The sequence below is a fragment of the Chionomys nivalis genome, chromosome 5 (assembly GCF_950005125.1).
Source record: "Chionomys nivalis chromosome 5, mChiNiv1.1, whole genome shotgun sequence".
NCBI lineage: Eukaryota > Metazoa > Chordata > Mammalia > Rodentia > Cricetidae > Chionomys > Chionomys nivalis.
The window spans coordinates 648,990-711,493 of NC_080090.1; the positions used below are offsets into that span (position 1 = coordinate 648,990).

At 40.6% G+C, this 62,504-nt stretch overlaps 1 protein-coding gene across 2 annotated transcripts; it reads right to left on the reverse strand.

Moving 5' to 3' along the window:
- Positions 1-496: 496 nt before the first annotated feature.
- On the reverse strand, positions 497-47,020 carry Wdr26 (WD repeat domain 26). 2 transcript variants are annotated; one of them, XM_057769229.1, is made up of 14 exons: positions 46,110-47,020; positions 44,247-44,346; positions 44,042-44,146; positions 37,832-37,968; positions 34,052-34,149; positions 32,184-32,340; positions 25,688-25,826; positions 17,311-17,451; positions 14,344-14,463; positions 12,116-12,261; positions 11,611-11,689; positions 10,367-10,496; positions 8,552-8,737; positions 497-5,002 (listed from the first exon to the last, which is right to left on the reverse strand). In XM_057769229.1, the coding sequence occupies exons 1-14, from the start codon at positions 46,466-46,468 to the stop codon at positions 4,977-4,979; spliced, it is 1,923 nt and encodes a 640-aa protein (XP_057625212.1). In that variant the 5' UTR covers positions 46,469-47,020; the 3' UTR covers positions 497-4,976. The 2 variants fall into 2 exon arrangements, with proteins under 2 accessions (XP_057625212.1, XP_057625213.1); XM_057769230.1 differs by having other exon boundaries at positions 44,090-44,146; positions 46,110-46,607.
- Between the last annotated feature and the right edge of the window lie 15,484 nt (positions 47,021-62,504).

The window sequence follows — 62,504 nt, forward strand, 5'->3', positions numbered from 1 at the left end:
CTCTTAAGGTATAATTTAACTCTCAGCTTCATACCTGTTCTCCCTCATCTGTAAGCTGGGAATTACCATCTCCTTATAGACCTGTGCTTATATTATCAAGTGGCTTATTCTAGGGGCTGGAATACACTAAGAACTGGGTATATTAGCAGTTTATCAGTACTATACATGCACACACAAACAGGTTTTCTACTATTATTTATTTCTGGGGGTGGGGGGATGCGGGCACATATTGTTGCAGGAGTTGGGTGTCTTCATGTGCATTCTTAGTAACCAAACTCAAGTTACCAGGCTTGGAAAAAGCCCTGCTGAGCTATCTCAGTGGCTTTTCTAAGTACAGGTTCTGGGATCTAACCTTACCTATGACTAGCTGCATAATGGCCTTCTTCAAGAACACTAACAATTGTGTCCTTATGCTCCACTCACAAACTCTAGTCAAGATATGGCTACCAGTTCAGCAAACTAGTCATTTGAGATGTAATACAACAAGAATCAATTATTCATTCTGTTTATTGAATTGAGAGAAGGGAATACAAAGGACTGGGCAAGTGCTGCGCACTGACATGGAAAAGGTGTAATTAAAATAAAATTTAAAAATCCCAATAAAGCAAATCTAAGTTACTGTAATTTCAACCAAACAAAAAAATTTAAAGACATTTAATATACCACACATTTATAAAATAAATGTCAACCAAAAGGTGTTTTGTAAATAATTAGTAGAACAAATGAAAATAAATATGAGACCTGAAGTTTTTATACTTTAATGAAATAATAAAGAAATTTAAACCACTAAATATAATCTGAGAGGCAGTTAAAAAAGCAAACCCCAAAGTTTAAGAACACAATCCTCTGGAAACACCTGTCAGTTCATAGTAACTGTTAGTCCACACCAACAGCTGTGTGAGCTACATAACACAATGCCATATCACTCTCCCTAGCTCAGAAATCTCCAGAGCAACACCAAGTTCTTCATGTGATCTCTACAGCTTGGTTTGTAAGCACATACATGCTTTTGTGATCTACTCTCGACACGTCACCCACACGCACCCACAAGCACTCTCACTCTTTTACTTTCAAGGGACCAATAACATTCCCCCCTCTGAGCCTAAGAATGTTGTGATTAATTTTAGCATATTGATCCTGATAACGTAAATGTCTAAGTCAAAGATGGGACATAATTTCATTCTTATAAAAATAGACAAGTATTAACCAAGTCTTAAAGAGTGCACTTTACATGTGCACTGGACTTTCAGTAAAAATGACAACCTAGTTGTTTCTAGGGTATTTTATGAATCAAGTTCTTTCTCAAACACACAAAATTTTATAGGATTAATCTCATTAACCCAGGCTGTCTGGATTAAATAGATAGGGGATGGGTTTATACAGCTTGTTTTTTTTCAATTCTAGAGCAGCTACTGTAACAACTCAACACTGCAAAGTTTAGATTAAATTCACCCTGTTTTTAGAAAGTGTCGAAGTGTAAGCAGTTTAAGTGAAATCAGTTATGGTTTTGGAAATGGAGGGAATGCTTTGGCCAGCAAACAAAGGGAGATTTGCTGAAGTCTGAGACATTAAAGTAAAATTACTAATATATATTTAAAAACCGGGACACAAAGGATATTAAGACAGATTATCTTCTTTCCTCCCCATTCTTCTGCCGTAAAGTAAATGACATGGATATGTTCCCTTTCAAGAGGATGTGCGATATACATTTACCCAATGGGAAGCAGAGGGTCAGTTCTTGTTTGCAGGAACCAATGTCCTAAAAAAGATTTCAAGGTGGGGAGGGGTGGGGAAGAAGAATTTTCTATTAATGCCACAGAACGCCAGTTGAGGCAGAGCACTCCTAACCACTGACCTTGCTGAATTACTGTTTGCATTTTCTCAGACTAAAGAAATAGCGATAAAATTGCTCTTGGTTTATCTAACAGGTCATTTTAATTACTTATAGTCAGAGAATTCCTTTTTTGTTCTCCCACCCAATAAAATGGGCCAATATATGGGGACATTGTAAACAAAATTTCCTGTCTTCAACTACTTACCTGGATTACTAGACTATTTATCTGGCCAGCAAGAGCAATGAAATACAGCTGACATGAATACTAATAAAATAGAAACTCGAGTCTGAAGCTCTGTCATCCCCCAACTCCCACTCTTAATTCATTTGCTCACCACCCACACCAACCTCAGTGATTCCCAAATCCAACACTTTACCACTAAAAACCAGTTATTTAGAGGAAAAAGACATTTAATTTCATTCTTGCTCTAGCCCTTAATCAATGCATTAATAACAACAAAAACATTTTTAAGCACATGGAATTGAGCCTACTAACCTGATTTTTGGAGCCAAAATTCTCCACTATTTTGATCTATGTGCAAAAAGTATTGGTACTTTTCAGTTTATACATTGGTTAGTATCTTGTGACAGGCTTGACAGAACTTTCCCTCTTTGTGTGGTTTATCACATTGTCAGAAAATTTCAGTTAATAGCTAAAGGTTAGAAAAATCCTGCCACTAGATTCTTCCATCATAAAAGCTAGGGTTTTTTCACCATCTTTCTCACATGTTCACTTCAGGGTAAATATAGGAAGCGGATGCTTATAGCAAATTGGCACAATGAAGTACCAGTATATTCAGGAAACTGCCAGTTAGGACAGACCTGGCAACCAAGTTCACCTAGCTGCTATGAACACCTTTGCATAGTTGCACCTCCACTTTAACAGGAGTTACGGTCTTGTAAAATGTCCCTCCCTTTCAGTCTACATTTTTACTTCTAGGTGTTTTGAACTGTACTTCAGAAGTACTGTGAGAACTCAAGACAGATCTAGGTGTGGCTTGGTGTAGAATCTGAGTGGGCACAGATCTCAGGGAATATTCCGTATGTACCATGTAGGACGATGTAACTACATTTGTAAACAGCTGTGGAGTTTGCCACATTTTGTTAGTGATTGTTACTGTAGAGACTGGGGTGTATGTATTAATGGCTTCAGGGTATATCAATCAAAATACGGTTTTAACTGCACTGAGGTAAAGAGGAGTTGCCACTTAATTATATACATTAACAAATCAAAGTTTTTATTCAAGCTTAAAGTAAAAAGTAACTTCAGTCAGGAAATGAAGTACCAGATAAAAGGTAACATACTATTTTAACTTGGAAGTATCAAAACAGGATTTCTCTGATTTTCTAAAGTGGTGGTCTCTGCAAAATGAAGTTTAAAGAAACCTTTTTACACATCAATTTCATAAAATAATCGCCGACTATGCTCTGCCATTTCCTTACTGTGGGCTTTGGGAGATGAACACTATTTTAAGGCCAAATGTGTTTTCTTCTTCTCCCTTTTCCTTACTTTCTCCTCACTGCTACCACCCGTCATGACCTCTACCATCCAAGCCTCTCTCCTCTTAGGGCTGTGAAGGGTATGATCATGGTGAGAATGCCATAGATTTGGCTCAGCCTCAAGGGCAACTTGGTACAAGATGTTTTTTTCTTCACCAGGATCTTACTTTGGGAGTGATTCCACTTCTCCTAATAATAGCTGTGGTCACCCTTATTATCCTCTACTGACAACAGGGCATTTCAAGGGAGACTGTTAGAGCCAGTGGCTGTGGGTTCAAAAACACCGTGAACATCAGACGTTGGATGTAGTCTTCAAAGTGAGTAGTCTTTGTTCCCGTAAGGAAACCGTCCCTTAAACTACAAGGGGGAGGAGAGGGAAAGACTGTCCACAGCACCAGTTTGAATGAGGTTCAGTATGGCAACATCTGAAAAGCTGAGAAGGAATCTTCTTTAAATTCCAGTGTCCCTATGTTGGGCATTAAGGGCAACTAGAAGAAATGACTGAGGTTTTAATCCCAGTTTATTTATGTTTGTAACCTGCCGAATTCTTCTAAGTCTCAACTACACTATAAATTCCCAAAGTCGCCTATCTTCTGATCTCTACTTTTACTAGATCACACCAAGACCAGAAGAACATGGAACAAGCTCTCTTGAAAACCTAGACTGATGGCTGATTTGTTATTTATGTTGGTGTATTTATAAAATTCTCCTTTTGGATCTTGAATTTCTTCAACATCAGGTACTGATGTCCCTTCGGGAACAAAATAAAAGGGGGAACCTTCCAAGTATCTCTCTGCTCTCCTGTGCCATGTCCTTCTGAGCACTGTCTCTGACCATGCCGTCTCAGGCGGCACTCCAGAAGAGCATCAGTCACACTGCATATCTGAGTCACAGAGGAAACTCTTTTTAAGCTGGTTTAGATTCCAAATGTATACAAATGAAGTCACTTTAATCCTATAAATACTTCTTAATTTATTTTTAAAAAATTGTGCTGTTAACCCTTTTACGGGGCAACAAGCTATGTGAAAAGTACAAAACTTTTTGTCAAATGTAATATTGAGAGTGCTTTTGACATAGTTCACTGTTTATCATCTGATCAGTATATACTGCGCAACGGGCAAGGCTAGAATCCATGAACCAAGCTGCAAAGATCTCAAGCTAAATAAGGCGGAAAGATTTGAAGAAACAAAAGGAAGTTCTTTCCTGTCCAATGTATACTCTTCAGACTAATGAACTCTTCCTATCAAGCCTTCTAAACTGTTAAATAAAGTTTCCAAACAAGCATTTGAACTTCATTACACAGAAGAGCAACAAGAATGGTATCCCACCAGACAAAAGGCAGGAGGGAAAAATATATATATACTGAGTTCAATGGGTAAGCCTGAATGTAGCACAGTTCTTCACAACCGATGGGGAATAATTCAACATGGTGTCCAACAACGTTCTAACGACGTGCTTCATCAACTGGTTACTATGAAGCAAGGTGTAAATGTTTGGCCCCAATCGGGCTTCAGAAATGGTTCTTTTTTTCATGATGAGCATGTCTGTCCAGCTATCAATCATGTTTGTTTGCACCAAATCCCAAGCCATTAAAATACGACTAATTTTAAGTTAAACAGAAGTCGTCTGCTCCAATTCGCCATCAACTATCCATGCTACTGCATTCCTCTGAATGAAGACAAGATGAAAACGTGCAGAGAGAAAAAGAAAAGAAAAAGATACCAGTTAGAAAGTTTCAAAATCCGCATTAGTATATAAACAGCAGAATAAATAACATAAATAAAAATTCTTGATATTTTCGTAGTCCTTAATGTATCTCCCTCAAGTTTTAGGTTATATTTTATAATGTAACCTCATGATTATTTGAAATAATACGGAAAAGGGATGAACATAATATTAGAATTTTATAATTTTATGCTACTTTTTGACAATCTCACTGTGTAGCTCTAGCTGGCTTTGAACTTTGAGTTCTACCTGCCTTTGCCTCCAGATTAAAGGTGTGCATAACCATGCCTGACAGGATTCCTTATTTCATTTATTAATTTATTTTGGTTTTTCTTTTCTTTTCTTAAGACAGGGTTTCTCTATGTAACAGCCCTGGCTGTTCTGGAACCCATTCTGTAGATCAGGCTGGCCTTGAGCTCAAGAGATCACCTGCCTCTGCCTCCTGAGTGCTGGGATTAAAGGCGTGGGCAGAATTCCCTATTTTTAAAATTAAACTTGAAGTAGATAATTGGGATAAGAAAATTTTGCTAGTTTACAACAAGAACAATGAAAGAAAACTAATAATACAAGGCAGAGCTGCACACTCTATGTATTCAATCCCTTCAGCTGCTAAAGCCTGAGGTCTCCGGCATCACCCAGCTCCATTTGGGAGCGGTGTATATATGACCTGTATTAAGATAGAGTTCACATACCATAACAATATACTCACTTAAGTACTTAATAGTTTTAATATATTGATAGCTTGTATAACAACAGCACACAATTTTAGACCAACTTTACCATCTTGTAGCAATCACACAAATCCCCATTTAAAACAAAACAAAAAACAAAAAAACCCCAAATATTCCTCTAGTCTCTGTGGATTGGCCTATTTTTAAACCACTTCAATATAAAATGCAATCACAGCATATTGTGTGTCTGTATGTTTTTGTTTCTGGTGTGTTTCATTTACTATACATTTTCAAGGTTCATGTACCTTATATAGCATGTATAAATATTTCATCCTATTTCATTTTATTTTATTATTATTATTATTATTTTTTGGTTTTTGAGACAGGGTTTCTCTGTGGTTTTGGAGCCTGTCCTGGAACTAGCTCTTGTAGACCAGGCTGGTCTCGAACTCACAGAGATCCGCCTGCCTCTGCCTCCCAAGTGCTGGGATTAACCTATTTCATTTTATACACCCCACCACACACAAACAAAACCCAGAAAGCAACTAAGGCAATCAATCTTGTAACTCATTACAAAAGATTAGAAATTAAGCCAGGAGGTAGAGTGATGGCTCAGCAGTTAAAAAACAATGCCTGTCCTTTCAGAGGGCCCTGGTTCGATTCCCACAACACACACAGTGGGATTTTAAAAGTTTCTAACTCCAGTCCTGGGGAATCAGACAGCCTCTTCTGGCCTCTGTGGGCACCACACATATAAGCACTTGCTGGTAAACTTGAAGACCTGAGCTCAATCAACAGAACCCAGGAAGGATACCAATTCCAGCAAGCAGTCCCACTGATTCAACATAGACGTGTACCCATCACCTTCCTGTACCCAACAAATGTACAAACTTTTTATATCATGGATATATCGTTTTGAGTTAAGTATTTAAATGACATATTATAACCTTAGACTACATTCTTTGAATGTTATTTTTAAGCCACTTATACTTCCAAATTCCTGTTCTAAAAAGGTATAGAAAAATGTTTCGTTTGTATGTGGGAAAAGACCACAAGGGATATTCTCAAAAAGTACTTCTTTTATTTGAAATGAGAATGACCATATCTGTAGGGTCAGACCTATGTTGGTGTAGCACAGTGAACATCGCTGAATTGGTCCTGATCTGGGAACTGAGCCAGTATCTGGTACACCCACTGAAGTCACAAAATACAAAGTGCAACTCTTATCCCACTGTGCTGCTGCCAGCACTGCTTATGAGATGAAGCTGCTGCGTAGACAACTCCTATCCTACTTCTTCCAATCACATTCTGACTGACTAATAAAATACAGAAGTACAGATAATTACAGATGCAGATGTCCAAAGATCATAATTTGCTCTGTAGACCAGTCAGCCTCAAACTTAAGAGGCCTGTCTGCCTCTGCCACCTCCAAAGTGCTGGGATTAAAGGCGTGCACTGGCTTCATCTCTGTCATTAACAAAATTTAAAAAAGTTAACTTCCCTCCAATGAAAATCATTAGTTGAAACTGTTAAATGTCTTTCTTCCTAAATCGTTTAGGTGGGAGGTTGGAAGAGCTAGATGGCTTTAGCAGTTAAAAGCATTTGTTGCTCTTGCAGAGGATTGTCATTCTGTTCCCAACATGAACATCAGGTAGCATGGGCACACAGCACAGGCACACACACGAGAAAAACAAAACAATAACAACCATTTGGTGGAACATAATGAACAAAACAATCTCTAAGTGTTTCCCTCTAAATGAGACAGTTTACTTGTTCTCTTTGAGTGAAAAAGGGACATTTACATAAAATATCTTATTCTCTCTAGTATTATTATATTTAATCAAGAATTGATCCTCATCTGTTAGCTTTATGACTTTCTTCATCAAGTATCAAGGTGGTGGGAAAAACCTTCCAGGCCTAGACTTGCCAAAATGGCAGCATTCAACAAATTAACGAGATCTGTCATATTTTGGTTCCTTCCCTATAAAATGAAAGTAAAAATGTTCCTCTTACAAGACCATGAACACACGGAGAGCAAATATACACTGAACATGCTACTTGGCACATGGGCAGCACAGAAATTTTAGTTCCTTCTTTCCTTCGCCATAAGACATAGTTAATGTTAGTATGCTATACGGCGCTAACATATTAGTAAAACCCCAAAATGATGATCAATAAAATGAAAGTTTCTCAGAATTTATAATTGTTTAGTTCTCAAGTACATAAAACATTTCATGTAATATCACATTTACACAGTAAGACGAAGCATCACTTTAATAAAATCTGTATGTGCATGCAAGTGTATACCTGCAGATGCAAGATGTGTGGATGTCAGAGGACAACCTTGGGTGTCAGTCCTTGCCTTCCACCGAGAGACAATCTCCCTTGTTCTCTGCTGTACATGTCTGCCTAGCTGGCCTAGCAGCTTCTGGTGATTCTCCTATGTGTCCACCTACCATGTTCCATAAAAGCAAAGGGATTATAGACTCACACTACTATACACCAACATTACATGGGTTTGGGGATCCAAACTTAAGTCCCCACACTTATGGGGCTAACAGTTAGCATGTTCCCATCTCTTAATCCCCCAAATTCTAAAGTATACTACAGCTAACTTGATGCAAACGAGGAAGTATATATTGGAGCTTACTTTCGTCGTTGTCTAGCCAAAAAAAACAAATAAAACTTAATCTTAGATTTTTCAAATTCTTTTTATAAAGTGAAAAGGTGAAAAAAAAGTCATTCTACATTTAAGCTACTATTTAAAAGTACTGTCACTCAGAGCAGTATTTGGAGAACACAAAGACTGTGTGTGCCTTACCTTCAATATTCTGGTGGTCTAGAAAAGGTGCTGGTCCCCATATTCTAACAGTGCCGTCATCTGAGGCACTGGCCATCATAGATGGAATCTGTGGGTTCCAGCTAACACAATTAACTGTGCGCGTGTGCCCTGTCAGTTCTGCAATTGGCAGTTCACTTCGTTTGTGCCAGATGTAAACCTTGTGATCTAAATGTAGAGCAATTCAGAGAAGTGTTAGAGAGCCATGTCATCAACAGAATTATCATTTACTACACACAGAACATGATTCTTCAATATTATATCTTAAAGGGAGGAAAAAATAAAGTAGTTTAATAACTTCTGTGAAAAGTCATGTTAATACATTATAATTTTTTTCTTCCTATTCAAGGTACCTAGCTCTGAAGCCACAAAAATAGCTATTTGCAGTAGTCTGTTCATCTGTGACTAACGCTAATCACAACCTGGGGCAAGATGGCTCAGCAGTTAATGCTTGCTGCTCTTGTAGAGGACTAGAGTTCAGTTCCCAAGCACCCGTGTAAGGTGGCTCCCAACCTCCCAACTGTCCAGACCTATACATGACATTTGTTAACAGAACAACTCCAGATACAAATAAGGTATCTGAGCATAAACGAGCCCAGAATAGAGATGATGATGTACTCTGTGGAGGTGAAAGAGAAACGAGGTATCCAAACTGGAAAACTGCAACCATTAGAGGAAAACCTTTATTGGGAGCTTACAAAGTACTTTATGTGTGTAATGAAATCTTCCTCATGCTAGGAGGTGGGTACTCTGCTTCTCCCACACTGTAGAGACAGTGACTGAAGTAATCTGAAATAATGGAAAACTAATCTCTCTACTTTGCTGTTCAGGCACATGTTTATCTAAAAACACAGGTATTTGTCATCTACAAACCAAGTTTACTAGAAAGAAAATTGTAATTTTTTTCTGAAACCATAACTATCAGCATAAATGTGTTGCTCAGACACACATACTATCTTTTAAAAAAAATTATTATTTTCCATTGCCTTGATAGAAATAATTATTCTGTTGAAATATAAGTAAATCATAATAACCATCTTTTGGTTTTTGGAGACAGGATCTCTCTATATTGTCCTGGCTGTCCTGAAACTCACTATGTAGACCTGGCTGGCCTCAAACTCACAGAAATCCACTTGTTTCTGCCTCCATCTCTCTCGAGTGCTAGGATTAAAGGCATGTGCCACTATGACTAGCAAGCCTGACTTTTCCGACCTTTGAAAACAACCAATTATATAAAGGTATAATGATTTAAGTAAATTTTGACTTGATTCAAACATCAAACGCATTTTTTTTTTTTTGGTTTTTTTTTTTTGGTTTTTCGAGACAGGGTTTCTCTGTAGCTGTGGAGCTTGCTAGCTCTTGTAGACCAGGCTGGCCTCAAACTCACAGAGATCCGCCTGCCTCTGCCTTCCTAGTGCTGGGATTAAAGTCAAACGCATTTCTAAAACATGATTAGGACAGGTTCCACTCATCTGTAACAGGCACAGAACACTAGCAGCTTAAGGCCCTGGGTTCCATCACCAGCAACATAAGGGAAAATGAACAAACAATCAAAACCAAAACAAAACATCAAGGATTCAAGCCATTCCCCAAAAGGTAACATTAAGAATATAGTCCAAAAAAAAAAAAAAAAAAAAAAAAAAAAAAAAAAAAAAAAAAAAAAAAAAACAACAACAAACAATATAGTCGACAATCCACTAAAAACCTTAATCTTCTCTCTGACACCTGCTGATAAACTGGGAGACCACAGACATTAAATTCACCTACGCAGTGAGCGAACAGCAACACAAACTTTACCTTCACTGCCACTAGCGATGAAGTCTTCATTATGGCCTCCAAAACATGAATGGATTGTATAAAACCCTTGGGTAACACCTTGGTATTTCCTTACTAAAACTCTGTCTTGCAAGTCCCATAAATGAACTCCCTGCAGGCAAAAAGAAAGAAAAAAAGAATTTTTTGTTGCTTTTTTTTTTTAAAGATAGGGCTAGCTTCTGCCTCCCATCTGTGACTTTTATTTATTTATTTTTGTTTTTTTTTTGGAGTCAGGGTTTCTCTGTGGTTTTGGAGCCTGTCCTGGAACTAGCTCTTGTAGACCAGGCTGGTCTCAAACTCACAGAGATCCGCCTGCCTCTGCCTCCCGAGTGCTGGGATTAAAGGCGTGCGCCACCACCGCCCGGCTATTTATTTTTTTTTAAAAAGACAATCCCACTAAATACTCTAGGGTAGCCTGGAGCTGACAGATCCTCCTAGGTTTGTTTGCTGTGCTTTTTTATTTTTGAGACCAGGTTCCTCTGTGTAGCCCTGGTTGGCCTAGAACTTGCTCTGTAAACCAGGCTGGCCTCAAACTCAGAGATCTGCCTGCTCTGCCTCCTGTATGCTAGGACAAAAAGTGTTCCCCACTATATCCCACCCTCAAGGTTTTTTTTTTTTTAAGAGTTCAGGCATGTATGATATCATGAAGCTTAGTAGTTTTTTTTTTTGTTTTGTTTTATTTATTAAAAGGCAGACAATCTAGCCTAGGGTCTTCTAATATAGTGCCTCATGTTGTGGTGACCCTAACCATAAAATTATTTTCACTGCTACTTCATAACTGTAATTTTGTTACTGTTATGAATCGCAATATAAATATCTGATATGGAGGATATCTGCTGATAAGCGACCCTTGTGAAGGATCATTCAACCCCAAAAGGGTCTTGACCCACAGGTAAGAAACACTGAGCTAGTCCAATGGCTTGGAAGCACTCTTAAATTCAGAGAGATTGACTATTCTGCTTTCTGAGCGCTGGGATTAATGGTGCGAGCTATACACCGAGCCTCAATAGACTCTTTAACAGTAATTTGTGAATATTCCTTTGCCCACTGGAACATTTTTATTTTCTATTTGTGCAAAATGCTATTATTTCAATAAACTTATAGCTTATTCCTACATATTTAAGCATTAAACATATACATTACCAGCTAGACGAAAAACAACAAAAACATTTTCACTAAGTTGAATTTTTCTGAAAGTTGTAAAAAAAAAAAATACAAAAACATACCTGAGTTGCTACATTTAACAAAGCTAATCGGCCATTTTTTGAAATAGTAAATGACATAATAGGATGATCTTCTTGTACTCTGTAATCAGAAATAATTTTTCAGGAAAAGCAAATGAAGAGTCAAGAACTTCAAATTATGAGACTATAAACTATTTTAGCTTAAATGACACTTTTGTCTTACATACGTGTCAATAAAAATGAGTTAATAAGTACCCCATAACACCAATTCAAATCACCAATAAAAACTATAAACAAAATCCCAACTATATACACATTTTCATATAAATTAGACTATTCTCCCCACCTTTTCTCCAAGGGAGGGAGGTTCAAGACAGGGTTTCTCTGTGTAGCCCTGGCTGTCCTGGAACTTGCTCTGTTGACCAGGTTGGCTTTGAACTCAAGAGACTGGCTGGCCTCTGCCTCTTGAGTGATGGGATTAAAGGTGTGCCTACCACTGCACCCTGCTAAATTAGACCATTTCTACTGGAAACAAAATAATAGTTACATGTTCCTATCTGTAAGGTCCTCAAAGTTGTAGCCCCGGATTCTCTGGTGCGTGTCAGAAGCCAGCACAGTCTTGCCGTCACTCAAGCACCATAGGCATTGCACTCTCACCCCCTCCCAGGAGTCCAAAAGATTTCCATCCAGGTCCTAAGCAGGGAAACAAAACAAAAAAAACAAAACCACTCAGAAAGCAAATCAAATGTAATATTTGACAATGACTTATGAAAATAGCTTTGTTTTTGTCTGAGGCTGATCTAGTCAAACTTACAAGTATTTTAACTTATGAGAGTTTGACTACAGGTCTGCAAACACTGTACTCTTACATGCAAAGCTGGGATATGAAAAAAAGAGAACTAGGAATAGCTTATAACCTATCAGAATAAACCACAATGAATTCCATAAGGTTCATTTTACTAGAAAGGGGCAGCTTGTAATACCTACCCAGGGAGGTATTAAATTGTCAGTGAGCTGCCTTGAAAGTAGTTTAAATGACCTACCCAGAAGAAATGAAGCCTACTGCACAGCCTAGTAAAATGTGTTTTATTCCGTAGAGGTCAACTACAGACAGTTTATCTAAATAAACACCCAACTGAAGTGATGCAGTGGGGGAAAAGATCTGAAAACATGTACTAGGACCCCGTGAGAAGTGACAGGTGTGGTATGTGGACCCTAGACAAAGCTTAGGGACACTGCATTTGTATGTCATAGGACAATTTACCTTAGTTTAATCAAATAATTTGCAATTGCCAGGTGTGGTGGCACACGCCTTTAATCCCAGCATCTGTAGGCATATGTAGGAGGATCTTTGTGAGTTTGGGGTTAGTCTGGTCTACTCGGAATGATTGGATAGCCAAGGCTACATGGTGACCCAGACTCAAAACTGACATCAAAACCTCAATCAACACAGCAGCTATTGACCATAAGATTCTTCAAATCACTGAAAAATTGTCAGTACCCATCACTTTTTTTAAAAAGGGTTTATTTTTTAAAATTAAGTGTGTCGGTGTGAGGTGCACATGTGTATAGCTACCCACAGAAGCCAGAAAAGGGGGAGCACTGGATCCTCTGACAGCAGCAAGAGTGGTTGTGAACCACTCAACATGGGGGCTGGGAACCCAACTTGACTCCTGTAAGAGCACTGCATGCTCAGCAGCTGAGCCGTCTCAGCCGCAGCACTGATTACTTCTATTCCTCAGATACTTCGGCTTGGGCGATTCATGAAATTCAACCTTCTTGTGGGTTTGCTACTGTTCCACACTGGGTCTCCTATATCCAGGGCTGATCACAAAGCCAAGAAGGACCTTGGACTTATGATCCTATTGTTTCTACCTCCCAAGTGCTACAATTAGTGTGTGCCACCATGCCCTGTTTGAGATGAGCTACATCCTCAACTTTACAGCACCGTTAACTGTTTCTGGAGACAGTGGTCTCACTTTCCAGTCCAGGCTGGTCTCTAACTCACTAGAACCCAGGCTACTTCTTTTTTTCATTTTTCTTTTGGTTTTTCGAGACAGAGTTTCTATGTAGCTTTGGAGCCTGTCCTGAAACTTGCTCTGCAGACTAGGCTGGCCTTGAACTCACAGAGATACACCTGTCTGGCCTCCCAAGTGCTGGGATTAAAGGCGCGTGCCATCACTGCCCACCTCCCAGGATACTTGTTAACTCTTGACAATATTCCCACCTCAGCTTCCCATACCATGCCTGGCTAGCACCGTTTTTCTTACAAAGGCCTAACCTCACTCAAAAGTAATTGCTGAATTTTTCAGTCCTATAAATTAGTACACTTATTTTTCTGTGACACAGTCTCACTATATAGTCCTGGCTGGCCGAAAACTCAAGAGATCCACCTGCCACTGCCTCCCAAGTGCTGAGACAACAGCCACCATGCCCAGGTAATTTTACACTTTTTATGAGTACCAGAAATGGTTTTAAAAGTAGAAAGAAGTAATAAAAATTCTACTAAATACTCGTAAGAGGATGGTAAGTAGGTTTTCATATTCTATGTGTCAAGTGAACCTTCATTTTATTTAATCTTTTTTTTTTTGAGATGGGTCTTACTACGTAACCTTGGCTAGCCTGTAGAACTTAAGAGATCTGCCTGCCTCTACTATGTAATTTAAAGTATGTCCCATCATGCCCGGCAACTGTAAATTTTAAAAATCATTAAGCAAACAGTTCAATTGACTTTTAAAATAGGCATACCCTGGTGAGGAGGCACTCAATACTTACACACTGATAGAACTGCCCGCGCTGACCTCCAGTCACAAAGCGTTTCCCATCTGGATTCCAGGCTACACTGGTCAAACTGTCTTCATGAGATTGGCTCATTTTTGTTCTTAATTCTCCCGTCTATAAGGAAATAAAACTGTGGATAAGATGCTCAAGATGTCTCTCTAAGGGGTATATGCAAAGAAGACTGGAAAGGAAAGAGGGGAAGAAGAGGAAGGAAAAAGAAAGGGGTAAGGATTCTTAGAAGGGAGCCAGAAGAATGGAAGGTGATTGGGTATATTGCTAAGGTACCAGTCCTATTCAGAAAGACGGCTATTTTAAATGGCCTCACCAAAAAATAAGACTACAACACTCAAATAAAAATTAAAAGGTCAGATGCAATAAGCTTTAATAATCTTCTCATCTTAAAAGAATTAAACATATAATTTTCCACAATCAGGACAATGAAAAGCCCAAAGCTACAAAGCTCATTCTCCTGAGCTTCTCAGTCCAAAATTCTTTATGAATTTTATCCTAAAACTATAGTTAATGCAATTAATAATTCTTTCAGAACACAATTAATAGGTAGTAAGACTATGCCCTCAAAACCACAAAGGGCAATGATAATTATGATAAATATTATATTCAGATGCTCATTATAACGCAGGGAAAATGGAAAAACTTTTCTAATATGTAACTTTACTTCAATTAAAAGCAGAGCACAGAAATAATCTCTGTACTGTTTAGCATAGCATTCTACAGTGCTTCCAACTCATCAAGCTTGTTTAGTGCTGAAACCTCAGACATCCTCCTGTTACACGTTCTAAGTTATTCAACTTAGGTGACATTACACATACCATTTAATCTAGTCTTGTTCCGTTTTGTTCAGGGATTAGAAACAGGATCTGAGAGGTAAAGCTGCCCTTGGTATAAAAAAAAGTACATGGGCATAATTTTCCTGTGAGAAATGGGTAATCAAAAGTAAAAATCAAAGAGTGAAAACAAAGGGTATGATTAGGAACCTGGGGCCAAGTGATAAAGGCACAAGAGGCACAAAATAGAAAGCTAGATGTCTCCCTTACGTGAGAGGAACAGAAACAATTCAACATCTAAATCCTTCCCCAGACTCTTCACTAAGTCTCAGCTATTTAATCACTTGACCTGGGCAGCTAAAAGATTAAATGCAAATACAAAAAGCATCCAAATTGGGTGTTTACTTTTAACAAATATGTTAACACAGTAAGTTCTGAGGCAGCAATGTTTTTCTTCTATTTTGCACAGAACTGTGAGTATGAGGTCATTAGATTAGAAATCTATCTGAATTTCAACAGAAATAGCTTTCAGACTTCTTAAAAGACAACCGTACTAGAAAAGGCCTCAACTTATCAAGTAGTGCATAATGGCAGTTAAACATAAACATGATTTAACACCCAGGAACTAAAATCTGACTCAAGTAAAGACCACACAAGTATTAGTCACTGTGTCTCTAGTAAGGTTGTATATACTTAGGAGGAAGAAAAAGAAGCTTTAATAGAAAAAAAGAAGAAAAAAGTCTTTTAGATCAGATTCACTTTAATCTATATTTTATTCCTATTTAATTCCGTGCTTTGCCATTTCCCTAAACCCAGTTACAAATATAACAGTGGTTATTTGCTAGCTTGATAATAAAAGACATTTTTGGAACAAAATGAGATGTGGGTTAGGTATTAAAAAAAAATAAGGGCTGGAGAGATAGATGGCTCAGCAGTTGAGAGAACTTATTGCTCTTCCAGAGGATCAGGATTTGATTCTTAGCACCCTCATCGTGATTCCCTACCATCAGTCTGATGCCTTCTCCAACCTCACAGGCACCAGTCACACAAGTGAGACACATATATACAGGCAAGCAAAACATTTACACACATAAAATAATAATGTTATGAAGGATAATGTTATTTTTGAGGATACATACTTGAATATTTAAGAATTAAACATGTCTGTAATTTACATTCAAATACTTTGGCTCTGATGTTTAAGTGTTTCTGTTTGTGTATTTATGTTCACTGTGTACACAAATATCACAAACATAACAACAACTATCAAATCCAGGGTGGTGGGCATATATGACTCACCATTTCCTTTCTCTGCTTTTGGGAAACATACTGGTCTCTAACTTGCTACGTAGCTGATGATGACTTTGAACTCTCAATCCCCCACCTTTCTCCCAAATAACAGGATTACAGGCAAGCAATATCACACACAGCTATACCATTTCTCAACTTTTCTGATTCCCAAGCCGGACCACTCACTCTATAGGTCACCCGGGACTCACCTTACCTTAGCCTCCTAATAGATGAAGGATTATAGGTCTGAGACAGTATGTTTGGCTTCACCATTTCTCTCTTTCTTTCTTTTTTTTTCTTAAGAATTTTATTTCCTAGAGCTGGAGTTATAGGTATTTGTATGGTGCTGGGAACCGAACTCTGGTCTCCTGAAAGAGCAGTGTGCTCTTACCCACTGAGCTATCCCTTCAGCCTCTCAAATTTTCAATATTTGAAAATTCTCTTCAAAAGTTAGGGCAAAGCCGAGCATGGTGGTACACGCCTTTTTGGTCCCAGCATTCTGTGAGTTCAAGACCAGCATGGTCTACAAAGCAAGTAAATTTATAAATCTTAACATCTGAGTTCTAAACATTTGAAGCACTATAACTTACAAGAGACATGTTACAGTAATTTAGCTTAAATGGTTCTGTTGTAAAAATATTTTTAATTTCTAATACTGTTTTTTTTCTTCCCCCTTTCTGAGACAAAGAGTTTCTCTGTGTAGCCCTGGTTGCCCTGGAATTTGCTTTGTTGACCACGTTGGTCTTGATCTCAGAGATCCACCTGCCCCTGCCTCCCAAGTGCTGAGATTAAAGCTGTGTGCCACCAATGCCTGGCTAAGAATAAAGTTTTAACAAATGTGTGTTAAGATTATGCTGGACTTAAACCAAGGATAGAACTTGCTCACTTGTACATTCCAAAGCCAAAGCTCAGAGCAGTCATCTGGTCCACAAGCAACAAGATAGTTGTCATCTGGACTCCATGCAATATAAGAAACACCATACGCATGTCCTTCTAATGTTTTAAGCAGCTTTAGCAGGTGTGTATCCTAAAAAAAAAAAAGACAACTTAGTTAACTAAAAGTTACCATTTGCTAGCACAAGAATTTAAAGTATAAAGAGCTACACTGATAGTATTATTTGTTCTGTGAAGTTTCTGTGTCAATACGGATTAACTAAATTCAGGCAGCTTGCTTCATAGAGATTCGCTCACATCTATTAATTACCTACTATACAGAGCATATTATATACTAGATAGAAACATGAAACTGTCACAGGAATTGTCCTTAGGGAACTTGAAAGAAACTGAAAGTAGATGTGCACACCAAAAGCTATCTCTCTATATTTAAAAGATGTAAATAACTTTAGACACATAACAGCACAGAATAAACATTTTCAGGTTATACAGTTTAACAGTTGATGTAGATCCATAGACTTGTGGAACAGCGTGTAAGAGGTTATAAACTTAAAACCACTACTTTATTTTTATTGATTTGTATAGTCTGGGCATTCCATATAAATGAAATTAAATATAATACAGTCTCTTGTAATTGGCTTATTTCATTCATTCCAAAGTCTCTATGCTTCATGCATGACATAGTATATATTTTTTCTATTTGGTTTCTACTTTTTTGAATATTAAGAATAAAATGGCAGACAGGTGGTGGTGGCGCACGCCTTTAATCCAGCACTTGGGAGGCAGAGGCAGGTGGATCTCTGTGAGTTCGAGCCAATCTGGTCTACAAAGTGAGTTCCAGGACAGCTAGAACTGTTACATAGAGAAACTCTGTCTCAAACAAACAAAACAAACAAATAAAAGCAAAACAACAAAAAGCCCACTAAAAATATGTATGTGCTTTTCTGTGGACACATTATTATTACTCTTAAATATATACATAGCAGAAGAATTCCTGGGCCATTTGCTGTCTAATATTATTTAAAAAACTGACTGTATCATAATATGTTTCCACTAACAAACCAATATCAATACTACTTACGGATATTCACCGAATGCTTATTAAGTCTTTTATAATATGATAGCAACACAATATTATTAAGAACGATATATCCCAGGGAGCAAACTAAGTTTTAGTAACATTAAAAAAACCTGTGGGGCTGGAGAGATGGCTCAGCAGTTAAGAGCACTGGCTGTTCTTCCAGAAGCTGAGTTCAATTCCCACATGGTGATTCACAACCACCAGTAATGAGACCTGGTGCCCTCTTCAGGCCTGAAGGAATATATGCAGGCAGAACACTGTATACACAATAAATAAATAAATGAAATCTATACGGGAATAATTTTCATTTGGGCTTCCTGACTCAAAGGACTATGCTCCAAGGGCTGAACTATACAGTGCAAATGTGTAAGAGACAAGACTGGAAGAGGTGACATGCTTACTTCACGGTAACGATTTGGTTTATCCAGAGGGAAACATCAAGCCAGTCTAGGGAATATCTAATAAAATATTAAGTTTAGCAAGAGATGGGAACAACAATGCTGAAGATGAATCAGAAGGAAGACTCAAGAAACATGTAACAAGCAAAAAAATCCACCTATCATAACTAAAGAGATATGATGAAGACACTTCAGAGATAAAAATGCAAGTTAAAATTCCAGCTAGCATGTATACTAGGTCCAATCCCCAGCACTTAGGGGTGGGGTAGAGGACAAACTCCAGATTTCTGGTTTAAGTGAAAAGCAGAGAAAATTTTGAAAAACCTAATTACCAGGCAGTGGGAGTGCGCACCTTTAATCCCAGCACTCAGGGAGCAGAAGCAGGAGGATCTCTGTGAGTCTGAGGCCAGTCTGGTCTATAAAGCAAGTTCCAGGACAGTCAGGGTTGTTACACAAAGAAACCCTGTCTTGAAAAACCAAAAATCTAATAATATGTTTTAGATATTCAACTAGAGATGTACTAAGCATAACTTAAAAAGTCTTATTTATGTGTTTGTATGTGTGTAGGGGGTTGGGTATGTTCCTGCAGAGGCCTTGAGAGAGTAGGTCCCCTGGAGCTGGAGTTGTGTAGTTTGGAATGGCTGGAATAGCCTGGATATTAGGGCTGAGAGCAGAACTGAGGTCCTCTGGAAGAACAGGAAGTGTTCTTAAATACTGAGCCGCCTCTCTAGCCCCTTGAGACTAAATTTAAGCCTGGGGGTAGATAAAGTCCACTAGCGATGACCTCTAAGAAACTATAAACAGGTCTTAAACTAGTCTGATAAAACTGAAACCTCCTGGCTTCAGAAACATAACTATGGCTTGTTTATTATGCTGTTTATTCATATGACTAAAACCTTTTATGACAGTACATTAACAATGCAACTACTGATTCCTCTTTGTTGAGTACCTGTATCAGATCAACAATAAAAGGTCAAAATTGACTAGCTTAAATTAACATTGCAAGAGAACAAAACTTTAACAAAACAATACTCCAGAAGAACACAAAGATTTTCTTCTAAATTGACAATAAATTCCTTTAGAAATACTTATCCAGAAAACTGATTGTTTGAACAAGACTGCTTTTTCCATACTGGAGAGGTTAGATATAGAAGACCATAAGTTAAAGGTCTGGCTGGGCTACACAGCAAGATCCTGTCTCAAAAAAAACTACAGGAGGGTGGGGGGAAGAGAGACAGAAGAGGGAGGGAAAAAAACCCAATTATTTTATATACCTCAATAATAATGAACTCCATACATCATAAAGATACTGCTCTTCCACAGGACTTCTGTTGGGGAATATTATTTTAAGGTGTGTTGCTTTTGTTTACGCTGCATTTGAGTAACCGTGAAGCAGTGATTCTTTGCCCATCTAAAACACCTGACAGTAATAATAAAGAGCTGAATGGCCAATAGCAAGGCAGAAGCAAGGATAGGCAGGGCTGGCAGGCAGAGAGGATAAAAGGAGAGGAGCAACAAGTGAACAAGGAGAGGAGGGCATCTGGAGCCAGGCACCTACCTAGCCAGTCACAGAGTAAGAAAGAAAGGTATACAGAAAAAAAAGATAAAAGCCCAGAGGCAAAAGGTAATCGTGATAAGTTAAGAAAAGTTGGCAAGAAACAAGCCAAACTAACAAGCCTAACTAAGAATAAGCCAACATGTGTGATTTATTTGGGAGCTGGGTGGCGGGCCCCACAAAAATACAAGAGAGTAAAAACAACACACAACAGACTTCGTTTGATTCCCAGCACCAATAGGGCAACTCACAACTATCTAACTCTAGTTCCATGGGACCCAACGCCCTCTTCTGGTCTCCACAGCTACCAGGGGCACAGACACACATGCTGGGCAAAATACTCATATATATTAAAAACAACAGCAACGAAACCTTAAATTCTTTTTTTCTACACACTAATCCCAGCATTGGGGAAGCAGAGCAGAAAGGTCATGAATTCTAATTCAACCTGGAATCCAGTTTAAACAAAACAAATAACAAAAATGGGCATTAAAAAAATACATATTCAAGCCGGGAGGTGGTGGTGTACCCCTTTGGTCCCAGCACTCAGGAGGCCGAGACAGGAGATCTGTTAGTTCAGGGCCACTCTGGGTTACAAAAGATTGAATCTGTCTAAAAGAGAAACACAGTTCAGACAAAGGTGATCCCAGCATTTGGGATCACAGGTCTTTAACCCCAGAACTAGGGAAGTGGAGACAGGAGTGATGGGCAGAGAGAAATAAGGGAAGGCGTGCAGTCCAGTTTGAGATTTGCTGGAGACAGATGCAGTCTGGAGAAGCAGTCTGTGGACAGGATCGCCCCCTCCCCCTGGGTCTGACCATTTGTAGAGGTAAAAGAACTCTGTAGTTGCTGGCCACTCTGCTTCGCTGATCTTCAGCATTAACCCCTATATCTGACTGGTTTTTTTTTTTTTAATTAAGACCAATTAGAATCTGTGTTACAAAGGACAACTAGGGCTTAAATAAAACTACTGTCTTTAAAAAGAAAGAGAGACAGAGAGGGAGGGAGGGAGGGAGGGAGGGAGGGAGGGAGGGAGGAAGGAAGGACGGACGGACGGACAAAGAGGGAAAAAAGTGCAGTCAACTTTTCTTAAATAGTATTTGACATAACAAAAGCACCACCATGTCAAGAGTTTACCAGTCTCAGGGGATTTTTTTTGTAGTACGGTCATCTGTAAAGTCATCCTTCTCATTTCAGATCAGAATCTAAATATTAATTCTGCATTCCTAAACTAATAGGGCCAAGAAAATTTTACCAAAAAAAAAGAAAGAAAGAAAGAAAATAAGACAGACAGACAGAAAGAAAGAAAACCCAATTATATTCTGCACACCCAGTATTCAAGAAAACCCATTCTGGAAACGCTGACATCAAGTCTAAACCCCTCAGCAAGAGATACAGAAGATCTGCTTCATTGGTTCACGTCCTGAACTTCCACTCTTCTCCCAGATGGCCTTAGGATATTCTCAGTTTCACCTAAGCAGTTCTTTGATCTTTCACCTAAATTCTTTTCTTACTTTCCTTAGCTTTCTAGATGTAGTGAGATCTCTTCTGAGCTCCCACAGCGTCCATTATAGAATCATCAGGGTTTATTACCATATGCTTAGTTGCCTAGATTAAAAAAATTAACACACAATAGGCATTTTATACTGGCTAAATAAAGTGGGAATCTCACCCACAACTCCTAGCAAAACAAACTTAACAAAACCCCTCAAAATTCAAAGGTCATGTGCACATCCCAGACTCTTTCTAGTGTAATTTGTGACTCTTTGCTATCACTAAAAATACGTCTATTTTATTTAACGAAGGGGTCAAGTCACACTCCTTTTCTACCAAAATGTCTTTCTCATGTCCCCATTTGTATGCTATACCATAGCTCTAATAAGGTTCCTTTATGTCCTCATACTTCAACTGAAAATAAACATAGTAACATTATTTAATTGCATCTTAATATCCTTTCTAACCTGTACAATCCTTTGATGGGCTTCTTAACCTGACATCTACAAGAAAGGGTCCATGGATAGAAGCAGGGTCTTGGAACACAAATGATTAAAGGTCACTTATGATTGAAGACTGCTGCTCTACTGTGTCCTCAGCCCATGTGTTTATTCAAGAGAACAATGTTACCAGGCATGATGGCCTAAGTCTTTTAATCCCAGTGCTCCTGAGGCAGAGGCAGGTGGAGCCGAGTTTGATGCCAGCCAAGACTACATATAGAGACCTCTTCCAAAAACGAGACAGAGAGCTATGTAAATAATCAAACTTACTGGCCTCGCCATGGAATCGACTTTCACAGCCTAAGCTGACATTTTAAGTGGCAGTTTTTAGTTATGTACTCTTCCATACCCAGACGCAAAGTAACACGTGTGGACATATGCTACGACAATCATTTGCTGAAAACAATATGAAAGTGGCCTTATAAAATAAATATCTACCATAAATGTTTATTACAGCATACAGATATTATTGCTTGATAGCCTTTGATATCTATGATGCCTTTGTTAGGGACAGAGTCACAAAACAGCATTAAAGCAAGCAGATCAGACTCATACAGCAGACAGATGGGGGGAGAGATAGGCAGAGAATTCAAATCTGGGCTCATTGTTGGTTAAATTACTCCAAGGAGAAGTGTTTATTATTTCTTTTCGTTAATGGATGCTGTGGTAGTGGTCTGAAAGAAAATGGTCCCCAAAGGGAAAGGCACTAGTAGGAGGTGTGGCCTTGTTGGAATAGTTGTGTCACTATGGGGTGAGCTTGGAGGCCTCCTATGCTCAAGCTATGCCCAGTGTGGATAGAGATTCCTGCTGCCGCCTACTGATCAAGATGTAGAACTCTCAGCTACTTTTCCAGCACCATGTCTGTCTGCATGCTGCCATGTCCCCCCACGATGATAATGAACTAAACCTGTGAACTGTAAGTCACCCCAATTAAATGTTTTCTCTTATAAGGGTTGCTATAGTCATAGTGTCTCTTCACAGAAATAGAAACCCTGACTAATACAGAAGCCAATGAACTATCTGTGACTTAATCTATCACTAATGCATTTAATCTGATGCAACATACATAGAACTACTAGGTAACAGTAAATTCAGTACTATACCTTAACAATAGAGAAATTTCAAATACTCTTATTTCATATTGAAATTGTTACAGATATCTTACAATATTATTTAAGTTTACTAATTCAGAATGCTGGTAATCAAGCTGGGCGGTGGTGGCGCACGCCTTTAATCCCAGCACTCGGGAGGCAGAGGCAGGCGGATCTCTGTGAGTTCGAGACCAGCCTGGTCTACAAGAGCTAGTTCCAGGCCAGGCTCCAAAACCACAGAGAAACGCTGTCTCGAAAAACCAAAAAAAAAAAAAAAAAGAAAAAAAGAATGCTGGTAATCATTATCTGCTACTAAAATTATTTAGGGTTAATGAAGGAATATTACATATTGTACCTTTTTATTCTAGATGGAGAGCCCACATTTCAATATAATTAGGTTCCTTAAATAATTAGAATTATGTGTGTGTATATTTGTCACACACACACACCTGAGTCCTGCTATGTGTACTTAACAGTATTATTTTAAGATAACCAGTAAGTCTGTCAGATTGCTAACTAGGTATTATGGCACAAAAAGGTAAGAGCTCTTTTTTTTCTTAAAGAAAATTATTTATTTTTATTTTGTGTGCATTGGTGTTTTGCCTACACGTATGTCTATGAGAGGATGTTGGATCCTGGAGTGATAGACAGTTGTGAGCTGCCATGTGGGTGCTGGGAAGTGAACCTGGGTCCTCTGGAAGATCAGTCAGTGCTCCTATCTGCTGAGCCATCTCTCCAGCCCCTAAAACCTCCTTCTTCATAGTGAAGAATGCTGTTCTTTCCTCTCGCCAGTTACAACATATCACAGGAAGGTATTCAAGAAGTACCTGTCTCAAATTTGTACTTTCCCTTCTATGGTGCCTTTAAATTATTTGCTATGTATGTTGTATGTGCATGATACTTGTATGTGGGCTGACATGCCATGGCCCATATGTCAGGACAATTTTGTGGAGTCATTACTTTCCACCTTACGAAGGTCCCAGGGAACAAAATCAGGTCTCCAGGCTGGCAAAGCACATGCCTTCTTCAGCTGCTGAGCCATCATATTGGCTTCTAAGACTAATCTGTTGTTGTCTTACTCAAAATAAATTTGGGGCCAATATATTTATCCAAAGGCAAAAGCCTTGTTTTAGTCCTAAAACAAGTTTTATTTAATTTAGATCTTAGGTGAATGGCTCCTAAAACAGTGTAGTTCCTTAACCTATTTGGATTCATGATATTTTTGACTAGTAGATAAATGTTCAATTGGTTAAAAGAAATGAACATGCTTATTTCTGCATATCTGTAGGTTACCTAGTGATAAAGACACTTCTGATTAGAGAAAACTTAATTCTTAAAATCCATATGCAGTAATTTTCAAATATTATCATTGGGGAAAACCAGGTTAATACTCCACATGAGATCTGCAAATTATACTGGGGACTTTAACCCTTCTAACCCAGTTTCCTCATCTCAATACAAAAAGTTTAGCACCTCAGAGTCATTCAGAGGATGAAAGAATACACAATGACTTAGCACAATCTCTAGCATAAACCCTGAACAACTAGGGTGATATTAACCTACAAACATATATATATATTATGTTTATATATATATATATATATATATATATATATATATATATATATGAACAAACACAAAGAGAAAAAATTTATAGAAAAAAGTGATCATCATAGACAGATATGATGATACATCTCTATCTGCCTGGTGTTCAGGAATACTGGCTGGGGCTGGAGAGTTCCACACCAGCCTGGGAAACTAAGTGAAAACTTGCCCCCCAAAATACGTAAATAAATAAATACAAATCAAGTGACAAACATGACCAAAAAAGGCACTTATTGAAGTCAACTACTTCTACATATGTATATTAAAAATAGGTAAGCAGCTGGGTGTGGTGGCACACACCTTTAGTCCTAGTACTCAGGGGGCAGAGGTAGGCAGATCTGTAGTCATGGAACACAGCAAGTTCCATGACAGCCAGAGCTACAGAGAAACCCTGTCCCGAAAAACAAATACAAACAAGTGACCAATGAGTTAAGATGCAAAAGTAAAATGACCTGGGTTTGACTGCTATCGTCTATATCATGGCTCACAACCATCTATAGAGTTCTGTATCAGAAGCACTCCAGTCCTGTGCAAGAGAAGCACACATGTGATACACACACACTTACGCTGGCAACACACATAAAATAAATGTAAACAAAAAAGTACCCCTTTTTGCGGTCTAAGAACTCATACAGGAATACATACCGGATCCACTTGCCATATGATAACTGTGGTGTCCTTTGATCCTGTTGCTAGTTTAGTGCCATCATTAGAGAATTTACAGAACCACACTTCATTACAATGCTCCGTGAGTATCTGCTGAGTGTAACAGGGGAATTGCCTCCTAAAACAAACAAATCCACACATAATTACTCTTTCAAAGTATTTTCAGCAATATTGAGAAGGACATTTAACAACCGGCAGAACTCCTTTTGGAGTTCTCAAGTATAAAATATAAATGAATGTATTTACAATTCTCAAGAATCAAATTTATTTTGGTATGCTGAAATACTATGATATCAGGCACTTTTTGTTCAAGTCAACTTTAGTTAAAATCTGTAATACAGAATCTACTTCAACCTAAAGTTTACTTTTTTGCTGCCTTCTGAAAGCTACCAGGTCTGATTAAGGCAATTCGTATAAGTAATTATTATTCAGGAATTATGTTTACCACTTTATAGATAAATGGCATTAGTTGGTTGTTCTACAAGGAGTAAGAAATAATGTAGCATCTTCAAGCATATAAATCAGTTAAGCTATTATTAAAAGCTTTGGTATGACGTAAAGAAAATGGGGCCAGTGAGATGGCTCACAGGGTAAAAGTGCTTGTTGATCAGCAGACAATCCATCCTTAGAACCCACACAGTGCAGAGAACTGACTCCTGAAGTTGCCCTCTGCCTTCACACACGCACTGTGAATCACATGCACACACTTATTAATAAATAACGAGAACTGGCAAGATGGCTCAATGGGTCAAAGTGCCTGCTGTCAAGTCTGAAGACCTAAGTTCAATTCCGGGGACAAACATGATGATGGAAGGAGTAAAACAACTCCTGCAAAGAATGTGTCATGAGCGTTTTACCTACACGTGCATGTGCACCATATGTGCGCCTCATGTAGCATGTGACTGCCAAGAGAGGGTGGTAGACAGTTACGAACCACCATGTGAGTGCTAGGAACCAAACTCAGGTTCTCTGCAAAAATACCAAGTGCTCTCTTAACCACTGGGCCATCTCTCCAGCCCTCCTACCCATTTTGACACTGGTTCTTACTATTGTAGCCCAGGCTTGTCTGAAACTCTTCATCTTCCGGCCCTGAGTCTTCCAAGTACTGGATTAATAAACAGGCAGGTATGATCTTGCTCAAGTCATACTTTTAAATTTATCTTCAAAAGTTCTTTTTAAGTTTATCTTCCAAAGACTTCTCTATTTTTCCCCAACAATTGTACTAAGAGCCCAGCGAGTGAAGTGAGCCTACAGTCCCAGCACTCGTGGAGCTCCAGCAGGAAGACTGACTGAGTCTGGGAATTTGAGACCAGCATGGGCAACACAGCAAGATCCTGTCTCAAAAAACAAAACTAGTGTGCACGGAAGAGTATACTGTCAACTGGCCAGCCTGACAGGTGGCAAGCAATTAGCCTTAGCAGGTAATACTTGGCAACTTTAAATTTTTAGATTACTTAACTAAGAACTACTTTAGTATTAAACTGTTATTTTATTCTGAACAAAAATAATGCATAATTGCATTTTATTAAGCACTTTACTAGGTGCCAAGTATTGCATGTGACACTTTCTATAAGACAGTCTTTTATTTTTTTCTTATGTATATGGGTATTTTGCCTGCATTTATGTCTGTGGACCTTGTGTGCAGTGTATCCACACAAGCCAGAAGAGGGAGCTGGAAACCTGGAAATGGAGTTATAAACAGCTGCTAACCATGCGGGTGCTGGGAACCAAATCTGGGTCCTCATCAAGAACAACTACTCTTAACTGCTGAGCCTTTACTCCAGCCTCCAGAATACTAATTCTTTTTTTTTAATTTATTTATTTATTTTGTTTACAGTGTTCTGTGTCCATGTGTGCCTGCAGGCACCAGATCTCATTACAGATGGTTGTGAGCCACCATGTGGTTGCTGGGAATTGAACTCAGGACCTCTGGAAGGACAATCGGTGCTCTTAACCTCTGAGCCATCTCTCCAGCCCCAGAATACTAATTCTTGAAACTAATTTGACAAGAGAAATTTTATCACCCCCATTTTTACAAGGCTCAAGAAGCCATTATCTTACCAGATTTTCACAAAACTAGCTGAACTAAATTTTGAACCTATAATTGACTGAATTATCTTTCCAAATGTCAACTTTAAACACTATTTTTCAAAGACTAATAAAATTGTAATAAAAATTCTTTTGCCTGAAGTTGATTTGATCACAGTGGAAAGATTCATTTAGATTAGCAAATAACCTGTAAGTAAGAACTAATTCAAAATTACAGGGCATTAAAGTCACTTAGTCTCTTGACAGCTGTCAGTCAATTTAAAATTATCATTTTATCTTCTTGTGTTGTTTCCCTCTCCCTCCAAGATAAAGTTTCTTTGTGTAGCTTTGGAGCCTGTACTGGAACTAGCTCTTGTAGAACAGGCTGGCCTTGAACTCACAGAGATCCACCTGCCTCTGCATCCCCAGTGCTGTGATTAAAGTTGTGTGCCTCCACATCCCAGCTATCATTTAGTCTTTTACTAAGACTAAGGGGGGCTGGAGAGATGGCTCGGTGGTTAAGAGCACTTGCTGCTCCTGTAGAAGGTCTGAGTTTGGTTCCCAGCACCCATATAGCAGCTCACAGCTGTCTCTTAACTCCAGCTCCAGGAGAGCCAGGCATCTCTTTAGGCTATGTGGACAGCAGGCACACACACAATGCACAAAGGCAGAACACTCATACACAGAAAATAAAATCTAGAGAGAAAATTAAAAATAAAGGCTACAGTAACCTGCAAATTTATTAACATCTTTTTCAGATACATAAGTGATGGGTGATGGCCTTGCTTTCAAATAAATTCAAAACTTTAGACGGTATTAAAAACCAGTACTGTATGAAAGAAAACAGTAAATGTAGCATTTTGACCAAATTCAATCTTTAACTTGTGTCTACAAATATTTTATAAAAATTCTGTACTAAAAAATTTGTACTTATAAAAGTAGCATATAAAAACATACTTCCATTAGTTATCAGTGTGAAAAAGTCCAGAAAATACTTTCTTTAAAAAAAAAAAAAAAAAGTTCCTTACTGGTCACATTTAAACCAAAAATATGTACAAACTAGTTAATAAAAAAATTGTATACAATCTAATAAAAACTCTTCAGTGTTTACATGGGCTTTTCAAAGTCATAATCAGTTATTCATAATCAATTCTCTATTCTCCAGAGAGGAAAGATTGGATAGTATGTTTATATTTTATTTCAAAAATTTCTTTCTAACTCCAATGCTAAAATGTAGTTTCTAGAAGAAAATAAAGTAGATGGTTAAAAATGATCAACTTTTCTTTTGAAGACCTCTAGCTAAACTTAAGGAATTAAATTCAGGCTCTACTTTCCAGTCTGGCAACGAAGGGACAACTTACTGAGTTAATGCCTGGTGTTACTCTCTTAGTCTCCTTAAAATCTACCTCTAGAATGAACAGCTGGGGACGGCTCCTGGTTTCCGGCTTGGTGAACTGGGTAGGTAGATCCTCCCTGAGATAGAAAATGCAGGGGAAGATGGCTTGGCAGCTGAAGTTCTTGCAAGCAAGCAAGAGGATGGGAAGTTCAGATGCCCCGAACCCCATGTAAATGCCAGGTTGACATGGTAACCCGCCTGTAATTCCAGCCTCTGAAGGTGGAGGCAGGGGAATCTCTGGAGCAAACTGGCTAGAGACTTGCTGGGATTGGTGAGCTCCAGGTTCAGCCAGAGACCCTGTCTTAAAAGAATAAAGTGGAAGAACAACTGAGGAAGATTTCCAGTATCAACCTTGGTCCTCCACACAGATGCACCCATATGTACACGTGTACCTACACACATATGAAAACACATATACTGAAGCACATATAACATACATGTGACAAAGAAAAAATATAGAACTCAAGTATAAAAAAACAAAAACAAAAAACAAACAAACAACCAGACTTAGCAGGCCTGAATAAGAGGCAGAGAAAAATCTATTTGGATCTGCTGTGTTTAACTAGAGCAATAGCCAAACTGTACTCAGATCTAAGGCTCACGAGAGAAAAACTGTAGCTCTGGCCTATTCCCAGGAGACCCTAGATTCGTGGAAGTATAACCTACGGAAGAAAGATGAGGAAAGAGACAACCCTGGGACAAACTATTAAAGGGACAGACAGAGAAGAAGAGCCCTTGGAGGGGTCAGAGTATCAATCTAGAGCCTGGAATATTTATAGAAAGCTATAATGCTGTAATACTGTAGAAAGCTCGAGAAAACCTGGAAGGCAGCTGCTGAATCAGACAGACTATCCTCAACAACATCAGCAGTGACACTAGTGAAGAAACCTGGTGAAGAAAAACAAGGACAGACCAAAGAACTGCACAGCAAGCAGGGAACGATTTGAGAAGTTACCCTTGAAGGAGGGAAGTGATAAACAGAAGGCACAATGCTGTTTTTAATTTATTGTTATATGTATGGGTGTCTTGCCTGCAAAAGTAAGTCCATGTACCATGTGTGTGAATTTTTTTTTAATCATAAAGAAGATCTAAGGAACACTTTTGAAAAGCAAGAGTTTCAGTTTTAGTAAAATGTCAGAGTGCTTTACACATGGTCTGATGAGCACCCCACCTGAGGTGAAGGACAGAAAAAGGACTAAGTATTTGTCATATATTAGTCTACAAATAGTGACATCAGGAACTAAGGTGCAAACAGGGGTGGAAAATCCTCCTGTCATGGGTTTCTGTTTCCATGCATGAAGGAAAGGCTTTTATTTTCTGACACTTCGGGCACTATCAGGTCTACTTGTCACCTTTCATTTCCTCAGCAGAAATGAGTTTATGAGCTACAAAGAGACCTTGGTCTACAGGCGACTTAATTTTAAACAACCTAAAGGAGCTATAAAACAAGACACAGACTATATAGTCTTTAATCTATCCCCTACCCACCCACTCATCCAATCTAAACAAAAAGCTCTAAAAGTTCTCCCCAAAAAGTCAAACAGCGCCAAGGAGTGAGCCGTGCTAAGGGAAAGGATCACTATCACGTCCTATGCTAGCACAACAGTAACTCACACCAAACATGATCCAGTACTTCAACAAGAGCATCATTTCTAAGGCCAACAGCTCAGACAAGTACAGTCAGCAATGACACAACTACACACACAGGCAGATTATAGGGCTAGGGACAGGGCTCAGTGTTAGAACTTTTGACTAGCATTTGAAAAGACCTATGTTCTGTTTCTAGTACTGATGAAAGAAAAAACAAAAACAAAAAAAGCAAAGTAAATCACTTGGTTTAAACACACCTCAAGGGGCCGGGCGGTGGTGGCGCACGCCTTTAATCCCAGCACTCGGGAGGCAGAGGCAGGCGGATCTCTGTGAGTTCGAGACCAGCCTGGTCTACAAGAGCTAGTTCCAGGACAGGCTCCAAAACCACAGAGAAACCCTGTCTCGAAAAACAAAAAAAAAACAAAAAAAAAAAAAAAAAAAAAAAACAACACCTCAAGGGGACTAGAGAGATGGCTTGGCAGTAAGAGCACTGGCTGCTCTTCCAGAGGTCCTGAGTTCAATTCCCAACAACCACATGGTGGCTCACAGCTATCTGCAATAGCATCTGATGGCCCCTGCTGGCATGCAAGTGTACATGCAGAGCATTCATACATAAGATATAAATTTTTAAAATAAATAAATAATACTCCTAAATATTATTTTAAAGCAGCATCTACATGTATGCATAGTATTTCTGGTTATTCAAAAGCTCCTTACTGATTAACATATACACTCTGTCTTTCACCACCGAAATCCATTTCTTTTGTTACTTCTTCAATGAATGTGAACAGAAGGAACGGAGTACGTGCACTACAGCAGCCTGCTTTCAATGTTTGATCAGAACCAAACCATTTCTTTCCTCAAGTTTGGAAGGGTTCACAATTTCTATCTTGGTCTTTTAAAGTTATGATTTAATTTTGGAGAGCATCATTAAAATAGAAGAGAAATTTTTACTAAAAAGTACTCAACACCAAAAGACAAGCTTGAATTCTTCCAACTTCAATTATGTGCATTGTTTGGTAAACATAAACACAAAGTTAATGTCTATTATTCTAGCCATTTTTGAAGCCATTCTTCTACAAAAAGCAGAACTTTAACTTAAGAAAAAAGCATTTCAATGGTTTATATATGTAGAAAATAACTTTGTACATAGTTAAAATGTTGAACACAGGAAATAACTAACCAAACCTACAGATAAGAAAACGAAAAATTGGCTTTTGGGCTTCAGGTCCCAACTGTGGCTTACCACATCAACACCGGCTTACAGAGTACAAGCTGATTTCTATTCTTTTCTACTCAGTTTCAATTTTAGTAATTCTGGGTTTTACTGTGAATAAATAGTAAATCAGATATGAACTATTATATAGCTACACAAAGAAACCCTAGAAAATGTTTGCAAAAAGTTCATAATTCCATCTGTAATACACTAACATTTGAAAATGTAAGAAATTTTTCTCTTACCTACTACAAACATGATCTATAAGTAGAGACACAGAATCTAGATTATTGTCAAGTTTGGTATTGTGATATAGGCACCGATCCCTTTGTAGCTCCACCGCCTGCCGCAGAAGAGTCTGTAAACGCCGTGGGGGAAGCATCACTGATGGTGGTAAATAGGCTTTAATAAAAGATATTTTAAAAAAGAGAAATAAAAATAATAATAAACTGTAAACTTTTATTTAAGACATTCAGTTCTCTTCTGCTGCACCTTTTACCTCAGTATTACATTTCCGCTACACAGACAAAAGCTCCAGGGACATGACATAGGGGAAGTTGTAGGAACATTTTCAAAAACTACAGTGATATTGCCACTAGAAAGGAGTAATTGGGCTATATCCTGTAGGTGGAGTTTCTGCGAGGAATAATACCACATACAAAACACACTACAAAAGTAAAAAGATGGGACAGAAAATACAATGATGATTATGTGTCAGTAGATGATTATGTATCTCAGCATGAGATAAATCTTCACTTAACAAAGAGTAAGTCAAAACTCTGAGGCTACTAATGCCAAAGGTACCATGATAATTCAGAGAACAGAATCCATACAAACTTAATTCTAATTCTTTTATGCTTTACATTTCTCCCAGGTATATGGAGTATATATTTTCTGATTCTTGAGATTTCTACTCTGTATAATTTGAATAGAAAAGAGGTATTTTACATAAAGATATGGTAAAAAATGATCCCCCCCAAAAAACTAGAAAGCAAGCTAACACAGCTGGGAGAAGCATAAAACAATTTACCTAAAGAACAAAAATTGTAAAATGTGTGGGACTTGAAGCTGTGGTTCACTTTTTTTTTCTCTCTATCCTTAGTACTTTTCATCCAAAGAAAAGAACTTAAGAACATCACTAAAGGGGCTGGAGATATGGCTCAGTGGTTAAGAGCACTGACTGCTCTTCCAGAGGTCCTGAATTCAATTCCCAGTGACCACATGGTGGCTCACAACCATCTGTAATGGTATCTGGTGCCCTCTTCTGGCATGTGGCCATACATGGAGGCAGAATGTTGTATATATAATAAATAAATCTTAAAAAAAAAAGAACATCACTAAAGAATACAAACATGCTGGGCGGTGGTGGCGCACGCCTTTAATCCCAGCACTCGGGAGGCAGAGGCAGGCAGATCTCTGTGAGTTCGAGGCCAGACTGGTCTACAAGAGCTAGTTCCAGGACAGGAACCAAAAAGCTATGGAGAAACCCTGTCTCGAAAATCAAAAAAAAAAAAAAAAAGAATACAAACATGCTAGGCATTGGTGGTGCACGCCTTTAATCCCAGCACTTGAGAGGAAGAGACAGGCGGATCTAAGAGAGTTCGAGGCCAGAGCAGGCTCCAAAGCTACAGAGAAACAAGACGAAACAAAGCACTCAAACATAGGGGAGTTTATATTTAAAATGTGAAATAAATGAAAAAAATATTTTAAAAAGAGAAAACAAACATAAGGGGTTGGAGAGAGTGCTGGCTGCTCTCTGAGAGGACCCGAATTCAATTCCCAGCACCCACATGGCAGCTCACAACTATCTGTAAATCTAGTTTCAGGGGATCTGACACCTTCACACCAATGCACATAAAATAAAGTTAAATAAACTGTAAAAAAAAAAAAAAACCCTATTAAAAAGAGATTACAAACATAAGGAGAATGCGGAGACCAGCACCTCCACACTGTTTCCAGGTCCCATCTGGTGAGTGAGACTCTTTGGTGTAAAGGTCTCTTTAATGGACTCCTTCTTCCACAAAAACTCAGTGAAAGTGTGTCCAAGTACAAGGTTCCTATTTGATCTTTATTACTTCCAATCTAAAAGGAAATAAACACCAAAAACTCTTACTCTGAAGCTTGTCCAGCAGTTTGGACCGAGAAGCTGTCCCCTTGCCTTCCCATTCAGCTTTTGCCCTTAGGTCTTCCGCATGGCTACACATTAGATACCTATAATAAAGAAAGAACCAAATCTCAAACTCTTTTGAAATATAATTAAAAAATAGTTGATTATATTTTCACAATCAAGTTCTTGCTCATGCAAATCAAGAAAAATTTTTTACAGTGAATTCAATTTATTAATACAAACTGGTACCTTCATAAATTATTAAAAGGCAATAGACTATTATCAAAATACACAATGTTATCACTGCAATTAAAAGAGTGCTCCCTTCTGCTATACATAATATATGTAGCTTACTTTATGTCAGGTTATTCCAAATCTTCAGCACATGCTTCACTGAATGCCACAACTACCCCGTATGAAGCAAACACTATTATTCTAATTACATAAATGAAGAAATTGAGACACAAAAAGCTTGGGAAATCGTTTTGAGAAGTTAAGCAGTGCAGGAACACAGACTGCACCTTGTTCTTCACAATTGAGCCAACTTCACTGATTCTCAGTGATATAAGTACTAAAAATCACAAGTAAAAACAACATAGGGCTGAGAAAGTGTTTTAGTGGGTAAGAATGCTTGTTTGGCATGAGGACCTGAGTTCAAGTACCCAGCAACCACAAGGGAGGGCTACCTATGCCTGGAATCCAGCATTATTCCTCACTATGTATGAATGTGGTATAATAGCCGGGCAGTGGTGGCGCACGCCTTTAATCCCAGCACTTGGGAGGCAGAGGCAGGCGGATCTCTGTGAGTTCGAGGCCAGCCTGGTCTACAAGAGCTAGTTCCAGGACTGGCTCCAAAGCTACAGAGAAACCCTCTCTCGAAAAACTAAAAACTAAAAACTAAATAAATAAATAAATACATAAATACATAAATAAATAAATGTGGTATAAATGCTCAACTTCCTCAGCTCTGGGGAATATATAATGACCTCCTATAGGGAGGATACCTCCAACCTGGCTTTTCTCAGGGAACGGACTATATAAAAGAAGTAAAGGCCATATTCAACTCGGAAGTGAAATCTGATGGGTAAGTCTCCTGGGTGCTCTGCCAAATATACCTTCCTTGACACTTATATAAAAAACAATTAAAGGCGGCTGGTGGTAGCACACACCTTTAATCCCAGCGCTCGGGAGGCAGAGACAGGCGATATCTGAGTTTGAGGCCAGCCTGTTCTACAAAGTGAGTTCCAGGACAGCCTCCAAAGCTATAAAGAAAAACCCTGACTCGAAAAAAAAAAACAGTAAAACAAAAACAAAATAAATAACAGACAATTAGGCAATGAGGGTGAAATAAACCCACGTACTCACTCTGCTCCCTGCTGCACAAGTAAGGCAGTGACACCTCTCAAATACCAGGGTCAACGCCCCTCCTTTCCTCAACTGAAAAAGTAACAGAGTCTACGCAAACAGCCTTCTTGCTTTAAGTATGGATGTAGTATTTTGGTTAATGGGAAAACGTTTTAGAAGTGTAATTATACTTAACAAGCCTCCGAAGAAACTGGATTATCAAAATTTTGTCTCTAAAATAATTTTGGGGAACTAGTGCGTCAAGGCTGCACAAGCCTGCCTGCCAGCCTGAGTCTGATCCTTAGAGCCCACGGCTGGAAGAACGGACTCATGAGTTGTCCACTGACCTCCACATACGCATGTGTACAACACAAGAACAAGTGGAAAATGCTAGGTGGTGGCGGTGCACACATTTAATCCCAGCATTCGGGAGGCAGAGGCAGATGGGTCGTCTCTACGAGTTTGAGGCCAGCCTGGTCTACAGAGAGTTTCAGGACCACCAGGACTATTATGTAGAGAAACCCTGGGGGGTGGGGGGTGAGGTGGATAATGAAAAAAAGGGAATATTGTGGGAGAATTAACATCAGTAGCTAGGTGGGAAAATTGTTCACTTTTTTAATTTTGCAAAATGACATGTGGTGGCACAGGCACACAACCCAGACTGCTCCAGAAGCTGAACTACTGCGGAATATTTGTTTCCTCTGTGAAAATGTTAGGTGAGACTTCTGGGTACAGAGGACTCTGGGAAGAAAAAAGGAGCAGAAGTGAGGAGAGGCAGAACACACGATACGCAGGAGGAAAGATACCAGCCATGAGGTAGAATTTAGATTAGTATAAATGGGTTAATTTAAGTTATAAGAGTTAATTAGAAACAAGTTTAAGCTATAGGCTGAGCTTTCATAATTAATAAGTCTCTGTGTCATTATTTGGGAGCTAGCAGGACAGAGAAAGACTTGTTACACTGAACCAGCCAGGGAAGCTTAAGGAGATTGTCTAAAAATAAAAAGAAGGAAGAGGGCTGGAGACATTTACCTCAATGATCAGTGATAGATGCTTGGCTTACCCATCACACATAAAAATACTAGGTGGTGCACACCTTTAATCCCAGCACTATAGAGGTAGGTAGATCTCTTTGAGTTCAAGGGCAACGTGGTATACAGAGCAAGTTATAAGACAGGCTCCAAAGCTAAACAGAAAAACCCTGCATCACAAAACAAAAGCCCCAAAACTAACAAAGTCCTTGGTTTAATCCCAGCATAGCAAAAAAAGAAAAAAGAAAAAGAGGACCTATGGTTATTTCTGTGCCCTTTATGGGAATATGGGTTTAGACAAATGTGCTTATGCGAAGTGACATGGTAGAACGGAAAAGATACAGCACGAGCAGAATTCTTTCTTCTTTCAAGATCACTTTAAAGAAAAAACTATGCATTAAATAGTATGTTCTGGCCCTGTGTGGTGGCATGTACCTTCAATCCCAACACTTGGGAAGCAGAATCATGTGGACCTCCCCCCCACCCCCCAACAGGGTTTCTCTGTATAGCTCTGGCTATCCTAGAACTCACTCTGTACATCAGGCTGGCTTTGAACTCAGATCCACCTGCCTCCACCTCTTGAATGCTGGGACTACAGGCATGCACCACCACTGCCCAGTTGTACATTCCTCATGAATTTTAGGTCATCTATGTAGGGATATGTGATAAGACCATGTTTCTATATAAACAAACAGATAAATAAATGTAGCAGATAAAGGCCATGCTAACAGTTAAGCAAATAATAGTTTTGTATGCTGTTTATTGCTTGCTGTGATCCAAAGCCATGAAGTTTTCTTTCTTTTTTTCTTTCTTATTTGTTTGTTTATTTATAGTTTTTCGGGACAGAGTTTCTCTGTGTAGCTTTGGAACCTGTCCTAGAACTTGCTCTGTAGTCTAGGCTGGCCTTGCCCTCACAGAGATCTCTACCTGCCTCTGCCTCCTTAGTGCTGGGATAAGGGTGTGCGCCACTACCACCTGACTGCTTTTTTAATTTTGAGCAGATTTTGAAATAGTATCTCACTGGCTATATGGATTTCTTCTCCTTTTTACCTATTAAGTATCTCAAATCGTTTTTTGTTTTGTTTTTTAAATTTGTTTGTTTGAGATAGGGTTTCCTGGCTGACCTGGTACTCCGTCCTTTGACCAAACTCAGAAATACACCTGTCTCTGACTCTGAGTGCTGGGATTAAAAGTGTGCCACCACTGCCCAGCTCTCAAAACTTAATACAGATAGCTAAATAGCTTTGTGCATACATAAGTGAATTTATTCAGAACTAAGAGTTCAGCAATATCCAGGACTTTCTCAGTAAGAAAGTTAATTAATGAAATATAACTTTGATCATTAGTAAACTTCTATAAAAATGAACAGACCCTTCATTAATCTGAAGTCTTAAGAACTCCACTTCCTTACCCACTAAGAACATGAATGCGTTCTGTATTGTATTTCAGCGGCGTCAGTTCACAGCGTAGAACTTGAAGTGCCTCCAGGACCTTGCCATCCTCCAGGTATTCCAGGTACTTCTGCTGCAGCAGCAAAAACTTCATCCTCTGACATGACAGAAAGCAGCAGTCAGGGGAAAAAGGTTGATGGAAGGTTCAGAAAATGTTTGTGCCTAAACAGAACAGTAGAAACCATTCTACTATGCCTTTTGAAAATAATTTTATAAAGCTTCAAGATGACTCAAAATAATTTGTTTTATGAGTCATAGTAGATTAAATGAATGTTCAAGTCTACATATTAATAAAACTCTTTGAAAAATCTCCAGTTAGGATCATTAGTGACCAAGGCATTATCAACTTAAGAAAAAAAACAAAAAACAAACAAATTCTGCTCCTAATTTCCTTAGAATTTTATGTGTCAACATTTAAAACTATGACAAGAATTCCTTATTTGCTCTCAAAATTTCTGACTATCTTAATAGGGCAGTAAGAGCATGCAGCAAGTTTTAAAAACACTGGTGAAAACAGTTCCAGTTAGTGGAAGTTATTTTGAAGCTATGATGTAGTAGGGGTATAGCTCGGTTGTATAGGACTTGTGTAGTATGTAGAGATCTGGATTTGATTCTAGCATCACAAAAACAACAATTAAAAGAATCAACAACAAAAACCCCAAACAAAACAAATCAAAAAGTCACAATGTGGAAGAGAAACTAAGGTGACTGGAAGGCAGAACTACAGTCATTAGGCAGAAGTCTGAAAGTGTCCGAATATGGCTTATCTGAAGTAGAACTGGCTTTCTAGCAGATGCATTCTGCAGGCTGCTCTGCAAGCGTCTGCAGACCCTGTGACTAAACTGGGAGAGCACAAGCTCATTCTCTCTACAGTTATGAGGAGACACCCACATGAGAAGGTTGGATTTAAGGTTCTTTAGAAGACTCAGTATCTACTATTTCTGTATATTTGTAATAATCTGCTCATTGATGTGTTTAGCAACAAAGCACAGATAAATATTATTTATTACTTGCCCACAAGAATAAAGCACTTTTCAGTTATGAGACACTCCCATTTATTCCTACAGAAATGTTTGGTTTTAACATTTTTAATGTTACATTACCATCTTACTCTAAACTTGAAAATGAAGATCACAACCCTAGCAGTTTTTCCACTAGGCAAGCAGTATCTATGAACTATTCTATCTATAATGTCTTCTAAACTTGAAGCTTAACTGAGGACCACTGACTGGAGGACCCGCTCACATTTGTTACTCGTGCTTCAGCGATCATAATGACAAAAATGTTTATCACATTTAGAAGCTCCATTGAATGTGGATTTAATATCCATTAAAAAAAAAAAGTAAATTATGCTGTAGCAACAGAATTAAGAGTGTGATGAATTGCTTTGATTTTATATTAAGTAATATCTATACTGGGGCTGGAGAGATTGGATGGCCTTCCAGAGAACCCAGGTTCTGATCCCAGCACCCACGTGGAAGTTCACAACTGTCTATGACTCCAGCTCCAGGAGATCACACACCCTAACATAGATACACATGTAGACAGAATACCAATGCACGTAAGAGAAACATAAGTAAAAACTAAATTTTTTTTTAAAAAGTAGTATAAGATATAAACTATTGGCTTATTCTTATTGTAACTCAATACAACAGTATATTTAAACCCTCTTATATAGAGCAGGATAACTATTTAAATATATCTGTTGTAAGACTGTTACCCTTCTGTTTAATAATCTAATCTTAAAGCTTTAAGCAAGACAAAAACAAAAGCAAAAAACCCAACAACAAACTTTAGAAACTGATACATACTCCTGTAACTAGGAAAACTGCACTTACCAATTTTACACATAAGGCTAGGCTAGTTGGTTTCAGAAACAGACTAATCAGCAAGACACTTTGAAAAGTACTTTGTATAGCTATACTTAAGTTTATTTTTTATAAGCCAAGTAAAAACACTTTCAAGTGACAAAAGTACCAAAATTAAATTTAAAAGTCTTAAAAAATGGGAGGAATTGGGCCTTATATGTGAAGTTATTACGCTATTGTCACCATCTTCTGAAAAAACCATTTAATTTTAGAAAACAAAGCTTCTATGTTATCAACTGTTGGGTTCATCAATTTATTGTATTTCTAAGTCAAACTTAAACAATGACCGGGCGGTGGTGGTGCACGCCTTTAATCCCAGCACTCGGGAGGCAGAGGCAGGCGGATCTCTGTGAGTTCGAGACCAGCCAGGTCTACAAGAGCTAGTTCAGAGAAACCCTGTCTCGAAAAACCAAAACCAAAACAAAACAAACAAACTTAAACAATGTCACATGCAACTAGTCAGCACAGATTTCATTTCCTCACTAAAGTTTCTCAGCAATTGGGAATTTGGGAAACATTTTTTCCTTTTAATTCCAGGCAAGTCTTGTTCATTTACTATTAATCATAAGGCCCCATACCCTCTCTCCCTCAACCCATTGTGTAAAGGGACATTGCTAACCTCTCCCTCCCTCGATCCAATGTACAGAGTGGCAGTGCCCAATGCTATTTCTCCCTTACTTTCTCACCAAGACCCTGGCAGAACATATTACTGTGTTCTATGCGCAAAGGTGGGGCAGGAGAAAAAAAGAAGGCAGACTAAACCTTTGAGCAAAGACAATACAAACTCATATTCCTGTATATACAGGGAATGCTATAAAAGCAATACAAGAACGTTTTTCTGAGTCATTTTATCTAAACTAAGACAATGAACACCCTCAATGGGTGTGAAAGCTTGGCCTAGAGCACTGCAGCTAATATGCTGCTGGACAGTCACAGCTGGAGAGCTTGACAACAAACGTTTATCCATCTAAAGCTCAGCTCAAATATCTGACACACGGTAACAATAAAAATATATTTTACCTTCCTAAATTTAAATCTCAAGAAAGTAGAGATCTTTTAGTGCATAAATGATGTCCATTCCTGAGAAAGTTAAAAATCAGGCAATACTGAGGCTTGTTTAGACAGGGGTCTTCTTCTTTTCTCTCTTTTAAAGATCAGAAACTTCTGAAAGAAGCCAGAGGACAAGAAGAGGGACAAGGAAATAACGCCCTCCCTGGGTTTCCAGTTAGATCTCTACCAGACTATTTCAATGACTTCGGTCACAGCAATATTTTCTTTTCTTTCTTTAAATTTTTATTTATTTCTTATGTATACAACATTCTGCCTCCATGTATGCCCGCACGCCAGAAGAGGGCGCCAGATCTCATTACAGATGGTTGTGAGCCACCATGTGGTTGCTGGGAATTGAACTCAGAACTTCTGGAAGAGCAGCCAGTGCTCTTAACCACTGAGCCATCTCTCCAGCCCCCCTCCCCTTTTTTTGATTTTTTGAGACAGGGTTTCTCAGTAGCATTTGGTTCCTGTCCTGGAACTAGCTCTTGTAGACCAGGCTGGTCTCGAACTCACAGAGATCCGCCTGCCTCTGCCTCCGAAGTGCTGGGATTAAAGGCGTGCGCCACCACTGCTGGGCTCTTTTCTTCCTTTTAAAATCTAATAAAAACCTGAAGCTGAAATCTCTTCTTGGACCCCTCCCCACACCTTACCCAGTATCTGAATCACTGTTCTTTTCCCATATTGTCAGACTGAATTTCAACACTGAAGAAAAACTTTGAAATAATAGTATTCATGGAGCCTAGTTATTGAAGGCAATCTCCTAATTTTGCAATGGCTTTAATACCTAAATAATGTTATAAGCAAATTTTGCTATTAAATCCTGATTCCAAGGAAAGGAGAAATAAATTATATTTAAGGTAAAGATATCAGAGCTCTTATTTGACTTTATGAGTTAATTTTTGTCAAGTCCATATTTGCCCTTTTTGATAAAATTATTTCTATTACATTAAAAAAACAAAAGAACGAGACTTTGTAAGCATATTGCAATTTTTCTGTTGTTGGTCTCAAATGCCTATCCAGATTCTCAGACATGGCATTATCAACTCAAACTGAAAAATGTTGATTCATGACTTTAGCATCCAAAAACCTCACAACATCTGCTATTCTGAGTATCATTTGACTAGAAACCATTTTAAAGTGTGGGGACAGGGGGAAAGTGAGGGATGTAAACTACATCAATAAAAGCGTTCAGACTGTCTTCAGGGCAGGGATGCAGCTCAGTGGCAGGGCACTAGTTAACCCAGCCAGGCTCTGGTCTTAGTCCCCACCACTGGGAATAGCAATCGTGTGCACTTTGAGACTGTACTGTCATCAAGGGTCTGAGTAGATAATTAAGTAATTATGTTAAAAACCCACAAGATTGGTGTCTAAGATATTACAAATTTCAACTTTTATGATGATCTTCTAGCAATGAAATCAGGAAGGAATAAATGATATTATAAAGGTGAAGAATGGCTTCAAAAAATGTTGAATTGAATCTTTTAAAGCAATTGATTCATCAGTGCTTATGGGAGACAAAAGTGGGCCCCTTTCTTTGTATAAATACCTAAACAGTTTGATGGTGTGAGGCTCAGCCAGATTTAATCTTCATCTTTTATTAGATCCTAGAATGTTCTATAGACTGAACAGGCTGTAAAAAGAAAGGATTCCTCCTTATTATCTATAACTACCTTTTTTCCAAAATACGTGTTGCTTCTATTGAAGTTTCTAATGAATCATAATCTAAATCCAAGTCTCAAATTACTACAAATAAAATTTTAAAGGAAGTGAATCATTAAAATTTTACTACTAGACTACAGATACAATTTGGATAAACTTAAAAAAATGAAAGCATACTCTAAAAAAAAAATCACATCAAAATACTCCACAAATAAAATTTCTTTATAGCCACCAATAAACCTCAATTCTTATTTTGGCCATTTTATTTTGTTTTTGCTCATCCAGACTGAGCCAAAAATTTGTGAAAAACTGCTCAGTTAAAATATACTCAAGTTTTAAACCTCAGACATACCAATTAAGAATAGTCTATTTCCTGGAAATAATTGAATTCCTTCAAATATGGATGCTAACTTTAGTTCATTTTTATTTTTAAATTATCCTATGGAATTGTTTATTTCATAAGTTAAATCATTTGACTTTATACTCATTTAAATTTTTTAATACTTTGGGTATTGAAAGAACAGAACCATGAATTTAACTACACCTTTGTCATACTTCTTTAGACCTTTAATATTCCTGAAGTCCTCTTTCTAAGATTATATTATTGTACAGAATTATATAAAGAATTTGAAACTATTTTGTAATAAGATTTTTTAAAAGATTAAAGAAAACCAGCTTATAGACAAAGGTAAAAAAAGTTAATGTTTGACCCAATTAAAAAAAAAAAAAAAGAACCAAAATACTAATGGTCACTTACTAATACAACCTACTACCTCTATCCTACTTCCTATTCTCCTTCTCTCCCCTCCCCCAGCAGACAGGAAATGCTTTTGACAATAAATGAATCAGCTAGAAGTTTATAAGCCAGCAGCCAGCAGCTGATTCTTCATGCTTTCCAATCAGTAGTGCTTAAAAAAACAAAACAAAACAAACCTCGATGTATCCCTTCCTAAAGAATTAAAACCCATCAGCATGAGAAACCAAACCAAACCCATAAAGGCTAATGAAGGTTAACAGGGCAAACTACTAAACTGATTTTGACAAGGAAATAAGGGCGGCCAGCAGGGCCCAATGGTCAAACTTGCACCTTAACTCCTCAAAGTGACACATATTATGCAGACTCTGACACTTGTCAATTCACATAACTTGAAAGAAAGAAAATGGGGAGCACAACAACAGTATAATTTGACTTAAGTATGTATTTCCAATGTTCAAAAAAATAATGTGCCAGCTTCTTCAGGCTGTATGGTATACACATACCCAAACATAGTTTCTCTTCAAGCATATTCAGTATTTTGAGTAATATAAAAGTATAATTTATCCTTGATCCTGACAATATAAGGCTCCTATCAACAGCACTAAAAGCAGGAAGATGTCTAAGTTTTTAGAGCTTAAATTACAGTTTTAAATGACACATTTACTAAGTAGGATATAAAACATTTAAAGTTCATAGCTTACAACCATAAACAACTCATCCTTATTTATAAATTATATAAAATTTACTTTCAAGCCTCTTAAGATCAGATGCCTATAGTTATCAATAACCTAAGATAATCATAAATGTGAAACCAAGAACAAAAGTGTATTTACCACAATTATTCCCAACAAGGTTTGAGAGATTTCAAGTGCGCCTCTTACCACAATCGCATGAGGAGAATGCACTAAAGGCTTTAGTTCATTCAGGTCATTTTCTGCCTGCAAAAATTGGCATAAAAGAAAAACAAAACTGTCACAACATTTCCACCAAACGCTTAATTTTAGCAGCAGTCACACAGCTCTATGTGCCCTACGTTACCTTATCCCAGTCTCCTTCCATGACATGATTTCGGAATTTGGTAGCAGAAGGATGTTCTAAACGACATCCTGACTCTTGCATGAGGAGATCAACAGTCTGGCTGCAGGAGAGATACAGTGTAAAAAAGACCTGACCAACTTTAGGGATCCATGCTTCCTAATAAACTAGTATCTACAACTTCATGAAGAAGAAAAAAAAGCTTTGAAACACTTGGTTAAGTAAACGATTTCAAATGCCACCTACATTTTAAGTTGAAAACCTTTCTTGAAACCATAATGAAGTTCTTCCTACTTCTGACATCTAATGTTTCAGAAGTTTAAAGGAGTATACAATTTCTAAAAATGTTCTCTAACCAACTGGTCAAATAAAAAGTAGGATCCAGAAACTATCTATGGCACAGCATTTCAAAAGATAAAATGCAAGGTGACAGATGGCCTGTGTTAGGTAGAGCTTTCCTTCCAGATATTTTGCTTGTATGGAAATTCTGCTAGGTCAATCTTTAAAATTAAAACAAATCTAGCATCAGAAACCATTTCCTTTCTCTCCATACTAAAAATAGCCAATTTACTATGGTGTAGATTCCAAACAGTCACGGGTTATTTCCGCCTGCTGCTGTCAGCTTGCTGCTTCCCTCAGTAATATGTTGTTAGCATTCACGAGATTTATTTTCACGCTTACCCTTTTCCTTTAGGGAATAAAGTGAAATCTTTCTAGATTTTTCTTTGGGAGCTTACTCATCAAACGAGGTTTCATTTACCAGATATTTTGGCATCTAAGAACCTTCATTCAGCAGTCGTGTTTGTGTTCATGGCTTTACTTATGCGTTTTTTTTTTTAAGTGCTCCTCATTTTTCAGCTCAACAGTGCAATGCTCAGCTTGAGAATTAAAATACTTCTGTCCCTCTGAGTAAGAGCAGTTTTCCCCATTTTCCAAGAAGTACACGCGCGTGCACACATGCACACGCACGCGTACACACACCCAACAACAATCCCGGCACTTCAGCCTAAGAGTTTATTTTAAATTTCGCTTTGGGGCTAGGAAACTGCTGTGTGTTTACTCCCATCAGCTCCTTCTGGCTCTGGCCCTTCATTCAGCTCCAGGACACTCCCACCAACCCTACTTCAACTCCCTTAGTTTTTCTTTTGTGTGTGTACAAAACAGTGAGTTTTGGTTAAACCCGCTGCCTACCTTCACCCAAAGTTAAAGGCCACCCAAACTGTGTTTAAAAACAAATGATTCACCAGACCAGACATCACTTTTTCAGAGGCGATCGTCTTGGTTTTGAAGTGGGATTTCACTAGTGCTAGGCCTTTAGTACACACACAGCCTCGGCGTGACTTCAACTCGTATCTTTCTTCATTATTCCCATCAGATTTACTTTGACAGCCTCTTTCCAAATTACCCCAGCCCCTTAGTTCCCATAAACACTTGTAGGCGACTGTCCTTCCTGATTGGTAGTTTGCCTGGGCTGTTGTCGGTCATGGGTGGGGGTGGGGTGGTGTCCCACAAAGATGCCTCTGAGACACACTTGAAAAACAAATCCTCCAAGGTTCATTATTTCCACCGCTCTGATCCACCCCTCCCCCAGCATAAACACCCTCGGTGTCCGCCTCCTCGGACCGACGACCTAGCTCTGGAGGTGCGAGGGGAGGGGTCGCTCTGGGCTTCCACCACCCTTACCCAGCCCAAACGGTCCGGCTGGTCTCACGACACCAAGCCGATTCGTTTCCCTCGACCTCCCTTCCGTTCCTGCCGGGGCTGTCTGTCCGCGGCCTCCTGCGCACTGGGCCCCGGGGCCCCCCACAACCCTCCCGGCGGCTCGGCCCCGGCCTGGCCCTCACTGGTTGTCGGACGGACACTTACTTGAGCCCTAAGCCATTGAGGTGCTGTCCTATGAGTCTAATGACATCCTCATCCGACTGCGAGAGCCGCTTCTTCTTCTTAAGGCTGCTGCCCAGCTCGGGGGTGGCCAGGGCGGCGGCGGTGGCGGAGGCCGCGGCGGCCCCGCCGGGAACCCCGTTATTGACACTCAGGCTGTTGCTATTGTTGCCAGCGGCGGAGGGGGCGGCAGGCAGGAGCCCGTTGGCGTGGGCCAGGTCCCCCGCGGACGCCGCCGAGGGGGACGACTCCCCGTTCTGCGCCGACAGGCAGGCGAGCTCCGGGGTCTGGCCCTGGCCCCCGCCGCCCCCGCCGCCGCCTCCTCCCGCCCCGTTGGCCTGCATGCTGCCGCCGACCAGGCTGTGGCCGCTACTCCGCTGAGGGGCGGCGGGGGCGGCTGGAGGCAGTCCCACCACCACCACCACGGAGGAGGAGGCGGCGGCCGGCGAGGGCGAGGGCGGGGGGGGGAGGCCTGCTCGGCCGGCCGAGGCCCCGGGCTCTCCTGCTCCCTCCGCCGCCGAGGCTCGGGGCTTCTTCCGCGGGGGCGGGGAGGCTCCGCCGGCGTCCGAGTCGGAGGAGGAGGAAGCGGAGGCCAGAGTTTCCTCGCCGAGAGAGGCCGTGGTGGGAGGCCGGCGGGGCGCGGCGGGGGTCGGTGGGGCGGGAGGAGGGGGAGAAGGAGGACCGGGCCCTTCCCCCCCCCTCCGGAGGCGCTCGCGGCGCGGCCCGGGGACTCGCGGGCACTGGGGGGCGCAGGCCCGAAGCTGGAACCCCGGCGGCGGCGGCGGCGAAGGTAGCAGCCGCCTCGGTGCTCGGTCCGTGCCGCTCTGCTCCCTGGTGTGTTGATTCTTCCCCCAGCTGCTGCCTAATGGAGTCCGGGCGCTGGCGTCACAGGAAATGCCTATACTGCCCTCCTCGCTCACTTCCGGCAGCAGGTATGGAACCTATAGGGGGCTGTCACCCAGCACGTGTGTGTCCGGCAGCCGGGGTAAGGCCGTGGGGGTGACGGCGAGGGCCGCTGGGGGTCCGGCCCCGGGTGGATGTGACCCAGCACGACCTGGCCCGGTTGTGCGTGGGCCGCCCTGTTGCCCGGGCCTGGCGTGCGAGCTCGGCCTGCGCAGTGAGTTCGCAGCCAACCTCCGAGGCCCTGCGGGGTGGGAGGTAGAGTTCGCGTCCCCGCCGCGCACCCGGAGTGACCCCGAGAGGAGCGACCAGCTGGCCTGGAGGGGACCGCAGACGCACTGGCACGGGCCAGGGTGTGGCCGGCCGGCGGCCTGCTTTTGCTGCTGCAACTTCAAGCACAAGGGTGTGCTAGGCCCCTGTCCACTGGCTTCAGGCTCAGCACCCAGGATTAACCACTGCCTCGTTTTAGGGCGGAAACACTTGAACTTCCCCCAGCCAAGCACTACCCACACTTGTACCCGTGTCACCAAAGGACAGGGGAGGTGACGAGCCGAGGACACCGTGCTCCACCCCGAGAAGGCGAAGTCGTCTGTCACTGCCTGTCTGGTGGGGCAAGAAGTTACAAAGACTGAGGGTGTGTAGAGGAATGGAGGCACTTTGCTGGGGAGTTTTACTATTTTTGTTCTGTTTTTCTTTTAAGCGTTCACTCAGATGCCTTAGTCCTGGTTCCTGCTCCTTCTCAGACAGGGAGGATTCAGGCATTGATGCAGATCCTGGCTTGACATTTTCAAGTGGCTGGTGTTTTACTGTTCCAGTGCTGTATGCCGCTTTCTTGGTTGGAGAAATACAGCAGCAGAGAACTGAGCTGAATGGTCCGCAGGACCCCCTCATCAGTTACATGTATATGGGTGGTGGCATGTAGACCTGCTACGTACAGACGTTTTCTCTGAAGTTTAGGAAATCCTTGATGAACTTCCCTTTGGGAGGAAAAAAAAAACAGCCTCGAGCAATACATCCTATGTCCCTAAAATTTACAATACTCACAGCGCGGTAATTTTGAGGCCTTTGGAGGCAGCCCTTTTCAATTTAGAAGTGCAATAAAAAATTATCCTATTATTTGTCAAGAATCCTGAGCTCTATTCATCGTGAGACAGGAAAGAGAGACAGGAAGCTACCAGGGCCGAGTCTTCCAGTGTTTCTCATGCTTTAAATATGCTTTCAGGTGTCAGCCGTAATTGCAAGGTGACTCATACCGCGTTTGTATTCACCTGAGACAGACCTTCGTTCTAGCTGAGGTTCAGAGGGCAAAGACGGTAGGTATATCCAGCAGAGCCAGAATTTCTTGGTAGTTGATGCCTTCACAGAGTCTTGTACAGTACCTTCAGAAATCTCATTACCATACAGGCTGCTTTTGTTTAGGCAAAATTTGCGTTGTGCAAAATGGTTTATAGTAATCTAGTAGCAATCATGAAGATGGATCAGGTCTGCAGCCTAGTTTAAATAAAGTCTATAGCTTTTATAACGAGAAGAACCATTTAACACCAGACCAGGCTCACACTCAGTAACAAAAGGAACAGGATGAAAGGAACAAGGAATAGGATCTCATTGCCACTGACACTCAATATGTATATCTCAGCTTTTCTTCCTTTTGGGGAACCAAAACTGCTAAAAATGTTTGAATTTCTGAAGTTCATTTATATGTACACATTTTTATTTATAGTAAAACAGAGGTTGGGAGCATGTTGCCTAAACTCTGGGCCTTTTCAGAGAAAGGTTTTAGCTCCACTTACGCATGAATAATTTTGAAATACTATTCTGCACATTCACAAACCTTGAGTAACATCATGTTACCCACAGGGTTTAAAGATCTATGCTTTCCATAGATGGATGCGGTCTTATCTCAGTCTTTCTTTTTGGCCAACTCTCTTCTTAAAAGCTTCTTATTTTTATTTTATTTTTAGTTACCTCATAAATTATGTGCTACATATTGTACACTGTGCATATTATTTATAGAAAGGTTTTATTTCTTGCCATCTCTGTGAACCCTTCTTCACTGTCACTGAATGTGCTGGCCTTGTTTCTTCTGAAGACCTCCCGTCTTCTCTGGCAGTCTGATTGTATGGAGCTTCTCTGTCAAGACTCAGCTCCTTTTGAGCCTCCTTTGTGGAGCAGTTCCTGGCTTCCAGCCTTTACTGTGAGTATGACCTATTGGTTCTCCCCAATACTGAAGACTGCATATAGTCTCATTCATTGACACTCCTTGAGGTCACTAAGGGGACCTTTTTGAGACCTCTTGTCTCTTGGCTTTCTCTTTCTATTCTCCTACAAAAGACTAAGCTGTGTCTAGGATTAAGTCCAAATTATCCCTCAGGAAAAAGTTACATGTTTGTTTAGGTGCTTGATTAACTTCTGCACTATTGTATGGGACTCTGGTAAGTACCAATTGAAAGGTAACTTCTTGTCCTGTTTGTGCTAAGCAGTGTTCTGTCTCTGTGCTTTGCTCCCGCCCCTGGAAAGCAAAAGCTTTGGGGTGTGTTGCCCTGTAAGGGATGCTACAGAATCTGCTACACAGTAGGTTACGGAATTAATTGACACTAAGGCCTTTCCAAGTCTTGAGGTTGTCGAGGGGCTGTGTATATTTGAGACTTCCAGCAAATACATTAATACTTCCAGGGAGGAACATGTGTGTACTCATCTTACTGCAGTGCTTTTCAAACCATTTCAGAAATCAATGTGCTGAGCCATAATTAGTGGGTTTTTTTTTTAAGTAAAGTAGAAAATTATATAAGCATAAATATTCAAGTAAATCACCTGAGGTGAGGTGGTTATTTTGTGAACCTTTTGTTTCAGTGATGAATGCATGTAAAATAAATGCATTTATTTTCTCAGAAAGGTTTGAGGGTTGGAGAGATGGCTCAGCAGAACACTTTGTGCTCTTGCTGAAGACCCAAGTTTTATTCCAAACACCCGAAGCATCTGTGACCCTAGTTCACAGGACCCAACAGGCATGTGTGTGATGCACATACATGCATGCAGACAAAACATTCATACACATTTAAAGGGAAAATAAGTAAATAAACCTAAAAAATGTTTTTCTGAAGAGTTTGAAAAATAGTCGATGGGTGGTGGTGCACGCCTTTAATCCCAGCACTTAGTAGGCAGAGACAGGAGAATCTCTGTGAATTTGATATCAGTTTGGTCTGCATAGTGAGTTCCAGAACAGCCAGGATCCTGTTTGAAAAAACCAAAAGTATGAAACAAAACGACAACAAACCCATCTGTATCAGTCCTGATTGGCCAGAAAGCAACCCAGGAAATAGAAATGACAAAGGACTGCTGTATTCCAAGGCAGCATTTCTCATTCTTAAATCTAAAAAAGATACAAAAACTTTGAAAGTTGAGATAGATTGAATATGTAGGTATTTATAGTAAGACACAAAAGTAAATTTTCACAGATGTTGGTAAAACTGGTAATAATTATGTTTCTTTCAAGATTTAAATTTTGGAGTTGGAAGTAGAGAAACTTCTGTTTGGCGTACAGAAGCCTGGTCTAGCATAGAACTCCTGTCCCTGCCTCACCTTCCTGAGCGCAGGAATTCCAAGCATGCACCAGCACACACCTGTAAAGTGGCAAGCTGGATTTGTCAGACTAGGGTAGGTTGGGGAGAATCAGGAGTGAATGTGGGAGTGTCCTGGAATCCAAAGACTTGACTTCACTGTCCCTCAGACACGTCATTGTTTTACATTTATTTTTATTTCATGTGTATAAGTGTTTTTGCCTGCATGTATATCTGTATGAGGGTGTCCGATCTCCTGGAACTGGAGTTACAGATAGTTATGAGCTGCCATGTGGGTGTTGGGAATTGAACCTGGGTGCTCTGGAAGAGGACTCTTAACCAGTTGGCTCTTGACCACTGGGCCAACTCCTCAGCCCACAATGTCATTTTTTTTTAAGTAAATAACCCCAATCAGTTTCTTTTTTTTTTTGGTTTTTCGAGACAGGGTTTCTCTGTGGTTTTGTGGTTTTGGAGCCTGTCCTGGAACTAGCTCTTGTAGACCAGGCTGGCCTCGAGCTCACAGAGATCCGCCTGCCTCTGCCTCCCAAGTGCTGGGATTAACCACCGCCGGCTCCCCAATCAGTTTCTTGATGGAGTTGGTGGATGGGTGAATGAGATTGGAAAAAGCAAACAAACAAAAAAAGTTAAAATGTTTCAAGATAAATTTAAATCTTCCATCATTTAAGGATTTGAGGGCACTAAGTACAAAGATATCAGTTAACTTTATTATTGAGCTAAGGACTTGAGCCCCTTTCCTACCCAGTTCTGCCATTCAGCCATGATCGTGTGCAGCCACTTGCAGGCAATCTGTCTGTCACACTTCCTGTCAGCCTTTGTGAGAGGAGGAGGGTCCAGTCACTAAGCCGGCTCATCCGCTGTTCATACACTGCTCTCCAGCCCTTGCTTATGTCCCTCCTCTCTGCAAACCTCCGTCCATGCAGTGAGCAGTTAGTAAGCAGGGACTGAGGACACCGGGAGTGTCAGCCTGATTGGGAACTCACAAGTGAACATGCGTCCACCTTTGTCCCAGAGAGAAGTGACCTTTTCCTCAGTAGTTGTCCCCAGCTGTTAGAGCCATCTGCTATAAACAGAAATGTCTGGGGAAGTTTTCTGAAGGATATGGACTACCCTAACAAAAGTACTTTTCCCTACCACACAGCTCCGAGGGATGGCTTGGAGTAGTTTTATAATTACTAATCTATCCTTGTGGGTTTATGTGAGTTTGAGGCCAGCCTGGTCTACAGAGCAAGTTCCAGGACAGCCAGGGCTACACAGAGAAACTGTTTTGAAAAAACAACAAACAAAATCCAAAACCCAACAATTAGTTTGTTTATTTATTTATTTTTTGATTTTTGAGACAGGGTTTCTCTGTAGTTTTTGGTTCCTGTCCCGGAACTAGCTCTTGTAGTCCAGGCTGGCCTTGAACTCACAGAGATCCACCAGCCTCTGCCTCCCGAGTGCTGGGATTAAAAGCGTGCGCCACCACCGCCCGGCCAATTAGTTTTTTAAAAAGAGTACTCAAAAACAATTAGAATATAAGAAGTTAATCCTAATAAAAACATGACAGATAAAACAGTGTTGTGTATTCTATATTTGTTTTAAGAATCTCCTCTCCATAACCCAACTCTCCTATATCCTCAGGCTGCTGTCTCCCAAATACACACTGTCATGGACACACACCTTGTCACACAGACACACTCCATCACATACACACCATCACATGTGGCTAAATTCATCCTGGGGATAAAGAGCAGAAGGACATTTCTATTTATTAACTTTGAAAAGTAGATAAATAATTAATAGCCCTGGGAGTCCCTTCATAGATTCTTAGGCAACAGACCCTTTGGGCAGCCTTCCTTACTCACAATTCAAATGTATTCTTTATCTCTCTGGCATTATAACTCATAATAATCATCAGATAATTATAACTTAAATTCTGGTTATTAAAAATATGTATACACAGTTTGTATAGAGATAGTAGACTAGTAGATGTTTAAAATTGAAAATTTTTGAAGTAGTTGTTTATAAAGTTTTTAAGATTTGGGTGGTGTGGTGGTGGCGCACACCTTTAATCCCAGCACTTGGGAGGCAGAGGCAGGAGGGTCTCTGTGAGAGACTAGCTTGGTCTGCGTCATTCTAGACTACCCAAGGCTACCTAGTGAGACCTATCTCAAAAAAAAAAAATTGAAAGAATATCTAGACTTTCTGGTTCATTATTTTTATTTTAAAATTGTGTAAGGATCTGGGGGTATGGCTCAGCAGTTTAGAGCACTTGTTCTCACAAAGGAACCTGGTTTCATTCCCAGCACCCATGTGGTGGTTCACAGCTATCTGTAACTGTAGTTTCTGGGGATCTGAGTTCCTTTTCTGAAGTCTGAGGCTACCAGGCATACATACGTGCAGCAAAACATTCACACATATGAGATAAATAAGTTTTAATAGTGTAAGATGGTTGCTGGAGCTGTAAGTCAGTGGTCCAGCATGTATGAGGCTTGAGTTCAATCCCAGCACCAAATAAAATGTTAGAACCGTGCTCTTCAATATTAAGTGTGCTCTTTAATAATGTTAAACATATAGGCAAATGTGAAATGGAATAGGCTAAATTTAAAAAGATAGTTTGTTGAATGAGAGGCCATCCAGCCATTTCTGTGACCCTGGTCTAGTCTTAGCATTTGGGAGCTGGAGGCAGAGAGGGTGAGAGGCTAAGAGTCATCCTCAGCTGCAGAATGAGAATCCCTGCATGAGACATAGTTCTGAGTGGTTTGCATGGGTTTCCTATCTTAATCTTCTTGGGTCTTTTTTTAATGGAGGAGAGAGGCCATAATGCCAGTGATTGACTGTAGACCATAGCCGGGCCCTTCTTGAGACTAGTGTAAAACACCCATTGCTAGTTTGGACTAGGACTTACAGGTCCTATTTAACAATGATGGGAGTTGCTTCTGAACACAGACTTTCTATATGCATTTCTGAAAGGTGAGAATGCCTAGTTTCCTGATACCCCTTTGAGCCCTTATAATGTCTGCTTCTAATGTTAGGTTATTGTCAAATACTGTGGCATAGGAACAAATGTGTTGGTAAGGTTTAGCCAGAATTGGAACAATACTGTTCTTGTTTCCTGGTGTCTGCAGGCTCTGCTCTTTTTTAGCAGTATGTTTTGTTTATTTGTGTGTGATGGGGCGTTGTACTTGTGTGGAGGTAACTACAACCTTGGAGCCAGCTCTCTCCTACCACGTGGGTGGGTGGGTATCGTTTTTTTTTTTGTTTGTTTGTTTGTTTTGTTTTTGTTTTCCTCAAGACAGGGTTTCTCTGTTGCTTTGGGGCCTGTCCTGGAACTAGCTCTTGTTGACCAGATTGGCCTTGAACTCACGGAGATCCACCTGCCTCAGCCTCCAGAGTGCTGGGATTAAAGGTTAGCCGCCACCACCCGGCTTGGGTACCCAGGATCAAACTCAGGTCCTCAGGCTTGGCAGCAAGTGCCTTTATCCCCTGAGCCATCCTGCCAGTTCTTTGTTTCCTGTGATGGAAGATGTCCACAACATTGCTTCCATAAATAAGCAGAATAGAGCTTCATTAAATAAGGTTAAACACCAACACTGTTAGCCAGACATTGTTCTAAGCAGCTTACATATATTGTTCTGTTTTGCTTTTCCCATCAGCCTTATGAAATACAGTTGGCCCCATTTTACAGGTGATAAACTGAAGCCCAGAAAATTTGAGGCCACACAGCTTGTGTATGGCAGAGTAGGGTACTCAACCCCACAATATGCTACTTTTCAGAGCTGGCTGCTGGTAGAATGGGACTGGAAGTCATTGTTTATTTCCTTCAAGGTTAACAGAAAAAATGGAGCAAGCCCTATAAATTAATTTTTGTGCCTGGCCATTTTTGTGTATTTGAAGCCTTGGATGTCCATACCATTTTACCAGACTGATTAAGTAAATAAGGGGACCACGGAGGGACACTATGAGGATTTTCTTCCTTCAAAAGCTTCCACAGGGCACCTGAGGCACCTTTTTGGAGATGCAGCTCACGTCTCCAAGGAATCCTGGTTGGAATGCAGCTGTTCTGCTGGGCAGAGACTATATACGAAGCCAGGTGTAACCCATTGATTCAACCAACTCTGGACACCAGAAAGTGACAAATAAAAGCAGGAAGAAATTCCCTTTCCCTGTGCCGGGCGGTGGTAGCGCACGCCTTTAATCCCAGCACTCGGGAGGCAGAGGCAGGCGGATCTCTGTGTGTTCGAGGCCAGCCTGGTCTACAAGAGCTAGTGCCAGGACAGGCTCCAAAGCTACAGAGAAACCCTGTCTCGAAAAACTAAAAAAAAAAAAAAAAAAAATTCCCTTTCCCTGTAAGTAGGAAGGCTCTCACAGCTGAAGTCTTTCTGAGAAACACTAAATCAAGAGGCCCCTACCAAATCTGTTTTGTGTTTGCATCTGTGTCTAGACCTCGTTGTTTGGGCCTAGGATTCTGGAGGTGCAAATGAGCCAGACTAGATTTATTGAGGAACTCATATTCTCTCTCTCTCTCTCTCCCCCTCCCTCTCTCTCCCCCTCCCTCCCTCCCTCCCTCCCTCCCTCCCTCCCTCCCTCCCTCCCTCCCTCCCTCCCTCCAAGGGTTTGTCTGTGTAGCCCTAGGAACTCTCAGCTCTGTAGACCAGGCCGGCCTTGAACTCAGAAATCCACACCCCTCTGCCTCCAGAGTGGAATGCTGGAATGAAAGGTGTGTGCCCACCCTCAGTTCCCCCCACCCCTGCTCATACTTGTTCTCTTAGCACCTTGGCCAGGTCAGCTTGCAGAGGAGGTCACAGACACTTGACTGAGATGATGCTGCTTGGTCTAAGTTTGGTATGTAGTAGCAATATATAGGCTAGGTCAGTTCCGGAAGCTGCGGGTGCTCAGAGCTCTTAGAATGGCGCATACCCCAAGGAAAGTAACTGTCTTAGTTTGGTTTTTTATTGCTATGATAAAGACCATGACCAAAAACAACTCGAGGAAGAGAGAATTTATTTCATCTTACAGCCCACAGTCCATTATAAAGGGAAGGCTGAGCAGGAACTCAAGGCAGGAATCGGAGCAAAGGCCATAGAGGAACACTGTTTACTGACTTGCTCCCCCTGGCTTGCTCAGTTTGCTTTCTTATATACCTTAGGACCATTTGACCAGGGGTGGCACTGCCCACAGAAGGCTGGGCCTTTCCACATCAATCATCAAACAAGAAAACACACTGAGTAAGCTTGCTTACACTCCAGCCCAATGGGGACATTTTCTCAGTTGAGGTTGTTCTTGTGACTGTCTAGCTGTGTCAGGTTATCAGGAACAAACAAATTGTAAGCAGCACAGGGTCGTGGTCTTTCTGTTATGACTGGATGCGCTCTCTAAGAGTAGGCTCTGTGCCACTGCTGTGCGGGTCCGTGTGCAGCTTGGTTTATGCTATTTCAGACATTCTGAAAGTGGGTGAGAGTAAAGATGCCTTTAAAAATATTTAGTTTTAGTTTATGTGTATGAATGTTTGCATGAAAGCATGCGTGTGCACTGTGTGTGTGTGTGCAGTACCCACAGAAGACAGTGTATAATCTCATAGAACTGAAGTTATAGGCAGTTCTGAACTGCCTTGTGGGTGCTGGGAACCAAATCCTGGTCCTCTACAAGATCAACTAGTGCTCTTAACTGTGAGCAGTCTCTCAAGTCCCCAGAATACTCTTTCTTTTCTTTCTTTCTTTTTTTTTTTTTTTGTTTTGTTTTGTTTTTCAAGACAGGGTTTCTTTGTGTAGCCCGGGCTGTCCTGGAGCTCACTCTGTAGACCAGGCTGGCCTCGAACTCACATAGATCTGCCTACCTTTACCTCCGGAGTGCAGAGAATAAAGGTGTTAATTATTTATTATTATTATTTATTAAAACCTGAATTGGCTTTTGTTGTTGTTATTGTTTTGTTTTTGTTTTCCCTTTTGAGACAGGCTTACACTACATAGCCCTGGCTGGTTTGCAGCTTGCTATGTAGTCTGGGCTGGCCTCAAACCACAGAGTCAGAGCTACCTCTGCTTCTGCTTCCCCAGTGCTGGGTTAAACAGTCTTGCACACGCCAGGGAAGGATCCACCACTGAAATCTGTCCCTCAGCATGCTTTGTTTTTCATTTTGAGACAGGGTCTCTCCAGTGTGCACAGACGGACCCCGAATTCACTTTGTGACCCAGTCAAGCCTTGAACTTAAGATCCTTCTGCTTCATCCTCCTGAGTAGCCTGATTTTGTAGAATGCTAGAAGCTGTAAGTTCAATTCCCAGTACTGTCAAAAGCGAAAAAAAAAAAGAAACCATTGCCGTAATACCATTATGACACCTAAACAGTTTAGCCCCTTAATTATCATCAAATGTGCAGTTAGTGTTCAGAATTCCCCCAGCGGCCACAATTCTTTAAACAGTTGGCTTGTATGAAACAAGATCCAAACAAGGCCCACACATCACATTTCTTTGAAGTAGTAAGTCTCTGTCTTTTTTAGTAATGATTTTAATTAAAGTACCATATATAGAGAGGAGTATATAAATCCTTAAGTGTACAACTTGGCTTCTTTTCTTTCAGTGAGTATGTGTGCAGCCATCAGCCAGGCTGTGAAGTAGAACACTACCCAGATGCTGGTGGTAAACTGTTGTAGTTTAAGTGTCAGTTATCTTAGGGCTGGTGCTACTGTGTACACATGTGCGTATATGCTTGCTTTGCTGTTAGCACATTCTCATTTTCTCTTGTGAAATTTTTTTTTACTATCCACCCCTGCCTTTTTTTTTCTTTTCCTATTTTTATTGTTTATTTATTTTTTTGAAATGGGATTTCACTACCTATCCCTGGCTAGCTTAGAGCTTGATTTATAGTCTATGCCATGAACTCACAGAGACCCTTGAACCCCTGCCTCCCAAGTACTGGGTTTAAAAGGGTGTCACCATAACCAGTCCTTACTCCAACCCTTTAAAAACTGTTACCTTACTGATTTTATTATTTTATGGAATTTTAAAAATGTTAGTTTTATTTTGCACATCTGAGTGCTTGTCTTCATGAATGTAAGTGCACCACATATGTACACATATGTACCCTTGGTACAAAGGGCAGAAGAGGTGTTGGATCGCCTAGAACTGGGTATAGACAGCCGACATACCAGCACTGGGATTGGATGTGTATCATCTAGAAGAGCAGTCATGCTCTAACAGAGGAACCGTCTCTCTAGCCCCTGAGTTGTTGTGTTGTGTGATTTTGTTTTAAAGCAAGGTCTTATTAGCCATGTTGATCTTGAACTTCCAGTGTAGCTGAGGGAGTATAGTGCTGCAATTACAGATGTGAGCCACCACTGCTGACTGCATGCTAGATGAGACTGAACTACATCCCCAACCCTGACTTGTGGAATTCTTTGTATATTCTGGTTTTGAATCCTTTTGTAGATTTTTTTCTCCTATAGTGTGATTTGCTTTCACTTTTAATGGTGTCTTGATGAACTTGCCCACCCCCCCCCCCACTCCCACCTTTGGTTTTTCGAGATGGGGCTTCTTGTGTATTCTTAGCTGTCCTAGAACTCACTCTGCAGTGGATTTTTTTTAATATTTATTTATTATGTATACAGTATTCTGTCTACATGTATGTCTGCACAGGCCAGAAGAGGGCACCAGACCTCATTACAGATGGTTGTGAGCGACCATGTGGTTGCTGGGAATTGAACTTAGGACCTTTGGAAGAGCAGGCAATGCTCTTAACCGCCGAGCCATCTCTCCAGCCCCTCTGCAGTGGATTAAAGGTGGTGGTGCACGCCTTTAATCCCAGCCTCAGGAGGCAGAGGCAGGCGGATCTCTGAGTTCCAGGCCAGCCTGGTCTACAAGAGCTAGTTCTGGGACGGGCACCAAAGCTACAGAGAAACCCTGTCTCGAAAAATAAAAAACAAAAAACAAAGAACATGGAAAAGCCACCCTGGTGGTGGTGCACACCCTTAATCCCAGCACTGTAGAGGCGGAGGCAGGCAAATCTCTTGAGTTTGAGGCCAGCCTGATCAACAGAGTAAGTTCTAGGACAGCCAGGGCTACACAGAAAACCCTGTCTCAACCCCCTTCCTCCAAAAAAGAAGAATGTTTTTCTGCTTTTATAGTTGTTCTTCCCCTTTTGTTTTTCTTTCTCATTTCTCTTCTTTATTGTTTTTTGACTGAGTATTACTGTAAGGTTATGCTCCCAGGGGCTAGGATTTCAGATGTGTGCCCCATGGATATCTATTTTTCTTTTATTTATTGTTTGTATAGGGAAGGGGCATATACATGCTAAAGTGTGCATGTGGAGGTCAGAGGACAGCGTGTACGAACTGATTCTCCTCTTCCACCTTTCTGTGGGTTCCCAGGCAAACATGTTCCTCTCTCGAGCCATCTCAGTGGTTCTAGCTCTGCTCCTCCTCTCTTTTCCTTAATGATGCTTTATGGTTTTCTTTCTCTTCTTTTTTTTCCTTTGGTTTTACAACACAGGGTTTCTCTGTGTAACAGTCTTAGCTGTCCTAAAACTAGCTCTTGTAGATCAGGCTGACCCTGAATTCACAGAGATTGCCTGCCTTTGCCTCCTGAGTGCTGAGATTAAAAGTGTGCTCCACCACTGCCCGGCTCTTTATGGTTTGCTATATAGGAATCTCACATCTTTTATTGGAGTTATTTCTAGGTACTAGTTAAATATATCACATTCGAATTTTCAGTTTCTTTTCCCTGTCTTAGTGCTAGGCTATGGACAGGTACATACTTCATCATCAAGGATAATTTAAAATCTTGTATCAGTACTGTTCTTCAGTCTTGGATTCAGTGTGTCTCAGCAGTTTATAATTGTCTTCCACTGCCAAGCTTCAGTACAGGTGGTGCTGGTTCTTCTCAAAGCTCCAGCATTTAGCTCATCCTTTGAGGAGATTGAGAAGAGGGACTCTGGAGTCTGCTGAGGATGAAGGAGTTACCGATGGGCCAAGTGCATCCTGAGGGAGCTGGAGGCAGGCTGAACCCACTTGACCCCTTAGCAAAGCTCTGGGAAAGGGAGGACTGCATGGTGCCTGTCACTTTTGCTTGTCTTCTAGCCTAGGTGAGAGTGGACTTCTGTCTTTCTCAGGTCTTCTGCAAGTGGATGTCAGGAGAAGGATTAGGGGGTGCAGCAGGTGAAAGGTCAGCTGTTGGTAAATTCAGAACACGGGGTGTAAGCTGTGCTGTTTTCTTATTCCCTTGGCTTCATATTACAGAAGGAAGTACATTGACTCTTACTTCATGATGAACTCCTAGAGCTTTGGTACTTTATGACAGGGCCTGCCAGAGGCATCCCAGGGCCATCAGGTACCATGGCAGGAGCACAGTAGCTTATATTTATTGGTGCTTGCTATGTGCCAGGTGCTTTATTAGCTACTTTATAAATATTAATAATTTTAGTTATCACAGTTACCTGCAGCTAACACTGTTTTATATGTGTGTGTGTCTGTGTGTGTCTGTGTGAGTGTATGTCACATGTGTTGGGGTGCCCAGAAGTTGGGTTTTCTGGGGGCTGAAGTTATAGGCCTCTGTGAGCTGTCTGCATGGGTCCTGGGACCTGAGCTCAGATCTTCTGCAAAAGCAGCAAGAACTCTTAACCACTGGGTCGTCTGTCCATCACCACCACTCCTCCTCCTCTTCCTCTTCCTTTTTTAAACAAGGGCAGAAGCTGCACCTTAGAAAGGCTAATGACCTGTCCCCCAGTCACATAACTCATAAACGGCAACGTCAGTATTCAGACCCAAGGTGGCAGGTCCCAGCGCCCATGGTGTTCAAGTTAGATGACCTTACAGTGGCAGCTGCAGATGAAGCCAGAGGAGGACTTAGGAGAATTTGAAGATCCCTGCAGGGTGTCTGCCCAGACAGCCTACTGCACTCACTCTGAACTTGGTTACCACCAGTGAGATATCCCATGAGGATTGCCAGGAATATCTCCCAGGAGGTTGAGACCGTAAGAAGGCGAAGAATGACTTTAGCCACCAAGGTCAAGAGAAATGAAACATAATGGAGGCAATCCTAACTTAATCCTTAGATCAAATTGACAGGTGGGAGAAGTAGTCATTGATTTATCAATTCTATCACCTTAAAATTTCCTTGAAGTAACTGGAAGCCTGACTTCTGGTCTTTTGTTTCTCCGAGGCTACAAGTACATCTATATTTAGACCAATAGTCACGCTTCTGTGGTGATGGACCAGTGTGTTCCTCCAGAAATCGCTGTGAGCTGAAACCACATGTGTGTCCTTAGCAGAGAAGTCGTCAGCATTGTAGGTCTGGCCTATCCATGCCAGAGGGACTGCGGTACAAACTTACTCCGTAAACAGATAAGCAGCTTTGTGAGGCCAGCAGAGCACAGATCTGTCACAAACGGGACAGACTCGGAGCTTCAGGGCCTTTTATGTTGAAGAAAACGTCAAATTTCTCCCACTGACACCGGCAGACCCCGGGAGTCTCTTTAGCCCCATTTTCTCTCCCTCCCACATCTCAGGAGTTGCTGAGCTCTCTTTACCCCCTCAGCTTTGACATCTGACTCTCTTGTCATCATTGCCGTTAAGAGTTTGCATTCTGGCCGGGCGGTGGTGGCGCACGCCTTTAATCCCAGCACTTGGGAGGCAGAGGCAGGCGGATCTCTGTGAGTTCGAGGCCAGCCTGGTCTACAAGAGCTAGTTCCAGGACAGGCCCCAAAAGCTACGGAGAAACCCTGTCTCGAAAAAAAAAAAAAAGAGTTTGCATTCTTTGCAGTTTCTGCTCATCTGAATTAGACGACAGCCTCCTAAATGCTTTGTGTTTTTTCCTAATTAGTTGCCTTTACTACGCCCGAGCTCATCACAATATGAAACATCAGTCACTTGGAACTCTTTGGGTGGCCCTTTGTTCATACAGGTCACAGTCAATGCTCAGAGACTTCTAGTTAGCTCACACCTATTTTTTTGTGACCCTCTGTCTCCCACAACAGTCATATCAGATCTCCTGGGACTTTGTGCTTAGCATCTCTGTCGTGATTGCCCTCACCGGCTGATTCTTAACTTTTCATGGAGATTGTTCTAGAGTCATCTTGGGAAGAAGGGTTGGCACACTTTGGACACAGTCCTCTTCCTTTACCAAGGTCTGGCCTCCCTGCTAGGCTGTGAGGCCTTTGAGAAAGACCCTGCTCCTTATTGCAGCCCCAGTCCACCATGGGCACCTGCAGGCACCTGCCAAATGCATTCTTCTGTCTCCCCAGCCTTCTATCCATTCTTTGACCGGTTTTTAAAGCGCTCGCTATATATCTAAGGCAGAAGTCTAGATCCTGGAAATATGCAGTGAACAAGACACAGACTCCAAATTCCTGTGTAGCTTATGTTTGTATGAGCTCATATCAGTTCATATCAGAATCTTGTATTTGATTCTATCTTCTAAGGAAAACTCAAAACAAAAATGAAATAGGAAATCCATCAGGCATATGGTGTGAGGTGCTAAGCTGTGAGTTAAAGGTTGGATCCCATGACAGATGCTTAATGTTGGAGGGTTGGGAGGGGCTCTCCTAGGGGTACCCTGAAGGCTAGATTTGAATCAAAGGCTCCTAAGAACATCACGTAAAGAGCATTCCAGGCAGAAGGGGAAAACTATAGAGGCTTTAGAGCAAGCACCCCAGCTACCAAAAGGCAGGTCGGAGCAGAGCACTGTGAGGAAAATGGCTCCAGGGCATTGAGAACTGAACACGTGGATCACAGTTAGTCTGGGGACCAAACACAATTGTTCTTAAAACGCTGGATTCTTGCTGGCAGCTGCTAATAGCAAAAGAAAAAGGCCCTGTTGTTCCTAACTGATGCACAAAACCTCCTAGTAATGCAGGTTCCGTATACCCGTTTCTTCATGTCGGAAGGGCCGTGTAAAGAAGGTATCTGTTATAGTTCAAACAGGTTTCCATCATTCC

Excerpts from the sequence above, each read along its gene's own strand:
- Wdr26 (XM_057769229.1), bottom strand. The coding sequence starts at position 46,468 with ATGCAGGCCAACGGGGCGGGAGGAGGCGGCGGCGGGGGCGGCGGGGGC. Across the intron at positions 32,341-34,051 it reads ACTGCTGGACAAGCTTCAGA|CCTATTTACCACCATCAGTG; the intron begins GTAAGAGTTTTT and ends CTTTTATTAAAG. Across the intron at positions 8,738-10,366 it reads CATCGCTAGTGGCAGTGAAG|ATCACAAGGTTTACATCTGG; the intron begins GTAAAGTTTGTG and ends CTCTACATTTAG.